This window comes from Pinus tabuliformis, chromosome 1_2 (genome assembly GCF_031772625.1).
Source record: "Pinus tabuliformis cultivar Carrire ecotype Pingquan chromosome 1_2, CPIR1, whole genome shotgun sequence".
Lineage (NCBI taxonomy): Eukaryota > Viridiplantae > Streptophyta > Pinopsida > Pinales > Pinaceae > Pinus > Pinus tabuliformis.
The window spans coordinates 274,352,605-274,420,535 of NC_142298.1; the positions used below are offsets into that span (position 1 = coordinate 274,352,605).

General features: G+C 39.6%; 1 protein-coding gene across 3 annotated transcripts; it reads left to right on the plus strand.

Moving 5' to 3' along the window:
- Positions 1-7,785: 7,785 nt before the first annotated feature.
- On the plus strand, positions 7,786-52,118 carry LOC149205405 (uncharacterized). Of its 3 annotated transcripts, XM_089395046.1 has the most exons (3): positions 7,786-8,966; positions 49,842-49,973; positions 51,801-51,846. In XM_089395046.1, the coding sequence occupies exons 1-2, from the start codon at positions 8,154-8,156 to the stop codon at positions 49,959-49,961; spliced, it is 933 nt and encodes a 310-aa protein (XP_089251172.1). In that variant the 5' UTR covers positions 7,786-8,153; the 3' UTR covers positions 49,962-49,973; positions 51,801-51,846. The 3 variants fall into 3 exon arrangements, with proteins under 3 accessions (XP_089251172.1, XP_089251173.1, XP_089251171.1); XM_089395047.1 differs by lacking the exon at positions 49,842-49,973 and having other exon boundaries at positions 7,787-9,030; positions 51,801-52,118; XM_089395045.1 differs by lacking the exon at positions 49,842-49,973 and having other exon boundaries at positions 7,797-8,966; positions 51,801-52,118.
- The last annotated feature ends 15,813 nt before the right edge of the window (positions 52,119-67,931 follow it).

Sequence of the window (67,931 nt, forward strand, 5' to 3'; positions counted from 1 at the left end):
AGAGTCGAACTGTAGAGTTTAGAATTGGTAGACCTTTTAAACCGACTTTTCAAGTCATATAAGTCTTCTAACTTAACCATCGATTTAGGTATAGCATTATCAGTGCTATTTTGTTGTATTTTGTCATCATGATGGTCTTCGTCAATTATTTGATTTGAGTAGGATCCTTCAGAAGTGAGGAATTTTACAATGTCAGGATCGTCATTGAATACTCTCCAGTTTGTAATGTTGTCAGGGATGGATGGTCTAAAGATTAATTCTATTGAGAATCTATCTGGACTAAAATCTTCGGAGGGAATAAGTCTAGAGGCTACGTTAGCTAACAGGTCTGCGCTCACATTTTGAAGTCTTGGGATTGACGAAATATTGAATGCTATGAAATGTGCAGTCAGATCTTGTACTAAATATTGATAGTGTTTCAAATGACCTGATAGGCAATGTATGGTGTTACGTACCTATTTGACGATGATCTCAGAGTCTCCGAAAACTTGCAGGTACTTAACGTTCAACCTGATTGCTTTGTATAGGCCTTGCACCAAGGCCTCGTATTCCGCTGTATTGTTTGTGCAATCGAATTCAAGTCTGCACGTAAGCATGGTCTTATTTCCGTCTGGGCTAATCAGAACGCATCCTGCTCCTGCTCCCTCGTTAGATTTAGAGCCATCAAAATATAATTTCCAAAACAAAGATGTATTTACAGGGTTATCTAAAAAATTAACACACTTTGAATTATCAGTCTGGGAAAAACTTTCGACTTGGGACAAAACTGAATTTTCTAAGTAAGGTGAGATATGAGCATTGAAATTGCGGAGGAAAGAATCTACCGAGTAATTGCCTATGATGCTGCTGTTGTATGCTATTGCTTCATTTTCTCCCTCCAATTCCGTCACTATGTACTTCTGGTGTAACTCTCGTTCAACCTTTATCTGATTCGGTTTACCATTGTAGGGTAACTAGATGTGCGACCAGTCGGTTGAGAAGTATCCATGGAGTTTTTCGGACCAATCCCTGCTAAGAATTAAACCATAGAATTCAGGGATATCAGCTACTAGAATGTCAATAACCTGACATACCTTCGGGTTAGACGACAATCTTATGGTCACTTGATTAAGTTCACCAATCACTTCGACTTGAGATCGATCAAGCTGAACTATGCGCACCGCGGATTTTTGTGGTTGAACATTCAACTTGGCACATATTGATCTGGGTAAAATATTCGTTGAAGCACCAGAATCTACCAAACAATTGTGCACGTTTTTATTGAAAATTTCATAAGTGAGAAGAAAAGGGGGAGTGTGAGACCTTGATCTTCCTCCAATCAAGGCGATGTCATTTGGGTCAATCTTATTGATCGTGTTGGTTGGAGGTCTTCCCATGTTGTGGGAAGCTACAACTGTAGGTAAAGATGTAGTAGGCACGGCATGTAATTCTTTCATCATTATCTTTTGTTGATGTTTCAATTTGCTCAACTCGTAAAGAGTGATATTAGCCCTAGTCTTCTTCATGTCATCAATAATGTTGTACTCCATTTCATCCGACACAATGAGTGTTTTTGATGGAGGTGCTTGATCTTATTGGACTGGGCTATATTGAGTCGCTTTAGCGGTTGTTTTCTTTGTTGCGACTTTATCTTTTGCTGCAGGGCTTCGCCCTTCTGCTTAGGGGTAGTTTGGGGAGGATCAAGTTGGTTTTTGCTTCGTGTGCTAACCGGAAATGCTTCTTGATCTTCTTCTTGTGGGAGGATGAAATCCAACATTCCTTGTAGTTCCACAACTTCTTCGTCATCGGTCTGCCCTTCAGTGGTATTCTCTTCTTCTTCCTCTTCTTCGGATTCGACGTTTGAGATAACGTTGGGTGGTTTCACATCCATTAAATGATTTCTTTTAAAAGCTCTGTAGGGCTTTTTTGAAGAAGTTTCTGCTACTTGTTTTTTTATGTCAATCATCTCATTGGACATGGTTTTTAACACTTTTTGTAATCCTTCCAAATCGAAAGGATCTTTCATTTGTTTCTTCTTGGGATCTTCCTTGTAGGAGACTTTCTTAGATTTGCGTTCCTCTATCGCATATCTTTTTTCCAGGGCTATTACGCGTTTCTCTACTGCTATCGCCTCTGTCAAGTTTTCAACTAAGGTTGTCTTATTTGCCCTATCGACGAAGATTGCCAAGTTTGATGGTAAGGCTGTAATATACCATTCACATCTCACTTCTTCGCTGGGCTGGGAAGCAGCGGGAATTTTGTTGAGGATTTTATTGAACCGTAAATTAAAATCTTTGATGGGTTCTTTAGCCTCGGCTTTAAGATTGGATAGGTCATTGATCAACGTCGCCGTTGATCTGTCATCCCCAAACTTGGTAAGGAATTGACTTTGAAAAATGTCCCAACTTGTGATAGACCCGGAAGGTAATGAAAAGTACCATGACCCGGCTGTTCCTTGCATTGTGTAGGGAAAAAGTCGGACGACAGCATCCTCGTTGGTAACTCCGTTGAGATTAACAGAAAGCATGAAATTATTGATATGCTCTTCAGCTAACATGCCTGTTTCTGGATTGAATTTGGGTAGCCATTTCTCAGGATGGGCCGGTATTGGGCTCAGGGGTGGAGGCATTAAAACCGCCCCAGGATTGTTCCATGGAGACTGGGCCATCGTTGAGCTGCTAGTGAATGAAAGTGCAGAGGATGATCCCTGATGTTGGGAAGATGAAGATATTATGATCTTTGATGATTGAAGAGGAGGGGTTGTGGAAGATGGATGAGTGGTTTGGAATGAAGACGTGGGTGGTTGACTTCGCGGTGAGGGAGTTGAAATGGACGATGTGGATGAAAGAGTCTCACTGTCAGACTCTGGTGGTGTTTTCCTTGCTCTTTTCCTAGTGGGGAGAGGGAATTCAGTTGGCTGGATGCCAAATTTTTCGCTCTTTAATCTGGTCAAGGGATGAACAGGATTGTACTGCAAAGTCACGTTGCTTTGAGATTTATCAGACCTCTGAGTAAAAATAGAGAATCCCTGGAGTTTACGAATCAGAGTTTGAATTTTAGGGGGTTCAATGATAAATTGGTTTGAAATATTAGGGTATGTAGCAGCGGTTGATACTCGAGCGACTTCTGACTCTGGATTTAAACGTACTGGGGAAGTTGGGGGAGTTGATGAGGGCGATTTACTCTCAGAATGGTATTTAGATTTTGATTTAGGTGCAATTCATAGTTCGGGCCCTCCTTCTAGCGCCAAATATGTTGAAGCCCCGAAAATCGGGTCGACAACAAGGGGGATACCCACCCGGTCCGGACCTTGGTTGGCAGCTCCTTATCCGTTTGGTATAGCGGATTCGACTGGGGATAATGGGACCAGTTTCCCAATCTAAGGGGTGTGTGTGTGTGTGTGTAGAGTTGGATGATGCTGATCTAGGAGTATTTTAAGCTAATTTAATTCAAACTTCTAAACTAACTCTATGCTATTGTAATCTAATAAGAAACAACACATCTAATCTACGCTAACCCGGGGTGTATTTCTTCTATTATGCGATCTAAAAAGATTTCGAACAATAACTGGTAATAAAGATCATTCAACTATCATAAGAATAGAAATCAATTAAGATAAACCATTCTGCATAAGAAGTTAAGCAAAACAGTTGTGAACAGCATATCGCATAATAAGTTATTCATATATCAAGCACAAATAAATGACTCCACCGTACAGAAGTGCCAAATGGTAACCCACACATTCATGCATTAACATATAAACAACTGAAACTGCATATCACTCTAAGAATATAAGCAGAAATTGGTCAAGAGATAAAAGTACCATTTATGACTGATTTCACTCATAAACTTCAAGCAATAACGATTTATCTCTACTTGTTCTAACATCTACTAAGAGTACAAAAGTGCAACATCAGTAGCAGACATTAAATGCAAACATTGATAAATCTCGATCCATCCATTCATCAAAAACCCCCTCCGAGGGTGCAAAAGTGCATGTTCTGAGGACAAGTTTTTTGACAAATTTCCGGACCCTTCTCCAAATGCCATGAGAAGGGTTAAATACTACTAACTAATTAATCTTAATTACATAAATTTAGGACACGGCTTCAAATGACCGCCCTTCTACTAAAGCAAATTTATTTCTAAAAATTGAATCTAATTTCTAACCGTTTCTGTATTTGCTCCTTAGTGTTGTAAGCAATGCAACATTCGCCTGGGAAGAGTCGGCTGGTTGTCTTCTCCTTTCGTTTGAGCGATGAAAATAGAAATAACAAGAGCTGGCACCGCTTTCTGACAAACTAGAAGATATTTTCGAAAATCTTCCTCTGGCTTGGTGTATTCGTTGTGTGTATACTTGGTATAACCCAAATTTCTTTCAAACTGATTGTGCTGTTGCTATTTCGGTTTCCGGCCGTGCGAATGACTCAATAAGTTAGGGACTTTTCTCTCTGAACAATTTTCCGTATTGAAAATTGCTTCTGTTCTTTGTTCCAGGCTTTTTTGGAGCGTCTTCCCTCTTTAGCGTTTTTCTTTTTGCTTTACCCAGTCTGAGCTTCAGGATCTTTTGTAAACATGCTGCTTTTGTGCGCCTTTGACTCTGAGTCTTGGATAGTCTATTTCCATCAGTATTTGTTGAGTGATACTCTGGAATCCGCGGTCCTGCTGCATGCGACATCCGTTTGCGAAGGCATCTCTTCTCTGTTCTCCGAGTATTGACGCTTTCCCCTTTTCCTTAGATTTTTCCTGCACATTGATTTATATTAGTTGCTGCCTTACAATTTATGCAAAGGAAAAGAGTAATGACAAAAAGATTGACATGAAAGCTTTAAGTTCTAATGAATGCATAATCATGATACTCATAATGACTTGACTCTTCGAAAAACACAACACAATCCTTCTTGGATACTTTGGCGTACAATCATTAATTTCTCTTAAGGCGCGCGCCCAATTTTGGTCTACAGACAGCTTTCCTTGAACACCATGTCGAGGGAATTTTGCGATGAGTGATTTCTGCGATTCGCATCGCAATATCGAGGATTGCGATGTCAAGATGTGTCATCGCAGGAATTGATGGTCACATTCATCGCAGATCGCAGATCGCGAATCGCAAATCGCGCTTAATCATCCAATCACTGTGTGCTGCTTATGCGATGCTGCGATATGCGACGTCGCATGTCGGCCGTCGGCGATTCCTTAATTTTTCATTTTAAGAGCGCTTCTCAATATATGCGATGCGATGAATTTCGCGTCGCTTCTTCGCAGCTTATTTATGCGCATAGGAAAACGCTTCACTCTCTCTTGGCGATGCGATACAACTTTAGGGAGTTAAAATACAAAAATTTTGATAAAATGTTTTTTGGATCTATTGTTAAGGGTCCCCATTTGCTTGGTTTTATTGCTAATACTAAACAAAGAGGGGGGGTTGTTGGTGACCACAACAGGTTGGAAGAACCACCCATTGTACAAGCAATGAACTCAATAAAACTGGTTGAGAGAATAGATTAGCTAAGCCAATAACAAGCTGGGGCAGTGGAAAACCGAAATTGAAACCTCAAATCAACATCATAAACTCTTGATTTGCCACGAAGATTGAATCACTCTACATATAGTCATTGTAAACAAGCAAATGAGCCACACCAACTGAAAATGAAACCCCAAATTTGTGACACAACACCAAATTTGCCACAATCTCATGCAACCCACTATATAGATATGCAACAAGCAAGGAGGAGTGACGATAACTAGGAAACCCTAGTCACTTGCTCTCTTCATGTCTTTGATTCCTTCATTCAAAAAATTATGTTCACGAGATATTAATGAAATTAAAAAAATGATTATTTTTTATTAATTGCCCATGAATAAAAATATATTAAACTTTATTCATAGTGGATTGTATTGCAAAAGGTTGTTGTTAGATAATAATAGACGACAAAAAATAAATAATTACATATATACACGATGATATCTTAAAAAACAAAGAAATATATATATATATATATATATATATATATATATATATATATATATATATATATATATTGTGGAGTGAACACTCACGACGGAGTTGAATAAGTGACTTTTTCACATGAAGCACCCTAATGAAATGCCCATTCACCATTAATCCAAAGCCCCTTGAGCATCATAAATTTGAAACTATCAAATAAAAAAAATCAAATTATTTAACCTATAGTCTTTTTATAATTTAATGTAAAAGAATTAATACATGACATAGAATTAAACAAGGATGCATAGCTTGGAGTACCTACAGAGTTAATAATTTTGCTTTATACAAAAAAATTGATAAATTGATGTTACATTATTTTGAATTTTATTCATCCATGAGATTATGATATATAATTATTAAACTTGCTTTATACAAAAAATTGATAAATTAATAAGTTACATTATTTTGAATTTTATTCATCCACGAACTTATGATATATAATTAATAAACTACTTTATACAAAAGTTTGATAAATTGATAAATTACATTATTTTGAATTTTATTCATCCAGGAGCTTTGCTTGTCCTATCACTCACTGAGATTGTAAGATAAGTATCATCGAAAAAACCGTCTAGCTCGCATATTATATAACAAAGTAAAGTTGGATGGAAATTTAGATATTTGTCACAAGTTTTATATGATCAAATTATTAGGCTTAATTTTTAAGAATTATTATCTAATTTAATAGACTTAAAGATTTGGATTTTAAAAAGAAATTGAATAAAGTGTAAAGTGTAAATTTTATTTTTCTCGTTCATAAAATGGTTCTCAACCCATTTTGGACACTTAGTATTACCACTTTCGCGGAAGTCTAGATAGAACGCTATTACAAATGTCAGTAAACAATGGTATTAAAATCAAATATTACAATTGTTAGTATAAGGTATTAAAATTCAACAAATGTATTTACTATATAGATAGGGCGAGCATCTATTTCTTTCAACTTTATATTTGAAAATCACCATTGCTGAGCTCGTGAATATTCCAATGTCGAGTATGTAATCAACACGAAAATTTGACAAAAGCGATAGTCTGTTTATGAAAAAACGATCACTGATGAAAGTAAGCCTCACCTTGGATGCTATGCTCAACCTTAAACTTTAAATACAAAGTGAAGTGAAATCCTACCTTGCCATTATTACATAATAAGATTTGAAAAATTTTAATCAATAATATTCTAAATAAATAAATTTAAAAGATTATTTAAAAATAATATATTTCAATTTATAATGTTAAACTTTAAAAAGACTTATTTTTAATTAAAAAACAAAATAATACCTAATCAATATAAAACTGAATACTTAATATCATATTTACGATATATATAATACCTAATCAATACAAAACTAAATTCTTAATATCATACTTACTACCTAAATAATAACTAAAAATTTCATCATTTAATATGAAAAAAATAATACATTACATGACATAAAATTAAGTGATTAAAAATTTACATCTATATAAATTATATCCTTCAGAAATTAAAACAAATAATAATAATTAATCATCTATACATCACTTTTGAAAATTTAAAACAAATAATTAATTAATCACCTATACATCACTTTTAAGAAATTTAATACTTTTTAGTTCTAACGAATATGAATTTAAGGTATCAATCATCTTTAATACATCAACTTATTAAATATTATTTATTGTATGGGTTAAATGCGATTGATTGGTTCTTGCCATCTGAACTCCATCGATTGCTACAGGACATATAAATTCCACGGTATCCAAGTTAGTATGTGAGAACCGGTGGCCCCATGGAGATAGAAGCAGACCTTCTGAAATAGTGCTACATTATATTTAACACATATATGTCTATACATTGGAGGCAACCATATCCAACTCCAAAGGCATATGGAATCTGAGACATCATATTCCTTCCCTACATACAAGAACCAATCACCCTTATCCTGCACTATGCTACAAGCATCATCTTCACAGTCAACTTGCTTCTCATCCAATTCTCCAACCGTAATTGTCATCACAGACTGGTGATTTGTGTGCGTTGAGTTGAGCTCAAATGGAAATGGATACGCCTATCTGGTAGGGAATCCATTTCCACTGCCATTGCGATTAATGTGGGGAATGCCAAACCCGAATGGTGCTTGTCATGTCAGGGAATTGGCCTGTGTCCACTTGAATCGTCATTTTCTTAATGGGGATTGCTCATACTCTCAGAATTCACGCTTATACCAGGCAGCAGCAACAAGCCTTATTGCAGAATGACTTCAAGATTGGCAGCTCTAAATCCGGGCATTTCTTCTGGTTGAAATTCAAGCCATTCGCCAAATGGCCCTTAAGCTCACATTCCCATCAAAATACATCGCTATCACTAGTTTCAGTATTTAGAAACAAGAGGAGGAGGAGAAGCAATTGGGCATTTGTTCATGCCTGTGCTGCCACTACACCATTCGCTCCATTTGTGGCAGTATTAGCACGGATTTTACAAAGCATACTAGTTGGTGGGGAGAAGGGGTATTATATCCTTAGAACAACGGGTAATAAATGGGTGGCAGGGCTGCAGGAGGGATACAACATGCTGAAGAAAGCAGAGCTAGCGAATGATGGAATTGGTGTGCTACAACAGTGGGGAGGGGGAGCAGAAGGTTTCCGCATAGGAATGGCTCTGTTGAGCACCACCACTTCGATGGCGAAGGAGAGGATTAGCCCTGTTTTGGGGAGTTTAGGCGCAAATCCAACTTTCATGTCCGGTCTCTTGGCATGGCTACTCGCTCAAATGCTGAAAGTCGTGACTACTTTTGTGGTAGAAAGGAGATGGGACTTGAGAATGCTTGTGGGTTCAGGGGGCATGCCGTCATCTCATGCCGCACTCTGCCTTGCACTTACAACTTCTGTCGCCCTCTGTGAAGGAGTCAGTGATTCTCTGTTTCCTGTTTGCTTGGGATTTAGCCTTATAGTCATGTACGATGCAGCTGGAGTAAGGCGCCATGCAGGCATGCAGGCAGAGGTGAATCAATGCCCTTGCCCTGCACCTCTTTTTTGGTCAAATGCCAATAAAAGTATCATAATTGGTAAAACATTTGTATATTGTGAAATTTCTCTATGCACCTCAACATTTATCTGTGGTAGTTTCAATTTTTTACAACTTTGACCTTCTAAGTTACAAAGTCTTCCATCCCTAGGTCAATGACTGACAAACATTTATAGTCGTGAAATAAGAGTGCTTCTTTAAGTTATTTCTCAGCATGCATGATCAGAATTTATGTCCGTGTTGTATGGTAAATAGCCTATAGTCCGATTACCTTGTCTCCAACACATTTCAAGCCTTTATCACCCGGGGAAATTGATTACACGCTCGTTCGGTCCTTGAACACTAAGAACTTTGTAATAGAGGCAACACCATTATGATTTGAAACATAACAAAATACATAAAGTTCCAAGAGACACAATTAATTTGACTGGGACAATAACTACTTCGATTTCGTATTCCTGTTTCTTCTGCAGCACTTCATATATTTTCACAGAAAGAAAAAAGAAGAACCCTAATTTTTATTTATACAGGTGACAATGTGCCCGAATCCTCTAAAAAATATATATCCAGGAGAGATGTATCCTATCCATGATTCCACCAGTATACAGTTGGTGCTCTTGTTGATGCACTGAGCAAATCATACATTGTGACTGTATAATATTAAGGCGGTGTGCTTTTCATCAATTTTTTCTTGTTCCATTTAAAATAACTTTCTTGGCTATATTTTTGGGCCTTTTAAGAATCTATGGCTGTGTTGCCTCTGACACGAGAGAGAGGAAAACGTTGCTGATCTGTATTACTTATCCACAGTAAATGATAAGGGAAATTTGTAATAGAAGGAATTTAAGGACAGGTTAGGGTATCGTGTAGTATTTATATGTTGTACTGTAACAATACACTAAAGGAGTCTGAATCTTTCTGTGTTGTTAACGCTGTTCTGTTTTGTACCAAGAGAAGTGAAGAGCTCTAAATCGTAGGTTGGGGGAAGTGTTCATAACTTTGTATGTGTAGTGCCCAAATATTACAATGTTTAGAGATAACCTTCTTTGTTAACGATAATAATGATGTTGGAGCATCTTTCTTTCCTTTCTGAGCATAAAGAGATACTAATGCATGCTCACGTTGGATGTCTGCTGTTATGTTTGCTTACATTAATGCCCCTCCCTCTCATGAGATCTTCGCAACTCTACTTATATTTAGTATAGTAACTTGCACTCATAAGTGCCAATCATCGAGGATTATAACTCCCCTATTCCTGGATTCTTCTAGTCTGTAAATTCAAAATTGGCTATAAAAAAGGCTCTTAGTTATTAGAGTAGGCTTTTGGTTTTTGGTGATCTGTTGCTAGTATGGAAGAGAGGCATTAGAGTAGTATTTTTGGTGAAATGTTATTGCAAGTACTCTGGAAGAGACCGGTTGGGCGAATAGCAATATTCACGTTGCCTTGGATTTGGCCAAGTTGACATCCATACCTTCTCAGCAAAGTTTCAGATATTATGTTTTGAGGATTTGGGCCTGTTACTCGTAGCTACTCTTGTTTTTTCTTCTGTTATGTAATATCCCCAATTTTGTGAGCATGGGAGTCACTAAGGAATTTTGCCCAATTTTAGTAATATTAATTAAAAAGGGGCAAATATTATTGGAGAAAGGTGGCTAGTATTATTTTATTGGAGAATAGCGGCAAATTATTATTTTATTAAATGACGGCAAAAGTAACTTAGTGGAAAATGGCCCCCACTAATAAAATAATATCAAAAAAGGAGTCTAAAGGCATGAGGATACATTAATAAATTATAAAAGGAGGATGGAATCATTTTGTGGATTATCTTTTGGCTATTACACTTCATATTTCATCTTCTCTTGGAGCTGTTTAGCACAAGGGCCAGAGCGCTGTTTAGTACTAGGAATTCCAAGTGGAATTCGACCCTCATTTCAGAGAACTTCTAGTGTCTCCCTAGTGAGGAAATTTGGGGAGCTCAATTCAGAGCTTCCATTGGACATCATTGCAGGAGTTTATTCAATAGTGCATTTTTCTTGGGCGCAAAGGTATTTTGTGGAGCACATTGTGGGAGCAAGTGTGTGTTAGAGGCTCCGAGATTTTGCAGGGAATTTTCTTATTGTTAGACCGGAATTTGGATAGCGATTTGCCGAGCTAGATTGGAGGCTATTACCTGGGTTGATTTTTGTATCTTTTGGCAAGGGCGCAAAAGCTAATGACCAAATGCTGCGTAGGGGTTTAGAGAAGTGGAATCGGGAGAGAGATAAGGGCTGGAGATAGGAGGTATTTCTCAGTAGAGAATTAAGCCATAGCTGGTAGAAATTTCTTGCTGTAGATTTGGGCATAGTTCAGCAGTTTCAAAACTGTGAGGTGTTTTCTGACCAGATTTGGCAATTCACACTTGTTGGGGATCACTGGGGGTCGGTGGATTCAGCCCAAACCCTCTCTGGGTTTTTGTGGGTTTATTGAGAGGAGTCATATTTTACAGAATTTTTAGGGCGATATTCAAGCCCGAAATCCTTGTTCTTATAGCAGGGCGTATTGCTTATTAACTAGTAAATTTGCATCACTTTGTGGATTCAGTTTTGGAGTTGGGCCAAACCCTTTCTGGGTATTTTTGGGTACGAGGAATGGAGCTCGTGGCTGCAATTTCAGGGTGATCTAGGCATTCTTCAGAGCAGAATCTTCACTCCCATTCTAGCAACAGCAATAGTAATTTCCTAGGTAGTGCGTGGTTCCAGTTTGGGCTAGTATTTCCTCCAGATCAGAGTTGTCTCACCTGTGTTTTGCATAGCTTGCAGTAACATGCCCAGGTTGCATTTTCCTTACTCATTGTATTCATCATTCTCGAGATTAATAAAATGGCTCATTTATTCTGCTTATTTTCTATGGTGTTCTGATTTGGGTGCTTGGATTTTAATCTTAATTGTTGTTCCTAGTTCATGTTTTTGGTATTTACTGTTATTTTCCAATTAAGAATATTACATGTTATTAGTGCTATAGAATCTGCTATCAAATCTGCTGCTGGAAAATTCCTTTAATGTTTGTTAGTGTTGAATTTTCTGTTGTTGGTTTTAATGATTATTACTGGTGTTTTTTGTTTCTCTTATTTGCTGATTTTCATACCATCAGTTTTCAAATTATAAAAAAAGTAAATATATCAGATTCCAAGTTTTGGCTCATAACAATGGTATGAGAGCCACTTTCCTGGGTTGATGGTTGGATGACAACAATGGATTCTTTTTCAGCTTCCCCTGGGGAAGATCATTAGAAGTTAGAGATTGCGTTGTCGGTGGAACAAGCCACAAGGACTCCGTTGGATGGGATAAGGGACACCATGGAACAAATGAATTAAGCTCTGCATAATTGTGACAATGGATAGAAAGGGAGCGGGAGATTAGAGTAGTAGTGAGGTTTAAGATAACGAATACTTCAAGATTGAAGAAGTGAGGCAAATTGACATGACAATAATTGAGGCCCTTTTTGCAAAGAATATTAATGGGAGGAGGGCCAACCATAGAATCATGGAAATCAAGACAATCAAGAAGGAAATTGAATCAGTCAGTGACTACTTGAGAAATTATCCATTCCAAAGTTTAATGGGCTCAACGAAGAGACTAAACCAAGGGCTTAGGTAGGTAGCTATGATGTATTTTTTCAATTGATTCCTATGGAGGACTATCAGAAATTCTAATTTCCCACCCTACACCTAGAAGGATCTGCATTTTTGGTTGCAAATGAAGGAACTTGAAAGGGATGAAGGTGATCAACATGAAATAACTATGAATTTGTGACTACTTTCTATCACAAACTTGGGGCTTATACCCAAGAAGATTAATTACTTCTTAGCCCTGAAAATGTGAAGTAGCAATGCACCATGACCTGCTATTCTAGAGAATTCTGCGAAGCCAACCTACTTGTAGATAAGATCAGATAAGATAATTGTATTATTGTCTGACAAATGACCACTAAAGTAGGTCAATGGGATTGTTTGGTACTATGATGTCCAACAAAGTGGGAGCACCAAGGTGTCTTCTAAAAGCAAGATGCAGAAAATAAAATAAAAGTCTAATCTAGATCTTGGTAATCCAACTCTAAAGATGGAGAGATGATACATAATAGAGATGTGCAAGGTGAGTGGATATAGAATCTATGATACCAATGGTACAATCCTATCCTCGTCCATTGGAATCATCTATCCTAACATCTGAGGCCAAATGGAGAAAGCTCAAAATATATGTTTGTCCAGAAGAGGAACTACGAGAGGAGCTGGACTAAGAGTTGTGCTGCTGCTTGGAAGGGAGAGCTCATCACTGTGGTTTGGAAGATATCATCTGACTATTGATTTGTCTACTAATATGAATCATGGATTGTGTTACTCTTCTCCTTGGGGGGGTATTCCCATGCATTTTGATGAGTAGGAGGGTTTTGATGGCATGGTATGAACTGCTTGGGAAGATAACTTCGTTATGATTTGTGGGAATTTTCATGTTTTTCAAGGCAGTTGACACTTATCGAGGCATTGGTTAAACCTCTTGAAGCATTTTTGGGCTATTTGTGCATAGTGCACACATGGAACTCTTCTTGACATGCCACATGGAAGATTGTGGATTGCCCTCTTAATTGTCATTTTATCATTATGAGCTGATTACCATTCAGTATGGGGGCCAACCCACACGTGGGAGCCTTATCACTGCTGTGGGGTTGTCTTTGTAGCATATGATGTTTTGGAGGGATCACCTAAGTGACTTGTCATGATATGGCACTCAATTAAAACAAGCATGATAATTTGGACCTAACTTAAGGACACCACTTGAAGACTAATGAGCATGATAATGTGGACATAACTTAAGGACACCACATGAAGACTAATGAGCTGACTTTGAGGGCCAACCCCATGCATTTGGACGTCAATATGGATGTTTGGCGGTTTCATGGCTATTTTTTAACATTGAGAGCCATCCCCATGCTTCATGGAGATCCCTTGACCTAAGATATAATCATAGGCACTCAATTTAGACCTATATTGAAGGTAGTGGAGCATCATATCGCACCTCTTATGGATCTCTTTTGGAAAAGCTACCCCATTTGGAGGATTTAGGTCATCATTTTAGAGGATTGATTTCCAGTTTGATGAGGTGGCTTGAGGATCTACATATCTTAGGGGCCTTCAGAGGCCAACATGGCAGCTTGGTACATCATTCACCCTTATTTGGAGAAGAGGACCTCTCTTCAGGGGATTACTTCTTGTTAATTGTACATGTGGCTTCACCACTTTTATTTTATTGTTGTTTTAGAATTAGTTAGTTAAATTTACTTTTCTTAGGCTAGATCTAAAGAATCACATGAGATAATATTATTTTATTGTAAATGAAGTTTAGCATAATCATCTATATAAAGAGATGCACTTCTTCATTTGAACTCTTGGTTGGATTTTTTGGGACCTCTCTCTCATTAGAGCTTAATTTACATATTTTTCTTGGAGCATTTATGGTGCAAGGATTTTTCCTTTGTGGATGAATATTGGCAACTCTTGAAGCTCTTCCTACTTGGTTTTATTTTATTGCATGAAGATTAATGGTGGAATGTTTAGGTCTACTACAAGCCTTTCAAGACTAATCCATTGAAGGATAACTTTAATACTTGAAATGAAGAAGTTTAGGGTTTGTCCTCATTCTTCTTTTGTTGATTTGGTGAGTATTTGATACCATGCTTTGCTCTAAGTTGCATGGGATGCCAAATCATTTTGAAGTTTCCAAAATGGGTACTTTTAGAAACGTCACCTCCCCAAAATGGAAATGTTGGGTGAAACATTAGGCCAAATGTCATATATATATATATATATATCTATATATATATAATTATAAATAAATGAATAACACATTATGTTGCAAGAAAAAAGGGAATAAGAACCATAGATGACAATTTAGAAGGAAAACCAAGTCTATATTAATGCTCACAAATGATTACATGATGGTCGAGTTTCGGAGTTTCGGGTATGGGTACGGCTTGAAACATCAGGTCCCTAGAAGTTTCGTGCAACATAGGATTTGCTCTTCCTTATGGTTCCTTGGCTGAAGTATTAAGTGATTTCATCAAGTCATGGTTGATTTTGAATGGTGAAGGTTGTCTTCCATTGAAGCCCCTCCTTGTAGATCTTGAATTCATTTGTTAATATTAATTGGGTGGGGGATTATCTAGCCTTGTGGTTCTAGTCTCAAAACCCTAATTCTTGATGAAAATAAGCCAACTCCATGGAACTCACATTCTCATGCCCAAATCCTTTGTGAGTCCAAACCTTGTCCTCCCTTTTTGTGTCCAAATTTTCCTGCCCATGCCTTTGCTATGATTGGGATTTTTGGATAGCTTGTGCATAGTCTTCTTCTTGAGTGTGTTAGTTTTTGGTAGCATCGGAAGTGCTCTAGTGTTGAAAATTGGTGGAGAGGCTAAGGCACATGAGTTCTAAAGAACCCAGAAACCGTTTGGTGAAATTCCACCCGGATTGTATTTTATTAAAATAATTAATATTTTTAATTGAGTTCCTAAGTCTAAACTTAGGGAAATTAATATATTAATGGTTATTAATCAAAATATCGGTGATAATGATCTAGAAGGCAGATCAAGTCATGTTTTAATCTTAGCCATTGATTAGCGATTTAATCTCGATTGTTGAAGACTCAACAGGAAAAGTATGAAATGGAGGCTTGGGGTTCATTTGGAAACACACAGAGAGATTGAGGAAATCGATTTTCTGAGGTGAGAAGTTCTCAGGAGGAAAATCGATTAGGGAGATCTTGCAGTTGAGGGGCAGAGAGAATCCGGGAGAAGGACTTTCCGGAAAATACAGAACAGAGAAGCAGAGAGAGCTTGCAGAGAGGCAGTGTAGTAGTCGGGAGAGTTGACGTAAAAAAGTTGCCTGTCATGCAGAATCTAGAATTACCAGAATAGACTGATCACTTTGGTGTGTCTTCCAACTGACCCTCAAGCCTCTTCTTATACTTTTCTCTTTAGTCCATCAATGGTTGAGATTAAATCTCTAATCAACGACTAAGATTAGAATTGGCTTGATCCATGACTTTTGGAACCTTCTAACCCAGTTTTATATTAATACCCATTAATATTTTATTTTTCCTAAGTTTAGACTTAGGAACTCCATTAAAAATATTAATTATTTTAATATCTCCCAAATCGGGTACAATCCGTCCAAACCATTTATGGGTCTTGGAGATCTCATGTGCTTTAGCCTCTACACCAATTTTCATGGCTAGAGCACATCCGATGCTACCCCAAATCAATAGTTTTGTTGCTAACGAGGATGCAAAAGCTGTAAGATCTTTTAGGCCCCACCCTCCCATTCCTTTGGTCTAGCTACTTTCTCCCAGGCCACCCATGGAAGAACTGAGTCTTCCTTTGATCCAGCCCACAAAAACCTGTTGCATAATTTCCTTATCCGTGAGAGAATTCCTTTGGGCACCCATGTTAATGCAGTTCAGTAAACAGGGATGGCCATAAGAATTGACTTACTTAGAACCAACCTTCCCGCTCTCGACAACCATTTATAACTCCAGTGTTTTACCCGATTTTCAATTTTTGCCACTAGCCAGTACTAGTCTTGTTTCCTGTAGGTATTTGGCTTAAGGTGGAATCCCAGGTATTTGAAGTTGTCCTTCATCGTCTTTGTTTCAAAAGGAAGAGCCTCTGTAATCCTCCTGATTCTGGTCCTTGAGAACCCCTCTAGAATCAAAGAAGATTTTTGTACATTGATACACATACTTGTAGCTACTAGAAACAAATCGAGGATGGATTTAATCTGCTGAATATCACTCCTACTTCCATCACTGAAAAGGAGAATATCATCAACAAACAATAAATGAGAGATATGAAGGTTTACCGCCACTTTGATACCTTTTATGTCTCCTCTTCTCCTTGCTTCTAGGATCATTTGACTAAGACCCTCTGCTGCTAATAGAAAGAGGAGGGGAGATAATGGGTATCCCTGTCTGAGTCCTCTTTGGCTATGGAAGAAAGATGATGCTGCCCCATTGATCAAGACTGCAAAGCTAACATTTGAAATACATCCCATTACCCAATTTATAAAACCGATGCCAAATCCCAAGTGAGTCATTAGCATCCTAATGTAAAGCCAACTGATTCTGTCATATGCTTTGAAGTTTGGAAAGATCGATTTTTACTATCACTCCTTTTTTCTGACTCCTCTTGACACTGTGCGGTGTCTCGTAAGCCACCCCTATAGCTTCACTGCTTGCCATCCAAAAAGCCAAATTGCTCCTTGGATATGTTCCTCGAGAGAATAGGCTTCAATTGTACTGTAATGACTTTTGCTATAATTTTATATATGCAATTGCACAAAGAGATAGGCCTAAATTCCTCAAAAGACGAGGGGTCCTCCGACTTAGGGATTAAAGCCAAGAAAGTGGAATTGAAAGGTTCATATACCGATCCTTTTTCCCGAGATTCCTCAACCACCCCAGTGCTTTCATCCCCTATGATATCAAAGAAATGTTGGAAGAATTCCTTTGTCCACCCATCTGATCGAGGGCTCTTGTCCTTTTGCATTAACTTTAAAATTCCTTCTACCTCCCCTCTTGACACCGGAGCCATGAGTAGTTCATTTTCCTCCTCCTCAGCATACCTTGGGAAGTTTCGGGCTACCCGAATCGCCTCAGCTATTGATACCTCTTTTGGAGGTATGAAAAGGTTTTTGAAGTGGTTTCTTCCCATTGAGGCTAGTTCATCAAAGGATTTTGTTGTACCTCCTTCCTCCATTTTTAATCCCCATATTGTATTTGAATTTTTCCTCCTTTTGCATAGTTTTGAAAGAATTTTGAATTTTCGTCCCTTGCTGCCAACCAAATTGATCTGCTTTTTAGTCTCCACTATTGTTCTCTATCATTAAGGATTTTCCTTCGTTTTGTCTCCAACTGTTTGATCCTTTCCCTCTTCTCTATTGTCTCATAACCATCCTCTTCCAGACTCTCCAATTGATCTAGTTCCTCCCCTATTCTACTTAAGTCAACTTCCTCTTTGATCTTCTTTGCTTTTTCCCATTCTATGGTTTCCTTTTTCATGCGCTTTAAGTTCTCCATAAAGGGTTGAGCTAGATACCTCCCCTGCTTACCAGCCATCGGCCTCCAAGTGGTTTTAACCAAGTTATGAGGCTTCCTTAAGCCAAGCCGGGTTAAATTTGAATGGAGACCCTGGTTTTTGATTAGGCCCTTTCATTTCCAATAGAATAGGGAGGTGGTCTGAGTCCCCTCCTTCCCCCACCCAGTGTCTGAAACAATGGATTCTAGATGCCAATTCCTCTTTTAGCAGGAAACGATCCAGCCTCTTGGCTACCCTTGCCTCCCCCACTCTCCTGTTCCTCCAAGTCGGTCTGGATTTTATCAGGTTTATATCTAAGAGCTTGCCAGAGCGGATCTTGTTTAGAAAAAAATTTACTAGAGGATCAGCTTGTGCTACAGGGCCCCATGTTTCTGATAGGCCCAAGGAGAAGTTCAAATCCCCTCCCACCACCAAGTTCGAGTTATTCATAATGGATTTTGAGAATAGATTATTCCAAAATGACACCCTGTCCTGACAAGGCCCATAAATATTCAATATCAATAATTTCGAGCATAACTCCTGGGAATAGACCTCAACTCCCAGAACTTGCTCTGGTCCCCTAGAATTTAATAACTTTAGGCTTCCCTCTTTGACTCCCAGCGCCAGGCCCCCCCGATCTTCCTTTGGCATCCATAGTCATGAATGCCTAGCCCGAAATATTTTATTCAGTGCCAACTTGATCTCCTCTCCTGCTCCAAGGGTTTCTTGAAGCATTATAATATCATGACAGTAACATTTAATCAAAGCCTTCAATGCTAGTTTTTTAGAGGCACTAGCAAAACCTCGACAATTAAAAGACAACACAATCATTTGGTCACTTGGGATGGGGCCTGCGCTGCTCTAAGCACCCCGGTAAGTGATAATTGTTTCCCGTCTGCTATATCAATTTTTGCTCTTTGCTGAGCCTTTGACAGGTTGGACTTTCTTCCTCTTGTCTTTCGAGGTCCAATTGAGATTAGATGGACTCCCAACCCTCCCACAGCTTCCCAAGGGACAATCTTCTTCTCCCGAGGCCGAAGGTTATAATGAGGTTTCTCTATAGAATTTCCTACAGAACAAGGGGTTACAAGGCTTGTAGCCAAGGGTTGGCTCAGGAGAATCTCAAGAATGGAGGTTATGATACTGTCCAGGGCATCGATCACAGATTCAACATGCAAAATTTCCAAACCAGGCCTCAGGATTGAATTGAGCAGAGACATAAAGGATTTATGAATAGAAGGGATGGGAACAAGAACCGTACCCTCCAACTGAGGCGCAAAAACAACTTCTCCACTCTCCACTGTCTCTGCTCGACCTGGCTCCCCAGGCTGCTCCTGCTCCTGCTCTGCCACTTCTTCCATCTGCATATCCTTCATTCCTTTGGTTTCCATCTACATCTGATCTCCAACCTTCCTAATCCCCAATTCCTCTGCTTGTATGTTCCCCTTCTCTTCCCTTTGAGGCCGATCTACACTTCCTGGTTCTCCTCTATGCCTTCTTCTCCTTCTGAATCCCAGAGGGAAATCTCTAGCAAGATGCCCATAAATGTGGCATCGATGACAATGGAAAGGAAGATGTTCATAATCTATGATCTGTGTGTACGATAACTCCTTGTATTTAAGATGAATTTCCTTTGCTAGTCCTTCCCTTGGATTCAATCTTACCAGAATTCTTGCTAGGCCCTTGTCCCTTGATTCAACAAATGACATGTCTGCTTCCAGAAACTGACCCAGAGTATTTCCGATGGAGCTAAACACCGTCTCCGTCCAAAAGGGTGGAGGTAATCCCGGGAGACATACCCAGACCAGAATCTCCGCCACCTACTCTCTCTGGGCATCAAACAAGGGGTTCCATCTTTTAAACAAAATTAACACTCTACCAAAACACTAGTTTCGTCTCAAAACCCATTCAAGGGTTTCTCCCTTGCTAAATTTTATCATGAACCAGCCCCTAGCAAGAGTGGACACTTCAAACTGTTGGTTTGGCGCCTCCTTCCATACTTTGGAAGTCCATTTAGTGATGTAATTTGCTGAGTATTTTTTTCCCTTGGCTCTCCCGACCAAGGTTACCTCTGCTGCTTCCATTGCTCTGTCTATCTGAATGTCAACTCCAAGCACCAAGTTCAGACTTACCTCCTTTTTCTTTATCAAATTACCTTTCTTCCTCTTCACTCTTGTATTCCCATTCCTCAGCACTTCCCCTGCCTCTGTTCTAGTCTCCCTCTCATTGATTCCTTTTGCAAAGAGCGGTTCTAGCCGCCTCTCCGCTATACAACTTCGCTGGTTTAAAACTTTGACTTCCGAGAGTTGTCCCTCCACTCCCACAAGGAAAGAAGACTCCCCCACCTCCTGTCTTATGGAGGTTTGGTTAATCGCTTCACGCCCCACTGTGATAAACAGAGAGATTTCTCCTCTAAACTGTTCTCTAAAGTCTCCTAACCCCTCCACTGATTCTTCTAGGAATCCTCTAAAACTCTCGGTATGTGCTTCTTCTGATAACTCCTCTGGATTAGGGTTTCTTTTATGGGACAAGGTCTCTCCAATCCTCTGGTTCAACAAACTCCTGCATGCAATAGTACTGTCCAACCTTTTCCTTTTTACCGCTTCCTTTTGCCCCAATTTCTCTACCATAAATGACTTCAAACCCTCGTTGCCCCTCGATCCGCAACTGGTAATGATGTCTTACAGCCCTCCCATAAAAAAACCAGACGTATTAGAGGCACTAAGGTTTAAAACACTTACTTGGTTTCCCATCGCTGCCTCTGTTGCACAATCTACCCAGAAAAATGCTTGTTCCTTCCTCACCTCTGGTTCCTTGTCAGTCCCTCAAGCCTCCTCCTTTGAACCGCATAAATTCTCCTCCAGAAACCCTAAGAAACTTTCTTGACTACATCCCACCACCGAGCCTCTTCTCTTCTCAACTGGAAGCCCGCTTGGACGAATAAACTTCTCGATATTCTGCTCAGTGACATCCAAACCCCATACCGACAGGATGTCTCCAGGCTGAGGAACCAAATCGACAAAATCCCATTGGTTGACCGTGATACCCGTCCTTGTCTGTTGGTTGAAGCCTCCACAGATTACAATAGCTGTTACCACCTTCGATGGGCGCGTGCAGTTGAGAGCAGAAAACAAACACAGTAACAGTAATAGTAAACCTTCTTTTCTAGCTCGATGTTGCCCTAAACCTCCGTTTACCGCCGGCCTTATTCCCGATGCCCTCAGCTCTAGTGCCAAGTGCGGGCCAGCTGTTTGTTGCCTTCTGCCGCCTAGTGCCACGTGTGCTGTCCTCCTTGCTACACATACTCATGACTTTTGCCATTATCCTGCAGATATTTTCCTCCCATCGCCATCAGATCCCTCCAAGCATGCATGCTCGATGTTACCGATCTTTTTGATATGGAGAGATTTGATGTGTTGAGGCATTGTGTATGCCTGGGAGGACATCTGGCCGGCCTGTGCGTTGATGTCTAGTTCTCGAATTAGGGAGGGTTGCGTTGGTCATAAAGCTCTGACCTTGCATTACGCACCTAGTTCCCTGGGTTGATGGTTAGCAAGTAAGCCTGATGGTACCTAGAGAGGCTGAAAGCTTTAGTCCATCTTAGTCCCACCCGGATAGATTGCCCTGGTCAAGAATCTAGTCTGTGACACTGTGTGTGTCTAAACTCTTAATGGTTGATGTGTTTTGAGATCTTCGATGTACTTGTATATATATGTGTAATTATAAATACCTCCCTAGTTAAGAGGGAGTGTTGAAGAATGTAACTAGGTTTGGTCTTCATACTTGTATTTGAGTAGTAATGAAATGTATTTATCAAAAGAAAGAAAAGAAATTATTATTATTATGACTTATTAAAGCATGGGTTTCATACTTGGGTCATCATGTTATAGGTTAAAGTCCCCATCGAGGACTTCTAGGTTTTATATCAAGTCATTAGAGTCATTGTCCATTTAATGAGACCCTTCTTGGGCTTTTGAATCATGTAAAAAGAATTATTATTGAGTAAAATAAGTCATTTGTCACCTCCACACCAAGTCAGCCCTTACCTGATCAAGTCGGCCTACATGAGGGTAATTCGAACTCTAGAAAAGGCTATATATATAGTGCAGTTCGATTCATTAGGAATATATATCTCACAAGTTCGATATACAAGTAGAAGAAATAGAAAAAGTGTGAAATTCTAAGAGAAGAAGGAGAATTTTTGGAGAAGGATAAAAGTCGAAGTTTTGGGCTATCTCTCTCTCTCATTTGTACAAAGTTACTGGGTTACTGCTGGGGTCGAATTTCTGTTGGAGAGGTCGAAGTTTCTACTGTTGCTACTGGGTCGAAGTTTCTGCTACTGCTACTGGGTCGAAGTTTCTAATGCTGCTACTGGGTTGAAATTTTTGTTGCTACTAAGTCGAAGATCTGTTGCTACATCTAGGTCGAAGTTGTTCCTAGAAGGTTGTCATCTGCGGAAGAAGGGAAGGGCTGATTTGGTGATTGGAGGAAATCTGTGTCTAGGTCAAGGAATTTTGGATCATCTCGTGAAACTATGAAAGGAAGAGTTATTGACTAGGTTTTCCCATAGATAAGGGTTTTGCCTTTACCATCCGTCTACATTTGGCGTCTTTGATCTTCATGTTATGGTTATTGGTAATTTCTTGATGAACTAAGTTAATAGAAGAACACAAGAAAGTTAATAAGAACAAAAGAATATCATAAGTAATTATCAAACATAAAGAAAATCTTTCTGGCTTTCTGATTTTCTAACAATATTTTGAGGTTGGTTACATTTTGGAACTTAGACTTGATGACTTGGCATATTCCACTTGAATGCTCCACTTCTTGAGGCATATATTTATTTAAGACTATCTTGCACATATGCCTATGATATTTCTTAAGTGGTCCCACATGTTTGGAGTATTTCTACCTTGGGATTATACCACACGTGCCACATGGAACGTCTATTGCACATTCTTCATGGATTTACACATGGGGTGATCTAGGCCACAAACTAAACGTGTGGATATGTTTGCACATCTGTTTGGTTGTCTACTTGTGGAGGATACCTATTGCTATGTCATGGAGGTTGTTCCATTACTTAATTGTTGTGGACACACTTCTAGAAGGGTGCACTTGTCTATGACTCTATCTTGCTATTTTTGGAGCATAGACTTAGTCTATCCTCAAGCTAAGCAATCACCTTTATCTCTTGGATCTATGTTGGAAAACAATTGCGACTAACTACAATATTTCATTTTTGTTGAATTGGCTATTGAAGCTAATTAGATGAGGATAGTAGTATTTTTGTTTTCATAGAATATTTTATTGGAAAAAGTTGAGAATTTGAACAAAGTTCTTGCTACTTTTAGTAAGCAAGTTGTTGATAGTCTTATTCTATTGTATTCCTTGGAGAGAAAAGTGGATCTAGGAAAACAAATAACATTTTATTATATGAGGGCATTGATATAAAATCTATGCAATGGCTTGTTCTCTCCATTTGCAACTTGAGAATTTTTGAATGAAAGAATTTGTGAGCAAGCCAACTCCAAGCTTTGGAGAATGAGGTAATTTATTTGTGTAAGTTCTGGTTTCATATTTGTCCAATTTCTATTTTGGTGGCTATATGTTCTAGGTGCACCATTGGAGGCTTTATTTGTAGGTGTATGAATGACAAAGACAAATCAAGGCCGAAAGGAAGGTGCATCTATGTTATTGGAAAGGGCTAGGGTAAATGTTTCCTCCCTCTTATTTTTCTTTTGAGTCGTTTACCTTCAAGATAAAACTTTATGCATTGTAATTAGATTGATTGGGTGGTTTTGTAGATAATAATAATGGCCACCTTTGAAGTTTTTCCTAAGTAGTGGATCTTTTATGGACCCTCTCTACCATTGCATTTGTAAATAAGTCAATAAAGTTAGGGGTTAAGTTATGCACATTAATTGATTTCTTGTTGTCCAGTAAATCATTTTAGAACCAAATTAAGGTGGTTATATGGCACACCAATTGGCTACTGATAACCCTTGATTTGTTACAAAATGTGCCATGAAGTTTCTACACGATTCCATTGCCCAAATAAGGCTAGTCTTCCTTTCATCTACCATTTGCCAATAGTACAATTCCCTTTTTTCCCTTTTTACTCTAAGTTGCTATGCTTTCTCATATTCATGCTATACTCTACATACACATTAAGCTTAGTAACCCTTAGGGAAGTCTCCTTTGGTTAGGATTCCATGTACCCTAGCCTAAAGTGTAGAGGAGAGTTGGTGAGGTGACAGTGGCCAACCTTCTAGTTCCACAAGTGTAACATACCCGGTGCCTTAATGCTCGATTAAGGATACAAGGTGTCAAATTTTCTTCTTCTTCACGAGCTTAACAATAAGTTCTGATACCACTTTGTAACACACCCAATCCCTTAATCCTTCATTAGAATTGTGGGGCATCACATTTTCTCTAAAGCATTTTATCAAATAGTTCCCACACATTGTCTAATCACCATCCACAAAACCACATTTTGTTGGGGCATTTCATCAAATAGTTTGTGTGCACTGTTTATTTCTCTCAAACCCCAATCTTCCACAGAGTATATCTTAGAAATTATAGAGGACTAAAATCTGAAATTTCTACCACAGGTACCTTGATATATTTTTCTATCTCCTCTAGGTTTCACAGTTTATAACCTCTCAGAAAGAAAGTAATGGCAAAAATGTCGAGCTGACCTGTTTTGAGGTATGATTTCAGGAACATTCAAGAGACCTGACTTCCTTAAGGCATATCTACGAAAGTATAGTGAGCCAAGATCTGAAATCTCTACCAAAATTTCCTCGAAATTTCCCTTAACTATGGTCCAAGTTTCAACCTCTTAAACCACCCAGAAGAAAAGTTATAGTGAAAATGCCGAATTGACCTTATTTCAGGAGCATTTAGGAAGATTGACTTTCTTATACTATAACTTTGAAAATATAGCGAATCAAAATCTAAAAATTGAACCAAATGATCAATAGGATTTCCCCACTATGGTCCAAGTTTCAACCTTTAGAACCTCCCAGAAGAAAAGTTATAACGAAAATGCCAAGATGACTTGTTTACCCCATAAATTACATTTTGGGGCTTCCACCATTGAACTCCATGAAATCACTCATAACCTGTAGAGGAAATTAAATAAAATGTGACATGCAGTTAATAGGGAAATCATGCAATTAATAGAGAAGGCATGCAATTACCCAAAATTATCATGCATTGCGCATGCATCCCAATTCATTTAAATTCCATAGCCAAGTGAACTCAAACACACTGCCCTAGACTTTACTATCATAATCAACACAATGATCATACATAAACTAATATAATAGTAATGATAATTCTTGCATATCACTAAATCATTCATACAAAAAATATTAGTAATATAGAAATAAACATATGTCTATTATAACTAGTAAAAACTAGAATTGAAGTAGGGCGAGTGGCCCTAAGTTGCACAAAATGGGGAAACGGGTACGAGTTTTCGAAACGGGCACGGGTACGAAATGCGACCTCCCCAAATTTCGGAAATGGGGAAACGCGAATATATATATATATATATATATATATATATATATATATATATGTGCAATCATAAAGCATACATGATACATTATATTAAACATTATGATTAAATTTACATCACATTTACTCATGAATGATCACATAATGAAAATAAAAATATTGGAATATCCAAAAGCAACCTTTATTATATATCCAAATCTCAAAATCAGCGTTTATTATATATTAATATATGAGGCTGCGAGTACAATAAAGACTATAAGGCTGCAAGAACTATAGAGACAAAAGACTAATCCTCATCATCATAATCCTCAAAAATAGAAGCAAAACAATGCTCAACAATGGATGGTGGTGCTGAAGAAGATGATGGGCCAATTCCACTTCCAGGCTCAACCTCAATATTCAGGGCAGCAAGAGAGAGATCCAAATCAAGACTTTCTGCATCCACATCCCATTCTCTAGAAGGACCACTGCTGTATTCTGGACCCCTAAGAGATGCAAGGCGAAGGTTGGAGTGCACATAAACAAGATCCTCTGCCTTCTGTGAGCCCAACCTATTGCGCTTCACAGAATGAATAAAACCATAAGTGCTCCAATTCCTTTCTGCTGATGAAGAGCTTGCCACTTGTAAAAGAATACGAATGGCAAGGTTTTGCAAATGTACACCATTTGCTCCATGACAAATCCACCACCTAACTGGATTCATGGTGCTTCTCTCCTCCAAAGCTGATATATTTGCATAATCATCTATTCCTGCAACAAAATTGGCAAATTCTTCCTTTACCTCCCTGTGTAGATGAGAAGGAAACATTCTCATAAGGGCTTTTTTCACCCCATTAGCCACCTCTCTATCCTTATGGGGTGCCTACCTCTTCGCATTGCTTTGAGCAATAAGCTCCTCATCATAAAATTTGGGGTTCAAAGCATGTGCTAAAGTGTGCAATGGAGTGTTGAAATTGTTCCACCTATCAACAATGATTTTCTTGACTAAACTAGCAAAATGATCATCAACAAACAAAAGTTGTGGAGACTCTTGCGAAATGATTTCTATAGTTTTCTCAACCATGGAATCCATGCCATCATATACCTCTCATAAGAAAGGTTGGTCAGTGTCAGCACTCCGAAGAAGCTCAAATGCAGGGGTTGTGAACTTTAGCAAGAAATCTACCTTGCTCCACCAATCCTCATCAAGGCACAATCTACGCACCATATATCCCCGCTCTGAATCTGCTTGTCTCCACTCAATCCAAAGTTGACTCACCACCATAGAAACTAATGCATGCTTAACCTCAACAAGGCGGCGCAACATCAGGAAGTTTGAGGCATATCTTGTCTCAACAACTTTTAAGAGCTCCAATTTGGAGTACTCTCGAAATATGGCTTGAGATTGGTGGTGGTTGGTGATGAATTTGAAAATCTCCCTTGCTTCCCTTGTGATTTCCTTTATCCAGGAAACTTTGTTGTCGATCTCCTCTAAGATCAGATTCAGATTATGGACAATGCATGGTGTCCAAAAGATGTGGTCATACCTCCCCTCAATAATTAAACTGCAGCTTTGCAAACTGGTGCATTATCCGTGATAACTTGCACCACCTTGTTAGGCCCTCTTTGTTCAATAGCTTTTATAATAACATCAGCAATGAACTGTGCATCTTTTACCTCTCTTGAGCATTCTTCCGCCTTGATAAACATTGCTCCTTTGGGGGAAGTGGCAATGATATTTATCAATGGTCTGTGCCTTGTATCTGCCCATCCATTTGAGACTATGGTAACCCCAGAGCTACTCTAGGAAGAACAAATTGGTGATAAAATATCCTCCACAAGCTCCTTCTCATTTTTCAGAAGCTGAGTTCTGACTTTCTCATAGTTGGGCCCCTTGTACCCTTGAGGAGCTTTGTTAATTTCCCTTATCATATCTTGTCAATAAGGAGAGCGAACAACATTGAATGGGATACCACATGCATAAATGCACCTAGCCACTCTGGAATCAGTTTCTTTTCTTGCTTGCACATTCACCAATTTAGCAATTCTGCTATCTTGAACTGAAGGGGATGCCCCTCTGGTATTTTTGGGTGCTGGTTGTTCATGTTGTTGAGTGGCACCGACTCTCCTCTTTCTTGCTTCAACTACAATCTTTGGCTCAATGTTAGATGGAGCTTGAGGAGTAGCTTGAGTAAGCCCATCATGCCTTCTCTTAATAACATCTGCCTCATCTTGCTCTCTTTGATATGCCCTCCTTGCAAATGGATCTGCTGTTTTTGTGCAACCCATAACCCCCTGCCCTCCTCCATGCAAAAGATGTACCTTCACTCTTGGGTAGGATCCCTTGTACGAATTATTGCAAAGATTACATTGCCATTCCCATGAGCCACCACCTCCACATTTTTGAAGCTTCGATACATGCCTCCAAAGAGGATAATATTCAGCCCTTGGGTTGGCCCTAGGGCTTGAACTTGCAGCTGCACTTTGGTTGGAAGCCATTGCTGCAAAAATAAATAAAAAAAACAAATCGATAAATAAAAAACGTTTTTCATATTTTTGGCAGCATAAACCCTCGAAAAATTGAAGAAATAGTAGGAAAAACTAAGAAAATGAATGTTGCTTACCCAAATGAATGCCAGAAAAGACGAGAAATATGGCTGTCGTTGAGCCAAAAAGCCAAGAATGTCGTAGCCGAAAACTCTGCACTCCAAATCTACTGCTGAAATCTCTTTCTCTTGCTACTGAAATCTCTTGCTCTTGCTGCTGAAATCTACTATGCTCACTGTTGAAAACACCCTAGCTGAAACCACTGCTCTCTTCCTCTCTTCTCCTTTGCTAAAATCGCCAGTGTCCAAGAGAAACGACTTGCTCAATTGTGTGATGAGAGAATGAAACAAAGGTCACTTTTATAACTTGAGAGAGGCATCTAGAAGCAACTAGAAGGCACTTTAGTAACCCAATTAAAAATTAGAAAACAAAATTAAAAAAAAAAAAAAAAAAGTCAACTTGCGTGGGGAAACGCCGCCGTACGACCCAGAAACGCGTTTCCGGCTGTACTGGGCATGTGTCCTCCTCGAGAAACGGGCCAGTACGACCGGAAACGTGTTTTTGGGCCATACTGACGGGTTTCCGTTTCGTTTTCGTACGGAAACAGACCCTTTGCCCACGTTTCCTGCAACTTAGGGCGAGCCATGTTCCACCCTACCTTAGGCTTAGCTGTGCTACGAGATCTCGATGCCTTGAGGGAAAACTAAACTCAGGGTTTTAGCATAGTTTTCAGACTAGATTTAACACAAAAAGTGAAGGCCACTCTCCTTCACACACAGGGAAAACTCAGTCTTTGTCACATAGGCTATCACTCACAACTCTTAGCCAATCACAAGGTCTGAACCTCTCCGGGTTTTGCCACCATTTCTCTTGCCAAATTGAATTTTTGAGTGAGAGAGTATGAGGGAAAAGCTAAGGAGAAAATAAGAACCAAGAACTGCTTAATGGTTTCTCCTTATTTTTATAATCACACCTTGACCCTTCTTCCCAATCTTTTAGTAGAAGCTTCTTGGGAATACCAACCATCACATCAAGGGGAAATAATATTTATCCAAGCAAGGCTAGGATTTCTCCCAGCCCCCCTTGCATCTTTTTCTCCCCAGCGAGGATTTTCCCCCTCACTAAGGCACCATGATTTGTTGGCTGCTCCCTTCAGCTCTAGAGTTTTTATTAATAAAATAGAAAAATACATCACATAATAAATTTTAGTACATAATATGGTAACCCAACATTACAAATATTTAATTACATCACAAATTTTGGGGAAATGAAAAGGGGGTGGCACAATCCCCTTTTGCTGAAAGTAACACTGTCCTCGGTGTTCTCACTGATCGTTGACCTTCTTTGGCTGTAGTAGCACCAACCTAGGTGTTGTCTTTCAATGAAACAACAATCTTCATCCTTTCTTTAGCTACATCAAAAATTCAGTTCTCTTGAATTGTCGTCCTTTTATCGCTGTGTATGTTTTTGTTTGGTTTGGCTACCTTTGGACCTTATATACATGCCTTGTACAAGACCAAATTTTCTTGCAATAAAATATATTACCACCATTCAACATCTAGGCTGAAACCATAAGTTTCAGATGTGAAAACCATTGTGCCATTGCTTATAGCCTTAGGCACACAATGCCTCTTTGCTCTTGCGTATCAACTTGCTTACTTCCAACAATGTTCCATTTAGTTCCTACACCATAAGATCAACATCACATATTTGTTACAAGTTGATGCAGCGCTCTAACCATAGGTCTTCACAAAAACAACAAAACTAAACTAAAGATCACACCAAGAATATGCACATAAAAATCTTCAACAAATGATTAATTAATCAAGAAAATATCTACAAGAGAAATCATGGCCTATTCATTGCCTCTCATTCCTCTCACTCACTCACACACTTCTACATCTGACATGCCTCATAGGCTCACCTCAATTTATAAAAATGGATTAGAACCCAAGATAGGTTCTAGATCCCTAAACTAACTCCGAAAGTATCTCTCTTGATCCCCAAAATCTCTCATCCAATCCTTTATCGCTAGATAAGAGCTAACCGATCCATAATCCTCTCAAACCTTCCACAATACTCTCAAATCTTCTCCTATTTACAAGAATTACATTTTTCTCTTAAAAACTATAGAAAAATACAAGAATTAATTAAATCATCACTTTACAAACTAACTCCTCTAATAAAGAATTGACCAAGGTTAGATGCTCCTGCATTAGACTCCCCAGGTAAAAGAAAATCATGGTCTCCCGACCATTAATCTTCAATAGATGATAAAACTCCACTTGGATCCCAAACTTTTACTTGCAATAAATTAGTTGTTTTGTCATGTTGTTTATGCTCTATGGTTGTCCTTTTCTGGTTTCCAGGCTTCCAAACTTTATGTTGTAGTTGTCCTCCCTCTTTCCTGATGCATAATTGTTCAGTGATTAGTAATCTATGATCATCTTTGCTTTTTCTTTCTTCGACGAATATTGCCTGAGATTCTTTCAACATCATCGTCTTCATATTTTCAATTTCAATATCTAACTTCTTTTCTGGTTGCGCATTAGTGTTTGTTTGCTGAACTTTATCGTCGATCTCTACGCTTCTGCTGCGCCATATTTGTTGATTTGAAGGCTTGTCGTCATACTATGGCTTCGGATTGTCCAACCATTCTTATAGGAATTTTAGTTCTGCTGCAATATCTCTCATGTCGACATTTGACGCATTTATTTGATGGTCATTTTCCATATCAACAACTTCTATTATTTGTCCACCTTCAACATCTTTAAAAACATATCCTGCATTTACACACCAAGTGTTAGAATTAAAAATGTAAGGCTTGACAGATGAATCTGCCTTTAGGTCTTCATGATGGTCTTCTGAACAATCTGTAGCGTCGTCTGTGGGAATCAAACCCACGGTCATATCATCATCTTCATCGCAAAGCAATGATCCTTGCTCTGGTTCACAAATATATACGTTTGTCTAGAGTTTCTTTGCTTCCAAAATTTTCAATTTATGGTTTTTTCGTCTTTCCATTAACTCTTTAATTATCCATTTCACTGTTCTCTTTATTACCCATCTGTGTCTCTGTCTTTGTAATAACTCTACTAACACGTCAAGTCGTACCTTTAATTCAACAATCTCTTTCTTGTCATCATGAATGCTAACTGCTATAGCATTATCGTGGCCTTTTTTTGGAATCTGCATCTTCATATTCTTCTTCTTTCGTGAACTTCACCTTGTTCACTGTAACCTGCAATTGAATCACTTTTCCAAGTTATCTCCTTTGAACTTGGTCAATGGTTCCTTTCACTTGAACCTTACTCCTGAGCACTTCTTGCTCCTTTTTGCTGCAAACAACAACTGCAGTAACTCTTCAAATTATCCTTACAATACTTTGACAAGACTTTGGGTGTCGGGCTCTGCCGATCATGCACCCATTACATCACCTTTGACTTGACTTAAATTTCTTTTTGACTCCAGACTTTGAACTTGACATCCACTCTTCTTGACTTAAATTTTTACAGAAGATCTCATAAGTCTCTTCTCATTTACAATTGGACTTGAGTTTGATTTTGGCCATGGATTTGAATCCAACACTTTACATTTCTCTTAAAACCTAGACTTTCAAATATGGACCACTTAATTACAATAAATATTATTAATCAAAGATATTTAAACTTTGAAAAATGGAGACTTTTTAATATTCATTAAACCTTTTACTTTCTTTAATAAAAGTAAGTTGTATTTATAAAAGAAAGAGACGCCTTGAAATAAATTACTCCTATCTCTCTTCCCACTCATAATTTTTCATGCATTATAAATGTCTTAAGTTAAGTGGACCACCGTTTGAAACTATGAATCTTCATAAAAATCTTCCTTCAGGCAGAGTATTGTAAACCATGCTTCCACTGCGCTATTCCACTTTGACTTCATTTGGTGAATTACTAACTTGATTGCGAGATGTCAACCACTCTTGTAGCATTTCTCCCCTTTAATGTGAACCTTGCCTGGCGTATGCAAAGCCGTGATGGAAAGAAAAAAAATCGATTACGGTGGCAGAAACTAGAGGTGAGACGTTAACTCATCCAACCCATCCAGTAGACTAATGAACATTCATTTCATGCTTCTTTCATCTCCTTCTTGCGGATGGTATTTCACACATCCACTACAATGTACCACTATAATTCAACATGATGATACAATGCCTACCAGTTCCTCCTTCACGCAACATTCGACTCCACAGTGCAGAACACTTTCCACATAACTCATCTCGCACGCATCTCTGCAAGATAGGTTTTTCCTGATTTACATAGCTCAACTACTTCAAATCTCTTCGAATTTAGCTACACCACTCCACAAGTCAATCAAGTTTGGCAATGCGCTTTAACCTCGACACAGCTCCATGAAAATCAATGATGTCTACTGCTTCTTCTTTGCAATGATGCCCCAACTTTGATGCAATTCTGAGTAGCCACCTAGTGATTGTCTTACACACATCGGTTATACACCGATCCACCTACAATCTTCACACTCAACATTCACGATGCTTACCATGGTAGGAACACTCCAAGTTCTAAGCAACTTGGCTTCTAGCATGCTCCACATGTCGGTCGCTCCTCACGTCAGCTATACCACTTGATTATAGCTCAAGTAGCTATATTGAACAGTGGATCCTCCACAAACTGCACAATGCTCAACACTACATGTACTAGCAGCAACACTCGTGACTTAATCCAGTGGTGACATGCCAAAATAGAACCAACAATTCTCATTACTGCAACAAACTCACTCAGCACAGCAATCAGAGTCTCGATTCTCATAACCTACTCTCTTCCATGAACGCGCCTATTCATCATTCAGTCACAAACCCAGTCATAAACCCAACAATTACCTAAAGCTCTGGTACCAAAATTTGATGCAGCGCTATAACCATAGGTCTTCACAAAAAAAAAAACTAAACTGAAGATCACACCAAGCATATGCACATAAAAATCTTCAACGAATGATTAATTAATCAAGAAAATATCTACAGGAAAAATCATGGCCTATTCATGGCCTCTCATTCCTCTCAGTCACTCACACACTTCTACATCTTACATGCCTCATAGGCTCACCTCAATTTATACAAATGGATTAGAACCCAAGATAGGTTCTAGATCCCTAAACTAACTCCCAAAATATCTCTCTTGATCCCTAAAATGTCTCATCCAATCCCTTATCCCTAGATAAGAGCTAACTAATCCATAATCCTCTCAAACCTTTCACAATACTCTCGAATTTTCTCCTATTTACAAGAATTATCGTTTTTCTCCTAAAAACTATAAAAAAATACAATAATTAATTAAATCATCACTTTACAAACTAACTCCTTTAATAAAGAATTGACCCAGGTTAGATGCTCCTGCATCACAAGTCATTTTCTTGCTCAACAAGTAATCCTTTTATAAGAAACTTGGATTTTCCCCCAAAATAAGTTGATTTTCTAATAGGTAAGGTTTTAAACCAATACTTACATGTATGGTTATTTTTTGCCTCCTTGGCCTCCTCAGGTAACAAGTTCAACTCATTTTCTACATTGGATAGGCCCTATTATACTCGCATCCCAGTCAATGTGTGACAAATTTCTTCTCTCATCAGTTACTTACCCTTCCAAGCATAGGCAACCCCCATCCTTGGGTGATTTACCTCTCCTAGGGCTTTCATGTATGGGATTATTGAAGAGATTGTTAGAGTCTTATGACTGAGTAACCTTTTGGCGTGCTCTAACATAGATACACTACATTGCTCACACAGTCTTATAGTCAAGGTTCCCTTTATGACTTGCTCCCGTGAGGTACTGAAAGTGTGTCACACGGCTGCAATGTCACCACAATGGCCTTGTTCCTGGGCTCCTTGCTTCATCATTTCACATGTATCACAACACTCAATTCCCATGAGAGATGCTAAAAAGCTTTCACATCAGAAATTTTAAGTGCCCAAAATTGCTTCATTGAGAAGCCAATTTTCACAAACATGAGACTTTTAGTTATGATGTTGGGCTTCTTTGCAGGTGGTGATATTTTTATCTGTCATAGTGTCTTCTATCTCACACCCCATTCTAACACTCTATTTGCAATCTGAACTTTCAATCGGCCAAACAGTGGTAGGTGTTCATACATGAAATTGTTTCATTACAAAATTTACAACATCCCCTGAGGTGATCTCAGAATTATTACTTACATAATAATTCTATCACTTTCAACTGATTTTAGATAGATTGAAATGAAATTATCATTGCATTATATATTTGCATCACAATCATTCTAAGCATTTCATAATGCAATCAAACATTTATTCCAAGAACCCAAATGGTCAAAACAGAGAGTTACATAACCACTTTCTTTAGTAAGATACATATCTCTAAATTCATGAGTAATTAGTTTCCACTTTGTTTTGCAGGATGAGGGATTCATGCCACTCATTTTACTACTCAACAATTCCTTAAGAGTATTAGAAGTTATTTCCTTTCATGACATTCAATCATGCAATTGATTGTTCCATACAAGCATGCATGCACTCAATGCACCAAGCATATGTACCATCATGATTCATAATATGAGTGTCATGAACAAATCATATCATAGTAATTCATGGATGCATCACAAAGATTATAGTAATCTTTACACATTGAAGGCTTCTTGCCTTTGTCATAACCCACTAGGTATTAATGACAAACTTGCTTTCATATATCAACAATTCCATACAATTCTCACATTGACTAGGAAAAACCAATCCTTCAACTACATGTTCCTTATCAACAAACTCAACATTATATGATGGAATCACTTGTCTTAAGCTTAGAAACTATTGGACCAATACTCATGGACTCATGAACACAATGCAGTCCCTACGTCATACCTCCCACATTGTCATCCAATCTTTCAGTGCATTACTGAACATATTTGATCTCATGAGTCTATTATTCATTTATTTAATTTCTGTTCAACATGACAACTCAATGCATGCACACATTACTAAGATTTTACTAAATATTTATGTGCTGACAATTTTCTGCCTTAACCATACCCCTTCTTGGGCATTCATGCAATACCTGCATTAAATTGAACAAACAAAAGATATCAATTTCAGCTAAAAAGAATTTTTACTCAATTCCTTTACATTTTTAGCTTCACTTGTTGTTTGCCCTACTTACTTGGCTACCATCAACATGAATTCTTAGCTGAAATCTTTTCGAGGAGTCTGATTGGCTCCATCTATGATTTTCTTGACATGCATCTGCTATCATTGTCTTCATCATTTATAATTGTGCCCCCTCGATAGAATTTTTATGAGGTCTATTCTCACATGACCACCTTAGCATGTGTTGATGTTACAACGCTCAACAACCCATAAATGATCTCAATCTCACATGTTAGTCACAACTCTATCGTTTCACCTGCTTACATACAAATTTCAATGAATATTCAAAAAGGGCAATTACACTATGTATCCAATTCATGCATTCAAACAATGCCTTCAATCATGCACCCAAACATGTACATATTGCATGTGCCAAACTTGCACATATTCCATGCCATTCATACACAAATCAATTGTTAGTCAATTAATTTATGCATGAGCTATAACATCTCAATTCAACAACCAATTCAATCTTATTAAATTTTGATTTCAGTATGTCAATTATATATTTATATATTTGCAACAAACCAAACCTTCTCATGTTTATGGTGTTTTGTAATTCAGTGGACAATTTGATTTTACCTATTTAAAATCTTCCCTCTACAATTATTGCAAAAATGGCACTTAACATACTATCATATGCACAAGATTTAATTAGAGTCTTTCCTAAGGTATATAGCAACCTTAACATTCCAATTTTTTTCCAAATAGTTCAGGACGAACCCTCCCACTTGCATTCCTATGCAAGTAGATTACCGTATCTATGCATAATTGGTTATTAAATCTTATAATTGTGTTGTGGACCTTTCATTTTGTTCTTAATTATATTAGAGAGTTTTTGGGGATTCTCACTTATTTCTCTTCACCTCACCACCGAAGGTAGGTGACTCAACCTTCTTAATTTCTCTAGGCACCAGCCAACTCTTGGCAAGCTCTACTGCCACTGCTAGGGATTCTTCCTACTGATTTCCCACTGTTTTACCAACCTTTAACGCACTTATGTATGCTTTGTTCATTGAGGTAGTCTCTTGGACATCAAATATTTCCCTACCCTCATGCTGCTTATAAGGGAAGTAATGAAGCAGGTGTTTCATCTTGCAGCCTTAACATTTCAAAGTATTCCTCTTTGATTTACTTCATTATGTATTGTTGGTTGCGAGCCCATGTGTCTTAATTTTAAATGGGCTATCCTTTTTTTTGTTGATGGTGAAGGCATTCATGGGACAGGTGTTCTCTTCCACAACCCCAACAGTGCAATGACCTTTCCTTCTTCCAAACCTTATGGGCTTTTACCTCAGTTTCTAACTGCTTATTGTAATGTTTTGCCTTTTGATTGATGTTGTTGCTGCCCAAAGTGTACACCTAAGGCACAACACTCAGAGTAGGGGTTATCATTCTGATCCCTACTGTTAAAATTGGCGACTAGGGCCAAACTCCATGTGGGTCTTCTTATTTATGGCAGCTGATATTTTTCTTGGATTCCTCTCGTCGAGAGGTGTAGTATTGATCTAAAGATCATCCGATTCCGACATGTATTCATGGAAATATGAATTTATTTGTGTTACTTGACAATTTGTCAAGGTTGGCCAGCAACCAAGTTACCCCCACTCATCCTCAACGTTGCATCATAAATAGAGGTGGCCTTCAAGTCTTTTGGTCACTCATCTCTTGTGATCTCTCTCCACTTGTTTGGGTTTTTGTGGTAGGAAAGATCTAAAGGAGAATACACTGCCCTAGAGGAGATGCTATAGCCCTAGATGCTGTCTAAAGAGACCTATACGCTGCCCTAAATTACAGTCATGAGACATCTAGACGCAGGCCCTATACACACAGTCATGGAGGAGTATTATCACAAGTGAAGAGAGGCTCCTACACTATCCTAAAGGAGGCTCTTCTACGCAGAAAGGAGAAGCTTTAAGGGAGCCTCTATACGCTGCCAAAGGAAGCTCCAAAAGAGCCCTAGCCGCAGTCTTATAACCACGGCTAGCCGCAGTCCTAATGGGAGGATACTAGTCTTACCCGAGCTGCAGATAATGAAGAGATTTGGCTGCAGTCCTAGGGGAGCTCTAGCAGTCAAAGAGAACTTCAATACGCTGCTTAAAAGGTCCCTAATCCGCAGTCTAATCCTCAGCCTAATCCGCAGTCTCAAGAGGCATCTATCTGCCCTAGCCATAGTGAAAGGAGAATGTTCCAGCCACCAAAAATGGAGGTCTTTAGTAGCTGTCAAATTGTGCCTTAAACCACAGTCCAAACAAGGAGTTTAATCTGTTGTTTAGTGATGCCCTAATCCGCAGTTATGAAGAAGCCTTATCCGCAGCAAAGGAGGGCTGATCAGCAGTGAAATATAAGCCCTATACACAGTAATGAGGAGGTCCTAAATCCGCAGTTAAGGGTGGACCTAATCGCTGTTCAAAGAGGCCCTTGTACGCTGTATAGAGGAGGCCTAACCGAGACCTAAAGTGCCCTAAACACAGCAGGTTGTTAGCGTGAGAGTGGCATGGTTTGGGCATCTCTTTTGTGACAGTATAAGGCTGGTTTCTTCTTGCAAGAGGACTGAGTTAGAGGAGCATACTATCAGACCTGTTGAGTTGTTAAGGGACCAACAATGATGAATATGCTGCCTGAAGACTGTGTGTTAGGCCCCAGGTCATAACACCAGAGTCAAGCATTTCGTATGAGTGTATGAGGACCTATATATGCCCAGATCTTCAGCTTAATCTAGGAGTTGTCTTGTGAGACAATTCTGCTGAGATCTAAGGCCATCTTGATGACTATTGGAGGGCTGTATGATGCTGCTGTAATATGAGATGGACAGAGCTATTATCATGGGTTAGTATTACTGCGTTGAGGATTAGTCAGCTAGCAAGGTGCAGCATGGTGATGGAATCATCTTGGAGAATCAGTTGAAGAATGAGGACTGATAAGCATGCCTTCACCTGAGTTCAGAACTGCAGTGTTTGTCATCAGATCTTCAACCTCATCTTCATGGTGAAGATCTCTGATGTCTGATCTCTTATTTTGGTAAGTCAAAGTGTTGACTTCAAATGTATTTTTACTATCTCTCTTTGCTGAACTATCGAAGAATATAAGAAGAATTGATTAAGCGTTTCCCCACATTAGGGTTTGTCCCTGGCTGGTGCCACATCTCGTGTCTTCTTGCCTTGGCTTGTCTTATGATGTTTATGTTTATGTTCTATCTGCACTTTACTATCATGATGATGTGATTGCTAATCTGAATGTTGTCATTGAGCTAAAATGAAAATTTGAAGTAAATTGGTCTCAACATAGAACATACCTAAAATTAATATGGTATCAGAGCTGAGATGAAGACAAAGCCCAAGCAGCAGTGAAAGAGCAATCACCGAAAACAGTTGGAAAGGACAAAGGGCTCAATGGGTTCCTCATCCCACTTCCCGAGCAAGAAGCGCTGGATTACGTGAAGAGTAAAATCCCTGAGCCTACATCAAATGCACTGGCTGCTCCAAAGATCAAGTACACCAAGGGTGAAGTCGAAGCGAAGAAGAGATTCCATTGACAAGCGTCTCGTGACCTACCTAAGGTCGCTTCAATGGAAAGTCCGAATCTAAGGGTGGAAGGAAGGGTAGATGCCTTGCTTGTAATAAGTTAGGCCATTTTGCAAGGGAGTGCCCAAATAGAAGGGACACATCTCATGATGATGATCACAATCATTCCAGGGGCATCTTCTATGATCGAAGGAATGGTAGGTATAATGGCAAAGGGAAAAAGGAATGCAGGACATCAAGGAAATGTCAAATGGCCGATTCTCCAAGAAAGCAAGGAACTCCAGGTATGAAGAATCAAATGTTGTTTTGGATAAGCAATTGGAGTATTATCTTATATCGACCCTCTCCACTGCCTCTCCTCTAGAATCCTTGGGAAATTAGCTTATTGATAGTGGTGCTTCAAGGCACTTCACTGGATACAAGGAAGCTCTCTCTAATTTGATAGAGAAGGAAACAAATTTGGAGATTATTCTTGGAGATGATGCCACCTATCCCACAAAGGGTGTAGGGAATGTTACTCTTCTACTGGCTCAGGGTAACTAATTTACTCTCTTGAACCGAATTCTCAGAAACCTAGTTTTCGGCAATGGAAGATAGTTCTTTGGCATTCACTGTAAAGGTACCGAAGATCTTTTACACTATCAAGTGGGACCATTTCGGCATTCAGAGGTCTGCCCATTTCAATGGATATAGCAAGGAAGCAGATTTGCATCTCATAGGGGACCATCAGAATACGTAGTGTTGGAAAAGGAGAGGATTCTTCTGATGAAGAGATTCATTTGAAGCGAGCATTATCGATGATGATGAATGCGTGCCTGAATCATGGATGATAGCCTCTTGGAATGGGATTGTTAATTTGTATCAAGGCTCAGGGTAACTCGATTCATTTACAAGAAGTTCTTTGTGTACCGAATCTCAAGAAGAACCTAGTGTCCATTTCGGCAATGGAAGACATAGGTTACAAGGTGGCATTCATCGATGGAAAGGTACGTGTTTGGAAAAGGAATTTTCAAGATGCTTTTACTCTTGGGTTTAGGATTGGCAATTTGTATCAAGTTGCAGGAAGTCCATTGGGGACCATGTCGTGTGACACATCTCTTCTATGGCACCAGAGGTCTGCCCATCTTCATTGTAAGGCCCTGCTCGATGTGAGTCGGATGGTGACAGGGATGCCTGAATTCAAGGAAGAGCATGAAGGTACATGTTCGAGATGTCCCGAAGGAAATCTTGCAAGGGGACCATTCCCCTCATGTAATAGCAAGATCTCAGATGTGGAACAACCCGAGGGGTTTGAGATTCATGATCGGGAATCTCATGTATGCAGGTGGAAGATAACTCTATGATTTAAAGCAAGCACCCCGATCTTGGTGTGAGAGGATTGATATCTATCTGATGAAGCTGAGATTCACTAGGAGTGAAGCCGATCCAAACCATTGCTTAAGGTTGTGGATGATAAACTTCTTATACTGGTACCTAATGAGGACGACATCTTTCTGACAGGTACATACCCTCTCATTTGCAAAAGTAAGAGGGAGTTGGATTCCGGATTTGGAATGGTGGACTGCAAGCCTGTGACTACCCCGATGGAGCCTAACTTTAAGAAGTTATGCGATAGTGCTACTAGACCTGATTTGGGAAATGCCTTTGAGTTTCATAAAATCATAATAGAATTGATGTTCTTGGTGAACTCCGGTCCGGATATATGCTTTGCAGTTAGCATGTTGAGCCAACATATGGCTGAGCCTCATCACTCGCATTGGATTGGTGCCAAGAATCTTTTTGAGATATCTTCGGGCACAATCTCTCATGGATTGAGATACACTACCGGGAATGTGAAGCTGCATGATTATTCTAATGCTGACAAGGCAGGCAATGTGGAGGATCGTAAGAGAACTTCTGGATGCTGGTTCTCTTTGGGTTCTGCTTCGATATCCTGGATGAGCAGGAAGTAGAAGTCGGTTGCTTTGAGCACCGATGAGGCCATATACATAGCTGTGAGTATGGCCTCTTGTGACGCTGTCTGGTTGTGGAAGCTCTTCTGTGAGCTGTTTGGATACCATCGTGTTCTTCTGTGACAACCAAAGTGGGATTTGATTGTTGAGGAATCTCGTGTTCTATGATTGCTCCGAGCATATAGACATCAGATACCACTTTATCTGGGATATGGTACAACGAGGAGCAAGAAGGCTCCAACACGTTGGGACTGATGTGCAGGTTGCCGATACTCTGATGAAGCCCCTGGGAAAGGTCAAATTCTTGACTTTTCAAAAACGACTTGGAGTCGTAGATAGACCCTCTCCTAAGGGTCCTGTATGATATGGACATTGAGCTCTGGGACTCCAGGGGGCACTTCTTGGAGCGATGAACAATCATAGGGTGAGTGGTTCAGCCTTCCCCTAGTGGTTTGCTATGTAGGTAGGATGATTGGTTCATCCTTCTCCTACTGAGACACAGTCATAGGGTGAGTGGTTCAACCTTCCCCTAGTGATTTGTTGTGTACAGGGTGAGTGGTTCAGCTTTCCCCTAGGATACCCCATGGCGACATGTAGGCAGGATGAGTGGTTCATCCTTCTCCTGCTGAGACATCCTACCCATGCAGTCTGGGACTAATGGGAAGTACCTCTCATCTGGCCAATGAGCAGGGAAATGAGGATAGGGACCATAGTACTACAGATGGACGCATCATGTAGTACTGTACTCCCTACGCTAGGATGATATTGATCTGGGATCAATTGGAATTGACTTCGAGTCAGTAAGAGTGGTATGAGACACTCTTTTTATTTGGAACTGATTTCAGATCAGTAAGAGTGGTATGAGACACTCTCTTTATATGGGACTGACTTCGGGTCAGTAGAGAATGGTATGATACATTCTCGATCACTTCTTTTTCTTCATAATTCAACATAGCATAGCAGGGCAGTGCAGGGCATTGCATTGATGGCAGAGATAGTACGGACTAGCAGGTGGATTAATAGATAGAGTTCTCCCTAGTTGAGAGGGAGTGTTAAAATTGGAAACTAGGGCCAAACTCCATGTGGGTCTTCTTAGTTATGGCAGTTGATATTTTTCATGGATTCCTCTCATCGAGAGGTGTAGGATTGATCTAAAGATCATCTGATTTCGACATGTATTCATGGAGATATGCATTTATTTGTGTTACTTGACAATCTGTCAAGGTCGGCCAACAACCAAGTTACCCCCACTCATCCTCAATGTTGCACCATAAATAGAGGTGGCCTTCAAGTCATTTGGTCACTCATCTCTTGTGATCTCTCTCCACTTGTTTGGGTTTTGGTGGTAGGAGAGATCTAAAGGAGAATACGCTGCCATAGAGGAGATGCCTAGCCCTAGACGCTGTCTAAAGAGACCTATACACTGCCCTAAATTACAGTCATGAGACATCTAGACACAGGCCCTATACATGCAGTCATGGAGGAGTATTATCATAGTGAAGAGAGGCTCCTATGCAGTCCTAAAGGAGGCTCTTCTACGCAGTAAGGGGAGGCTTTAAGGGAGCCTCTATACGCTACCAAATGAAGCTCCAAAAGAGCCCTAGCCGCAGTCCTAATGGGAGGATACTAGTCTTACCCTAGCCACAGATAATGAAGAGATTTAGGCGCAGTCCTAATGGGAGGATACTAGTCTTACCCTAGCCACAGATAATGGAGAGATTTGGGCACAGTCCTAGGGGAGCTCTAGCAGTCAAAGAGAGCTTCAATACGCTGCTTAAAAGGTCCCTAATCTACAGTCTAATCCTCAGCCTGATCCGCAGTCTCAAGACGCATCTATCTGCCCTAGCTGCAGTGAAAGGAGAAGGTTCCAGCCACCGAAAATGGAGGTCTCTAGCAGCTGTCAAATTGTGCCTTAAACCGCAGTCCAAACAAGGAGTTTAATCTGTTGTTTAGTGATGCCCTAATCCGTAGTTATGAGGAAGTCTTATCCGCAGCAAAGGAGGGTTGATCAACAGTGAAACATAAGCCCTATACACAGTAATGAGGAGGCACTAAATCTGCAATTAAGGGTGGACCTAATTGCTATTTAGAGGAGGCCTAGCTGAGACCTAAAGTGCCCTAAACACAACAGGTTGTCAGTGTGAGAGTGGCATGGTTTGGGCATCTCTTTTGTGACAATATAAGGCTGGTTTCTTCTTGCAAGAGGACTGAGTTAGAGGAGCATAGTATCAGACCTGTTGAGTTGTTATTGAAGGGACCAACAATGATGAATATGCTGCCTGAAGACTGTGTGTTAGGCCCCAGGTCATAACACCAGAGTCAAGCATTTCGTATGAGTGTATGAGGACCTATATATGCCCAGATCTTCAGCTTAATCTAGGAGTTGTCTTGTGAGACAATTCTGCTGATATCTAAGGCCATCTTGATGACTATTGGAGGGTTGTATGATGCTGCTGTAATATGAGATGGACAGAGCTATTATCATGGGTTAGTATTACTGCGTTGAGGATTAGTCAGCTAGCAAGGTGCAGCATGGTGATGGAATCATCTTGGAGAATCAGTTGAAGAATGAGGACTGATAAGCATGCCTTGATCCGGATTTAAACAGGAACGCAACAAATTATAGAGATAACCATATACACAAAGATGCAGCGGAAATAATACTTCATTTCATTAGTGGAAAATACTGAAATATGCTTACAACTAGAAATGGAAATAAACCAGCTAGGGCGGTGGTAGCTTATCTCTGAGAAGAGATGTGTGGCTACTTGCCTCTGAACTGTGTTACAATGAGGCTCGAAGGCCTATTTATTGTTGAGAAACAATGGAAAACCCTTCACATTCCAAAACCTAACCCTAGAAGATGAAACGCCAAATTGTGGGCCCCGTCTTTGGGTAAGTTGGTACATCAACTTCCCGGGGTCGCGAATTGGTCGTATTATCTTCGTTTGACGCGCATAATAGCCTATTGGAAAGATCTCTCAGAGGACTACGACGAAAAAAACGATTTTTTGACAGGAAAATAGCTGGCGGTAGATTTCCCAAAAAACATTGTTTAGGGCCTCAAAACGGCTCCGGAAGTTTAGGACCCGAAAAACTGCTAAAAATAGTAAACTGCGCTATAATTAAGGAAACTGAAAAACTGAAAGGGACAGTTGTGGGGGTCCAGATGGGATAGGTGGGTGGCCACCAACATCCACCTGGATCATTCCTCCCCCCTTAGGAAGCAATGGTCCCCATTGCGTTGAGTTCCTCCCTGAGATGAGGAAGCTTCTGCTGAGCTGGGTCTCTGGTGAGCTGTTCTGCAATCTCTGATGTGTCCAGAAATGGTGGGAAGCATGGTCGGCGACGGTCCACATTGAACACTCGGTGCAAGCGAAGGAATGGAGGAATGTTGTGCTTCCAAGCATTGTTTCCCGTAGCCTTGGTACTAGTGTAAGAACCATGTCGGAGTGGTCTGAGTTTTTGATGGGTTCTGGTAAGGCGTTCTTTCTGCAGATGTAACCAAACTTTGTTGCCCACCTGAAACTTGTGTGGTACCCCTGTGGGTGAGGAGAAGTTGTTCCTGTGTTCTATCATGACCGTATCCCTTTGTTGTTGCTGCTGTGTGGAGGAACCCTTTGCGGGGGTCATGGATGTAGCAACGATCTTCCCCTTACTTTGGGAGCGAACCAGACAGAAAATGAATTTCCTAGTGTGGGAGATGAGCTTGCTTCCTTTCTTGGCAATGATCAAAGAGGTGGCGGTAGGTGGGGCTACCTCCGGTATCCTGTATAATGAATTATCCAAAGAAATAATGACAGTGCGAGGCCTTGACTCATACACAGCATGTCGCCTCCACAAGTGTGGCTAACCTAATAGTACATCGCAAACATCCAGAGGTGTAACATCACACAATACCTCATCTGTGAAGGGCTTGATGCTGTAGGGAAGGCGGCATTGCTGGCGAACTTTGAGATCTTGTCCTTCATGAAGCCAACCGATACTGTACGGCTGTGGGTGTGGTGTAGTTGGTAGGCCCAACCGCTTCACGACCTCTGCTGAAATGAGGTTCTTTTGGCTGCCACTGTCGACAATGAATTGCAGTGGTGAACCCTTCACCCACATCTGTGAGTGGAAAAGACGTTCCCCCTCCTCTGGATCTTCGGGCTCATTTTTCTGGATCTTGGTGGTGGCAATAGTGGCGCTAGGCTCCGCATCAATGATCTGCTTCCCTTTGCCATTCCCCTTGTCAAGTTCTAGCTCAGGGTTGGAACATGCATCTGATTCAGAAGCCTTCAACTCGGCCACCAACGACTGCTTAGTCCGACACAAACTTGTGTTATGAGTGGGACTCTTGTGGAACTCACACCACTTTCCTGTGTCCTTCTTCGGCTTCGTCGTGGTGTTCTTTTCTTGCGGCTTCGAGGGGTTGTCTTGGGTCACCCCGCCTTGGCTTTGTCCTTTGGGCTTCGGATTTGCAGATCCAAAGTCTTGCTTCTTCTGTTTGAACTTTTGCTCGATTTTGACAACGTATCGGTATGCTGTGCCGAGTGAGGAGATGTTCAAGAACTCCATCTCTTCCTGGATGTATCTGTGTAGGCAGCCGCGGTATTTGAGTACTAGATGTAGCTCAAAATCTTTGATACCCAATTGTGTGCGAAGGTTATGAAAAATGTTTGTGAACTCCGGCACATCTTGGTCTCGTCCCTGCCGCAGTGTGGTCCATTTGATGTATTTGTCCTCATAGCTTTTGACAGGGTACTACTGCTCCTTGATGGCATCCCGGAAGTCATTCCAAGTGGGTGCGGTTGAAAACAGTGAGCCTGTACTTTCATCCTTCTGCTCGCAGTAGGTTTCCCACCAGTCCTTGACGTGGGGGGCTGCTTTGAGAAGAGCGAAAACAATCTTCTCCTGACTTGAAAATTCATGAACAGAAAAATACCCATCTAGCAGATTTACCCATTTATCTACGGCATTTGCGTCTATTTGACCCTCGAAGATGGGGATTTCAAAATTAACTTGTACCTTAAAGGGTGTGGCATTTCCAGAGTAGCTGTTGGAAATCGATGTGTCGCCTCTGGGTAGTCACTGAAGGATCTGGGCAAAGCTGTCCATCATTGCATTCCTTTGTCGCTCGAGGGCTTCTTCGAGCAAGATTTTGATAGGATCTCCTGCCCCCTCGTTTTTGCTTCTCATCTACCATGGGAGGTCGTCGAGATTTGCGAGGCTGGGCTTGCAAAGGTTCGACCAGTTCAAGCCCTAACTCCTTATATCCCGACCTCGTTGGGGACATGCAAAGAAAAACAGAGAAAAAGCAGACCGCTATGATACCACTGATCCGGATTTAAACAAGAACGCAACAAATTATAGAGATAACCATATACACAAAGATGCAGCGGAAATAATACTTCATTTCATTATTGGAAAATACTGAAATATGCTTACAACCAAAAATGAAAATAAACCAGCTAGGGCGATGGTAGCTTATCTCTGAGAAGAGATGTGTGGCTACTTGCCTCTGAACTGTGTTACAATGAGGCTCGAAGGCCTATTTATTGTTGAGAAACAATGGAAAACCCTTCACATTCCAAAACCTAACCCTAGAAGATGAAACGCCAAATTGTGGGCCCCGTTTTTGGGTAAGTTGGTACATCAACTTCCCGGGGTCGCGAATTGGTCGTATTATCTCCGTTTGACGCGCATGATAGTCCGTTAGAAAGATCTCTCCGAGGACTACGACGGAAAAAACGATTTTTTGACAGGGCAATCGTTGGCTGTAGATTTCCCAAAAAACATCGTTTAGGGCCTCAAAATGGCTCCGGAAGTTTAGGACCTTAAAAACTGCTAAAAATAATAAACTGCGCTATAATTAAGGAAACTGAAAAACTGAAAGGGACAGTTGTGGGGGTCCAGATAGGATAGGTGGGTGGCCACCAACATCCACCTGGATCATGCCTTCACCTGAGTTCATAATTGCAGTCCTTGTCATCAGATCTTCAACCTCATCTTCATGGTGAAGATCTCTGATGTCTGATCTCTTATTTTGGCAAGTCAAAGTGTTGACTTCAAATGTATTTGTACTATCTCTCTCTGCTGAACTATCAAAGAATATAAAAAGAATTGATCAAGGGTTTCCCCACATTGGGGTTTGTCCCTGGCTGGTGCCACATCTTGTGTCCTCTTGTCTTGGCTTGTCTTCTGATGTTTATGTTTATGTTCTATCTGCACTTTACCATCATGTTGATGTGATTGCTAATCTGAATATTGTCATTGAGCTAAAATGAAAAATTGAAGTAAATTGCTCTCAGCATAGAACATACCTAAAATTAACACATACACACTCTATTTAGACTCTCTCCTAGCTAAGTCAAGGGGGGTAGTCCCTAAAAACGATGATGAGGGGAAACTTGTTGGAACAACAAGTCCTAGGAGAATAAGGGCAAGGCAATTACTTCTTTCAGTAACTTGAATTAAGGATTATTTAACAAGTGTGATTATGAGATGATCAATGTATATGTTCACAAGATGAATCTCAATTAGATCAATAAGACAATAGTCAGATAAACAAATAAAGACCAGTGCCTTGATAACAATGATCAATAAAGATGTAACACTTCCAAGAGATAATATTTCAAGTTACATGACAAGTAATGCTGCAAGACAAATGTTAGTATGGAAGATATTGAAATATGAGCAGAGAAATACAACTTGCGAGATGAATGAAACTTGTACTTTAGAAATATGCCTCAATGAGATATAGCAATTACAGTGAACAGGCAAGTGGAAAGTTTACAAGTAAAGATATGCTCACAATTCAATAATATGGCAAGAGGGATGATGTTAGAATGAATGCAAGACTAAACTATGTGAGATGCAAAGATTAAATCTAGTATGCAAATGAAGTGCAAATGTTAATGCAATGCTTCAATGAGATGCAATTAAAACAATATGCTTCAAATGGAATGCTTAGGATATATGAAGATGCCAATCCACTTATAATCGATATTACTTCAAGTTCAAAAGTAAGATTAGTTTAAGGCAATAACCAAATGAAGCAACAAGAAATTACTCAATGAAACAAGAGATGACAATTAGAAGTAGGTGTTGGAGCAACGACTCAAAATGCTTTTAAATAGAACTTCTATCCATCCATTTAAGACAATGGTAACCCTTTTTGAGTAGACTGGTTCAGAGTTTCTCATAGTTAGGCGGCAGGCCACTTGAACCCTTGAGGAACTGTGTTAATTTCCCTCATCATATTTTGCCAATATGGAAACCGAGCCATGTTAGAAGGGATACCACAGTCCTAGATGGCCCTTGCCATTCTTGTTTTAGCTTCTTCTCTCCTTTGAACATTCACCATTTTAACTATTTGGTGCTCTTGAATTGCAAAAGATGTACTTTTAGAATTTTTTGATGCTTGTAGTTGTTGAGTTGTTTTTCTCTTTCTTGCTTCATGCAAAATCCTTGGCTCAATGGTTGGAACCTGAGGAGTAGCATTGGCAAGTTGTTAATGTCTTTTAATCATGCCAGCCTCTTCTTGCTCACTTCCACACTTACTTCCCTCTGCTGGTTCACATGTTTTTGGGCAAAGATCAACACCTTTTCCTGATTCTTGTAAAACATCTGTCTTCACACTTGGTTAAGAGCCCTAATATGGGTTAGTGCGGAGATTGCACTGCCATTCCCATGATCCATCCCTAGGAATTCTTGTAGTCTTTGTAACATGCAGCTAAAGAGGATAGTAGTCATTCCTTTTGTTGGGCTTGGCCACTAGGGCAGAAGTACATTGGTTGGAAGTTGTTGCTGCTGCAAAAAAGGTAAAAATCAGATATTTGATAAATAAAATGAATAATGGAAGCATAAAGCTTACGAAAACACTAAATAACTAGCAAGAAACTTCAAGAAAGCTTTCTGCTCACCAAAAATGTAAGAAATGGTTGCTGAAGTTGCCCAAAACACCACAAAATGCTGCTTGTAGCTGAAACTGCTTTAAAACACCACAAAATGACAAACGATGATGGCTATAGCTGTGCAAAACAACATACAAAGATGGCTGTAGCTGCCCAAAACACCATTGAACCTCTGAATGCTTGTTGTAGCAGCCTAAGAGACTGAACCCCTTCTTGGTGGAAACACAACCTTGCTCAAGCTGCTGCTCAAATCCCCCCTTTGCTCAAACTTTGTGAGGCAAAAATGAGTGAAATACTCTTCATAAAGAATTATGTTCTTAGAGGCTTCTAAAAGTCTCATTAATTATTAATTAACATCTAATTAAGGATTAAGTCCAAAATTATGGATCCCAGCAGTCAAAATGAGTCAAAAGTGGCTGAGTTAGAATTGGAAAAAAGCAGTATGGATAATGGTACAGCCTTGAAACATGTTTCCTGCACATGAGATGGCTCCATACGGCCAGGAAAACATCGCAAGGAGGGAATGTGTTTCAAGGCCGTACCGCACATGTTTCTGTGTTTCCATATGGAAATGCACTTGTTACAGCCCTTGATGTGATGTTCCCTGCAACTTAGATTTGATCACATTATTTAAAAAAAAAGCATTTTAGTCAAAAAAAAAAAAAAAATATCGGCATTTTTTTTGTTTACAAGTTTTTGAGGGCCTTTCTGCTTGTGTTTTTACAAGAAACAGTCTGCACTTCTTGAAATGCATTACTCGTAAAGAAATAGGAAATGTGCATCAGAAATGACATTTCTGAAACGTTTCCTGTTTCTGATGAGTTTTTCCCAGAAACATGACCCTGCTGTCATGGTTCAGGTCACAGGGGATGTTGGGGTCTGTTTTTATTCTGTAGGTGTAGATTGAACTTTCACCAGTAACTATATACTGTACTCTTCTAGAAAAGTTATCCATTAAAATGAGCAACCACATAAGGATTAGTATTGCTCATAATTCTCACTTTTCATGGGATCCTCTTGTCCTGGCCATTAACGTTTTAATAAGATCTGCTTTTCTAAGGAAAGCCACAATTACTGAGTTAGACCCTGTTAATGATCATGTGAATCTCATATATCTATTGTGTATGGTTACTTTTTACTAATTTATTTTACAGATAACAATTACTCGTGGAATGGGGAAGGCTAGAGGTTGTTTTGGTGAGTGCATTTTGAGTACTCTCGATGAGTTAACGGGCTCTGAAGTTTGTGGATATAGTAAAATCACCAAAAGTTGACCTCCTAGCAAGGTACTCATTTTAATATTGTGAAGCAATTGCTGCAGATATTATGGTTGAATTTTGTTTTTAATGTCTTTGTCTAACAGATGTTGTAAGTCATAGTTCAATAGTCTGGCAGGTTGAACCATTTTCCTGGAATAGTGATAGAGCAGCAATAACACTTGTTAGGAAGTGAGTTGAAAAGGGGAGAGCGCACTGACTGCTGAACCTATTTGTAAGACAAGATGCCTATTTGTCAACAACCCCCCCCCCCCCCCCCCCCCAAAAAAAAAAAAAAAATTTACAGGCAATGCTGCCAGTGATGTTACTTATCTTTCCCTTAACATCTCGAGACATTTCTGAAGCTATTAGATCAATTGGGTGAAATTGGTGTAGCATGTTGTAAGACTCATAGTCAAGTATAACGGTTGCTGCTTGTTGCATAGAAACAATACCTTATAGTGTGTAAAGTATTGTGGAATACAATACCATGTCTGATGATGAGTTGAAAAGTGGGGAGGGCACTGATTCTTGAAACTAGTTGTAAGATAAGTCATGCAATAAAAGTTGCATAGAGTCAACACTTTATGACGTGTAAAATGCTACATGATACTATTATCTGCCTAATGAGTTGAAAAGGGGAAAGTGCACTTTCTAGTGAATCTAGTTGTAAGATAAGTTGCACAATGAAATGCCTATTTGCTACCCAACTCCCCCAAAACTTTACAGGAAATGCTGGCACATGGCATTCCCAATATATCCCTTAGCAGCTCAAGATGTTCCCGAAGATATTAATCAGTTGGTTGAACCATTTTCCAGGAATAGTGATACAACAGCAACAGCACTTGTTAGGAATTGAGTTGAAAAGGGGAGAGCACACCGACTGCTGAATCTATTTGTAAGACAAGATGTGCAACAAAATGCCTATTTGTCACCAACAAACCCACCCCCCCCCCAATTTTTTTTTTTTTACAGGCAATGCTGTCAGTGACGTTACTTATCTTTCCCTTAACATCTCAATACATTTCTGAAGCTATTAGATCAGTTGGGTGAAGTTGGTGTAGCATGTTGTAGGACTCATAGTCAAGAATAACGGTTGCTGCTTGCATAGAAACAATACCTTATAGTGTGTAAAGCATTGTGGAATACAATACCATGTCTGAGGATGAGTTGAAAAGTGGGGAGGGCACTGATTCTTGAAACTAGTTGTAAGATAAGTCATGCAATAAAAGTTGCATAGAGTCAACACCTTATGACTTGTAAAATGCTACATGAAGCTATTCTCTGCCTAATGAGTTGAAAAGGGGAAAGTGCACTTTCTATTGAACCTAGTTGTAAGATAAGTTGCACAATGAAATGCCTATTTGCTACCCAACTCCCCCAAAACTTTACAGGCAATGCTGGCACATGGCATTCCCGATATATCCCTTAGCAGCTCAAGATGTTCCCGAAGATATTAATCAGTTGGTTGAAATGGGTGTGCATTTTTGTAGGACTTGTAGTCTAAGTAGAATGGGTACTGCTTGCTGCATAGAACCAACACCTTATGATGTGTAAAGTATTGCAGGATACTAGGTTTGATGTGTTGTGCATTGTAACAACTGTGGGACAATATAATGCGTTAAGGCTTGATGAGGGTCTTTATATTTTACACAGCGGAAAGGATGATTGATGAATTATTCACATAATTCAAATTGCATATACTTTTTATATCAGGGTTGTGTTTTAGAACTGCAGTTAGCATGTGACGTTTATTGGGACTTTTATTTTAAAGTTGGAAAGTTGTCTTTTCAAGTGTTCTTTTAATGTGAATCGATGCTATACTTTTGGCGCTTGTTAAATAATCTATCACTGCAGGTATTGAACTTAATTGTAGAGGACCTATTCAAAGGGCATCCCATCAGTGAAAAGAAACTAAAAGAGCTTTTAGGTCATACACCTTTACAAGTGTTTGCTGGAGCTGGCCTTGGGGTGTTGGTTGGTTATCTATGCTCTCACAGTTGCTCGGTTGGTCTCTGATATGCGTTGGGGAACTTGAAACTCAAATTATTCATTTCTTTGTAAGTTATATAGAAACTAGGCATTGGATACAGATACATTATTTTAAACCAAAATATTTCTTGTTCTCCTCAGCTTAATATACGAAGAGAAGAACTCCACCCCTCTCCTTTTCTATCTTTGCAATTTTATTTATGCTTATTGTAGTCATACCAGTGGCTGATATCAAATTCTAAATGAATTGAACTGTTATTTCTCTTGTTTGCTGGTGAAGGTTGAGTGCAACCAAAGATCAATTGAATCACATGTAGCTTTTCATTCACCAAAGATGTTAATTTTGTTAAAGAGATATTTATGCATTTTTGTAGTTATATACCAGTTTAGATTCATCTTAATCTTGGATTTATTAATTACCAGGAGGAAGAAAAAAGAAATCTAAATATAAATCTCTATATGCTTGGATCTACATTGGTTTGTCTCCATATAATGTTTGGTATTTTTGTTTGATTTTCTTTTTAATGTTACATATGTTTGTTATTTCTAATTTTTTTTATAAAAAAATATTATATTAGGATGACTTATACCAGTGTCATGTGAGTGTTAGGCATAAACATTACCCATTTTTAAATTCCAATCTCTTTCTATATATATGAAAGGACAGTTCATGAGATTTCCCACTTTTCCCCAGAATATCCGGATGGAAGATGGCGTTCATTGTGAACCACAAGAGCTGCTGGTAACTTACAGTGTTATTATTATTTTTAAAACCCACTTGTCAACTTGGAGTTGAGCAGAGATGTTACATATTTCACCCATACCAGGCTGTAGATTGCACCTCTGGCACAATAATACATTAGTAAACTGTGAAAAATTAATATATACTGATAAATTATTCTGTGAAAAATTAATATAAACTGATAAATTCTTCTGTGAAAAATCAATATATACTGATAAATTACTTCATTCTTGGATTTGTAGTGTTCATAGTAAAAATATTCCTTTTTTTTGAGACAAAACATTTTGACACATACCAATACGTTAACTGAATATTTTATTGGTAGTTGAACTATATGCATGTCATGTTTAAACTTTAATCTCTATCGGAGCAGTCATACTTTACATGTAGGATTTTCTATTGCATTAGGTGCTTGATCATGTTAGACTTTGATCCAAGTTATCACTTCGTATACATTCGTTATGATCATATCATTTGGTTATGAGTCATTTCTATTTTCAAAAGATCTTGGCTCGGCAGTCTAACAAATCACGTTGTTTCATCCCTCATAGAAACATCGGACTCTAGGGAGTTGGCAAACAAGGTATATGGGTTGTTAAATCCGTGGGATGGAAATCGATTCAAGCAAGGCTACTAAGCTATGGCTTTAATGGAACAAACCCACCAAGCCCACCAAGTCTGTCCCTGTTACCAACCAAAAGTGGGTAACCCATAGGAGAAAAGAATTCTCCTCATTTGATAGTCAACCAGCTAGCAATCATATGATGGCCTCAGATAGCTTAATGTTAGAGCTCTCCAACTATTTCTTTTGGTCAATACTCTTTCCCATTTAGCATTCTTCTTGAAAGAAGGTGGGTCATCTATCAATAGGTACTTTAAATATTTTAGCAGTCATGTGTTTTCATTTAATGTTAAGGGAATATTAATATGAATCACGGGGTAGATTGGATGATCGACTGCTATTGATTGTATCCTTGTTCCCACACTTCATTTCAGAGGTTAGTCTTTGACCCTAGTCCAATGGGACCTCCTCTAAGGCCTTAGGAGGGGCATTAACAACGGACAATGATTGATATAGCATGTCCATGGTAATCCATACTTACCACTTTCCAACCTTTCTTGTTATGCATGTACATTCTTTGGGTTGATTGTCATTGGTCATTGGGATTGGTGCCCTATATGCACATCCTTGAGTCAGGGCCCAAAACTTTGCTTCGGAGGTTGATGTAGTTGAAAGAACGATAAAAGCATATAAAGCCATTGTAGAAAGAAAATGTAAAATGCAAAATATGGCTGGGACTTATTTAGCATGTGGACAAAAGCTAGCATGAACTCTACCTCCTTCATTAACCATCACTCAGTTTCTTAGCAAGTAATTCTAAAATAAAAAAAAAGCCTTGAATGTCCCAACTCCAATAAGCAAGAAATTGTTACATCTTTGAGGGGTATTGGAAAAGCACAAAGCAAACTTGGTCTACTAAGTTATGCATGAAAGAAAGATAAACCATTAAAGTAAAAGGCACACCAGAGGGGTGGTAAGAGCAAGTCGAGGAAAGGGTATCTCATGTCTCCATGATTGCTCCTCCTTACATAATGAGGATGTTGGACCTTCATTGACTGGTCTCATTGTTGTGGCATCTTCCTTGAAGTATTTCCCACTTCATAATCTCATTATCACATGTACCTATGGGTTGATGGGTCTACCTAGGACATGTCACTCCCCTTGGGGGCTAGAAACACCTAAGAGGTTTTTTGACCTAATCATCCATAACACAAGTGAGGTAACTTGTTTACAAATCCCGAGCTAGTAAAACATTTTAAGGTGAATCTTGTGAAGTATTTCTATGTGCTTAGAATTAGATATGGTCCACTATGATGCTTTAATGGTTTTTGTGCCTAATGATGTTGATCTCATTTTATTTTGAGAGGTTCTTTTAGGTGGTATTACACATGGAAAAGATCCCTCAAGGCATGGCTTGACTCCTCTCCAACACACTTTAGAGGATGTTTTGCCCTATTTTGAGAGAAGATGTAACTTGTAGCCCCAATATTGCCCTCTAGAGATGATCGTTTGGCTTGAACAACTTCCACATGGTTTCATATCTGTTGATGTAAGTCCAGATGATGAAATGTTGAGCTAGAGAGCCAAGGCATTGACTTACTTGATGATGTGCCTAGATGGACCGAAGAAGCCCCCAAGTTGGCCTTGATCCCATTTGGTGGACTTTGCCTTGTTCTAGAGCCCAGATGAGGATGGAGATCACTGAGATGATTTGGGAGGGCTAGCACACCATTCGTTGATGCGAATGGTTGATCCAAATGATGCTATGTCATCCCCACATGTCATAGAAGGGTGACTTAGGCCCTTTTAAGGATGACATCATTTTGGAGGTGCCATTTTGGAGATGTAGCCATGCACTTTAATGATTTCTTGGCCTGAGGAACATTAATGGGCCATTTTATCACTTGCTTGATGGAGACGGTCCATTCTTGGAGGATGATGTCATAGTGGAGAGCTTTTATTCCCACACGTATGGGAGATTTATGCATTTTTATTATATTTTAGAGCTACTTCAAGGTCGTCTTGTGACCTTTTACCTAGTTGAACATTTCAAGCAAACTTTTTAGGGCTTTTACTGTAAAATTATGAAAAAATGACTTGGTTACCCTCATGTAAATAGAGGGGAGTCACTTTCCATTATTCATCATCATATAACACAACACTTCTCTCTATCTCTCTCAAGAAGTGCACATTAGTTCTCTTGTTCTTTTATGTTGGACATAATGTGGTCTTAGTGGAGGGAATTGTCCTAGGAGGGATATTTTTGCATGAGGAGACTTGTGTTGGATTGATGAAGTGATCCTTGATTGAATGATGTAAGTATATTGTTGATTTTCTTCCATTTTGTGTGCAAATTTATGTGTTGGATTGATGAAGTGGTTCCTGATTGAGTGGTAAGTATATTATTGATTTTCTTCCATTTTGCATGCAAATTTATGAAATTATGGTTTCTTTGTGCCATATTAAAGTGCAATATATTTTATGTAATCTTGTTTCTTTATGTTTTTCAAACTTAGTCTTTCAAGAATCCATAAGGGAACTTGGTTCAAGCATCCCTTAACTTTAAATCACCACTTAAAGAAACTTGCTAGGGTTTCTAAGGGGTAATTTTTGTTCTCCACTCACCTCATCTAGGTTCCTCTTTCACTAACCTTGCTATCATTGACTCTGAGATAAGGCACTAGACTAATATGTGGTGGCCATTTAATTTTGTTGTTGTTGTTGTTAAATTTATGGTAATTAGGGTTATGATTAGCTTAAATATGCTTTTAATAGCAATTTACTACCCATTTGTTATTGTGCTATTGAAAGGGAATGCATTTAATAAACATAAAATGACAAAATCTAGCATTAATTGCATGTTTTCGCCCCAAAATTAGGGTTGACATCTTGATTTTATTTACTATCATATGCATTTTTAGTCATTCAAAACCACTGTTTACTTAACCCTAGCCTACCTCTTTCTTAGCCTTTGCTACTTATATTGATCCCATCGCTTGTAAGGTATTTTATAAAGCTGCTATATGCCATTGTGTGCCTTAAATTTGCATGTCATACAAACCCCAACATATATCACCCTTCTTATAAATTATAAAGGCCTTAGAAGAGTGTACTTGAACTCTAGGAAACTCTTATCCAATCTTTCAAGGCTTTGTTGATACCTTTTCGATCAATTATTTGACCTTGCATCACCATTGATACCTCCTTAGTTGAATATCTTGTTGGTGATCGTTGTAGGGAAACCCCCCTTGTGGGGATAATGTCCACCACTAAACAGTTGGAGAAAATGCATTGAGGTAACAATGGTGGTTGATCTTTAGTTGCTATAAGATCTAGGTTGCCTAGTGAGGCTTTGCACTAGGCCTACTAGATTTTGTGGTAACAATACTTATTGGGTTGTCTTCATTAAACAAAAGTCGAGTGAGATTGAGGTCATGGAGTTTGACTCCTTGAATATGAGCCCATTGTATATTTCATTCCAATTTACAACCTATGACACATGGAATTTATTCTTGGAAGTTTAGAAAAGAATATTATACTTGATTGTGTTGAAAGACACTTTTTATAGTCTAGTATGAGGGAGATGTGTAATTTATTTAGTGCTCAACACGGAGTTGACACATATTTCAAAAAGGATTAATAATAAAAAAAATCAATATGACCATAAATAAAATATTTCAATGTCAACCTTAAGTAAAACATTTCGTTATGAACTATATATATATATATATATATATATCAATAGGGTGATGCTTTCTACAACCTAGTGCGAGGCAGATGTATACTTTTTTTTTTTCTGTGTTCAACATAGATTTGACATGTGGTATTTCAAAAAAATATTCATACAAAAAATATTCAATGTCGATTATAAATAAAATATTTTAATATCCAAATAAGAAAAACATTTTTATATAAACTTTATATATAATATAAATTAATTGAATATCTCCAACCAGTGAAAGGCAATGACACTACCCTTCCCAATGATAGGCTCTTATTTGGCATGGTAAGTGGGAGACAGATCACACAGGTGGGGCTGGATGTAATAATAGGGTGCGGTAGAGACATATTTCTTCCTAATGAAATCATAGAACACTTACATATAATTAATAGATGCATACTTAATTTGATTGACAACTCAGATGGCACATCCTTGTGGTCCCGAGATTGGAGAAAGGCAATTGATCTTGGTCTAAAATGAAATTTGACCCAAAGGTGGGGTCACATTTTAGTAGAACTTAAGGAGGCACATATAAGGTCCAACAATTCCTTGCATGAATTAATCTAGGCTCTAAATGGAGTAGGGGGGGAATTATACCATTAGTCTTGGATGCTCAACTATTTTTGTATTAGGATTAGGTGACGAAAAATGGTAGTGGAAGAAGATTTGGAAAGTTACGGATCCTCATATGAATAAGTTATTTATGTGGCCCATATTCAACGATACATTTTTAACATGGGAAGCTCTCTAGAAAATAAATAGAGCAAGTAGTGTTTATGTATTTTGTAGGTGTAGTGAGGAAAATATTTCACATTTGTTCTTACATTGTAATTCTTCCTAGAATCTCTTGGTTGAGGTTGGGGGGATTTGGGTATCTAAAATCTTTGGGAATGTGAATCCATATATGTGTGTGTGTGTGTGTGTGTCTTACTGTTCGATTTACTCTTCAAGATGTAAAGTGCTTTAGCATAATTCCATTTCTAGTTATGTGGGGAATATGGATATCTAAAAACCCTTTTTTTTTCAAAGAGAAAATGATATCTATTGGAATTACTATTGTCATTGATGTCAAAGACAAGGGGAGACTATAGATGTCCAAGATAAAGATTGTTGGAAATATTGTTTGGATACCCAATTTTCTTCTTCTAATGCTTTGTTTGGATACTTTATATTTGAAGGTCTTTTTATTCTAATAACTTGGCTCAAATGGGAGCACAATATATATGTTGAAAATCTTATTCCAATATATTTCTAATGGCATATGACACTCCAACTAACTCCATAGGAATGAAAGATGAAAATTTTTGTCATGTTGGTCCAGTCGAAAAGTACAAGTCATACCAACATGTTTTACAAGTTGGCCCCGTAAGTGAATTTAGAAATGCCATAAATAAAAGATAGATGAGTGCATTTGAAGACCATCAAAGTAAGAAGACATCCGAGGTGGGCAAGAGAAGATGGGGAATATTCTTGAGGTTTTAAAGGTGGAGAAAAAATGTGATTTGTGGAGTGAATAAGTCATCGTGGCATTTTCGCTATAACTTTTTTTTCTGGGATGTTTTACACCATGAAATTCTGAGGAGTTAGAGGCAAGATATTCAAGTACATGTGGTAAAAATTTCAGGCGTTGGTCCACTATAATTTCAGAGATATGATTGAAGGAAGTTAGGGTTCTTTAATGCTCATAGAATATGCTTCGAATAGGCCAGTTTGGTATTTTCACTATAACTTATTTTCTAAGATGTTTCACATTGAAATATTTTTTTACCAAGAAAAACACTGTAAATTTATTTATAAAAAATAAACAAAATTACATTTTGTAAATAAACAAACAAAGAGTGCATTCGTACAAGATATGCCTGGGATAGTTGGACACAATATCGGTGTTTAGGAAAGAAAAGAGGATGGAGATCCGATAAGCTGCAGAGACGTATTTTGGCTAGGGCTTAGGGTTTTTATCTACTGCAGCTGCAACTATATCTGCCCTGCCCTGATCTGCGTGGTGACCTCACCGTGACAGTTTGCAGCATATTCCATCAATTGTGGTCAACGCTCCCTATAGTCGTTACTACCGTTCGTTTTAGGTTGTAGTCTTTGTCGGCGATGGAGGAGGAAGCTGTCGAATATTCGAAGGAGCCTTTCCCATACGAGCCCATTTGGACTTACCCTAGATATCAATCGGATGTGTCGTTTTCTGGTTCCCCGGGTCATCCGTTTTCGTCGTGGTTGGGACCGACCCCTGTCTGCTCAGACCCCGATACCTTTGTGCCCTACCTGCCATTTTCATCTCTTACTATCTCTTCACCAGGGCTCGATAGTCCTTCATTCTCTTCAGCCACCTTATATTTTCTTACATCCTGCATTTCTCCATCCCCTGCTTTCGATCTTTTACTCCCCGATCCACCCCACTTGTCGTCCGATATTGCACAACCCTCGTCTGGGGGTATCGTCTCTGGGATCAATCCCCTTCCTCTCAACCCGGCTTCATCCTCGGTTCTGACCTCTCTTGCTGTACCTAGGCAACCATCCCTTTCATCCTGCTGTTTCGTTTCCCCAACCGTAAACCCTAGGTCACAGGAGGCTCCCTCGGATACCCAAGACCCCCTTTAAGATCATTCGACGACCCCTCATTTGAGCAAGGCTAGAAGAACAAAGTGTGTCAAATCCTTACACAGGGACCTGTCCCTCGGTTTTGGCGAAGGAGTACAAATGGGTGACATGGTGGATACAACGAATAGGGTTCTGGTGGGAAGGGTCAGAGGAAGGACATACTCGACCGCCCGACTCCGTCTTTGGGTCACTGAGATTTGGGGGAACATCCTCAGTGAACTCCCGTCTGTTACCACTCTAGCTCGTGGATGGTTTTCTCTAAGATTTCTAAGGGAGGATTATACATCATGGGTCCTCTCTCGGTACTGGCACATAGAATTGGCACCCATGCTACTTAAGAGATGGAGCCCTCTCTTTGACCCCGAGCGGGAACAATTGGGTGCTGGGCCGCTTTGGGTATGCCTCTCGGGACTTCCACTGCATTTTTGGTCTGAGGACATTTTCACTCTCATTGGGAATTCATTGGGTACATTTTTGGATATGATAAATCTTTCATTATTTCTGGCAAAAAATCGTTGGCTCACATCCTAGTGTACCTAGACACTAGAGAAGGATTGGAGGAGCAGATCACTCTTTAGTGGAAAAGATTCACTGACATTCAGATTTTGGATTATGAAGGGGTGCCATTCAGATGCAAGAGTTGTCACAAGGTCGGCCATCTCTACAAAGAATGCCCATTGGTCACTGTTGCCTCCTCCCCCATCAAAGACACAGATGGTGCTAGCCTTGCGACATAGGCACATGCGAAGGAGCAGCCTTCTCAGTGCTCTCGTCCGAAGCCACCGAGGCAAAGTTCTGCACATATGACTTCTTCGGCCACTCCTCGACCTCCTTCACCTCCCTTGACAAGATCTCGGGCAGTTGCTGTGGCCACTCTTTCTGCGGGTATTTTTCCACCTCTTTGCTCTGCATCTTCTTTATCATTATCTACTTCTACACCACAATTGCATGTTGCATTTGCATCCATTGCATGCATATCCACCACTTCTCTTACTTGCCCTCTGAACCCCCCTCCCCCATCCTATACTACCACCTCACCTTCTATTCCGGGGTTGTCCACTTCTCCTCCCTCTCTTGATGCTTCGAGCTCCTCTTGTCACTCTCACCCCTACAATATTTGCTCTCAGGGGAAACACCCCTCTGAGCCCTCTAGTATTGGCCTGATCTCCCCCCCCCCCCCCAAAGATCTCCAAGCCTCCTAGGGGTCGACATTCCTTCATTTCTAAAGCCATTATCCAAGCAGGGGTGGACGTGGCTCAGGGCAAGCAATCTACACTGGATAGGGTTCTTAGAGCATCAGACACCCTCCCCCGGCCACCCCCATGAAGTGGCTCTCTTTCAACTGCAGAGGGTTGGCTAGCCCTGCCAAAAAATTAGCCCTTAGAAGACTTCTGGATTCTAAGCAGATCGATATAATATATCTTCAAGAAACCCTAGGAATGGCTGAGCAGGTCATCTCTGTGATGAATACCCTAAAATCAGGATGGACCTTCCATGCTCTGGATGTCAGTGGACGATCTGGGGGAATTTCTCTTGGCATTAACCCCCACACGATTAAGCTTCTTTCATCCTGGGGGGGGGCTGGCTTTATTGGTATGGATATATACTCCTCGGAGCTGGGCCTGGACTTCAGAATTATCAATGTTTATGCTCCCTGTCATAACAGGGATGCTTTTTGGGATCACCTTCTCAACCTATCCCTCACAAACACCGACAATCTTATTCTGGGAGGGGATCTCAATTTCTCAATTGGACATGCGGAATCTTGGGGACATAATGCCTAGTTAGACCCCCTCTCGGACACCATGGAGCATCTTTTGGAGAAGCACAATTTGGTAGATATCCCTACGAATAAGTTGCAGCCGACTTGGCGTAACAAAAGGACTGGAGAGGCATCTCTGGCCAGAAGACTAGATCACTTCTTAATAAAGGAGAACTTAGTAAGGGCCTTGACAAATTTCCGTCAGTGGGTGGGATCCAGAGGCATTTCTGACCACTCCCCTATTTATCTGGAGCTGTCGGGACCCTTTCAAAAACCAAGAGCACCCTTTAAATTTAACTCTAGCTAGTTGATGGACCTTGATTACATCAAATTGGTATCTGACTACTGGCAAGGTCACCCTCCTGATCTGGGGAGGTCTATCTCAGAAGGATTCTGTCACAATCTAAATGACCTAAAGAGATTATCTATACAATGGGCTAAACATAAAAGAGATCGGGACGAGCAGACTCTAAGGCTTATTGAAGACAAGATGGAAGATCTGATGGATGAGAACGGGAGGGGTTTCTCCTCTGCAGAAGCTAAAAACTCCCTCATAGACCTGGAGATGCAGCGATCCAAAATACTTAAAGATCGAGAGGAGACTTGGCGCCTTAGAAGTAGGGCTATATGGTTACAAGCAGGGGATGACAACACCAAATTCTTCCACAATTTTGCGAATGGGAGAAGGGCAATTAATACTATCTGGAAGGTGCCTAATGAGGATGGCCCACCTGCATACACTTTTCACCAACTAGCACACCTTGGTACAAACCACTTCCAACAGCTTTTCAAGGCTCCTCTTGGGGCCACTCTAGTTGAAATCGTTAGAGTTGCTAGACTATTTCCTCGATTTTTTGATTAGGATGTTGAGGCTAACCTCATCAAGTCTGTTACAATGGAGGAACTGGAAAGCACCCTCAAATGGTTTAAAAAGGATAAAAGCCCTGGCTCGGATGGATGGTCTGTCGAATTCTATTTGGCTTTTTTTGAGATCATTGGCCAGGACCTACTTAAGGTTGTGGAGGAATGCAGAACATCGGGTCGAATGTATGAGGCCTTCAATTCCACCTTCATTGCCCTCATCCCCAAAGTCGACTCCCCACTATCCTTCAATGATTTCAGGCCTATCTCCCTTTGCAATTGCCTCTATAAGATTATTGCCAAAATCATTGCCAATCGGCTAAAGCCCATCCTATCTACCCATATATCATCTGAACAATTTTCCTTTCTGCATAACAGACATATTCATGAGGTCATTGGCACCACACAGGAAGTCCTTCACTCCATTAAGACTAGGCATTTAAAAGGCTCTATTCTCAAGATCGATCTCTCTAAGGCTTTTGATCGTGTCAGTTGGTTATATATCAAAATGCTTTTAACTCACTTGGGCTTCCCCCTTCCTTTCATTCATTGGATCATGCGTTGTATTACTTTTGTCTCCTTTAAATGGCTCGACGTCCAACTTCTTCCATGCAGAGCAAGGAATCAACAGGGATGTCCCCTCTCTCCACTCGTCTTCCTCCTTGTTATGGAAGGTTTGAGCAGATTAATATTACAGGAAAGAAGAGATGGTCGACTTCAGGGTATCAAGATTACAGACCATTGTATCATCTCCCATCTACTTTTTGTTGATGATGTCCTCATCTTTCTCAGTGGGGGTATTCGGGACTTTACTGTCTTCTTTGCAATCATGCAGATCTTCTGCATTGCAACCGGCATGGAAGCAAATTGGCTGAAATCCACCATCTCCTTCTCTGAATGTTCCCCTCAGGAAATCCAGACTGCTATTCAAAAGTTCCCTTATTAGAGACTTAATTTGGAAGATGGGCTCAAATATCTTGGGTTCCGCATAAAGCCACACATTTATAAGATTGTGGACTGGATTTGGCTTGTGGCCAAGGTGGAAAAAATACTACATAACTAGACTCTAAGGTTCTTATCCAAAGCAGGGCATTTAGTCCTTATCAAATTGGTCCTAGAGGCGACCCTAGTATATTGGATGTCCTTGGCATGGATTCCCAAAGGAATACTATCTTGAATACAAAAAATCTGTTGTTGATTCCTGTGGAATGGGTTCAAGGAGGGGAGGCCATTTGCTTGGGTGGGCTGGAGTCATATTGCCCTTCCAAAGAAATGGGGTGGCTGGGGATTGAAGGACCTTCCCTCCTTTGCACATGCTCTCGCTGCCAAGATGGGCTGACATATTCTCACGAAACGCAACCTCTGGACTAATGTGGTCCATCACAAATACATTTGGCCTCTACATATTATGGATTGGATTCGACTCCCGTCCTAGCACAAAGCTGGTATTTCAATGATTTGGAGAGTTGTTCTCTGCACCCTTCCCACTATTAGAGATGGCCTTGTATGGCGTATTAAATCTGGCATATCAGTGCGCATTGGAATGGACCCTTGGACAAGATGCGACAACATGTATAGGCTGCCCCCTAATCTTATCTATTTCTTAAATGATCGAGGCATCAACTCGATTGCCCATATTGCCGATTCAGAGAATTCCACCATATTTGCACAAGCTTGGAAATCGGCTGATCTTCTGGGAATCCCTGTTCAATGGCAACATGATTGGGTGGGCTATATCTCTGCTTTAATTGAATCGCGTGTTCGTATATTGGAGGATGAAGATGAACTCATTTGGGCACCCACAACACATGGAATATACTCTCCAAAAGAAGGCTATCCTATTATTTATGCTGCACACAAGCCTCTTGTGTTGGTCGGATGGTGGCGCTCCCTTTGGAAGCTCAAAGCCCCTCCACGAACCAGGCTGTTTATGTGGAATGTTCTTATGAACAAAACTCCTACTAGGGAAAATCTGAAGAAAAGGTCTTTTTATGGACCCTCCTGGTGCATTCTATTGTCAAGTTGATGAATCAAATGAACACCTCTTTCTTATCTGCCCTGCTGCTGTCAATTTATGGGAACAGGTTCTCACCTCACTGGCTATAACACAAAGATGGCATGGAGACAATATATTGAATGCTTGGAATCGATGGTGGACTGAGTCCTCGAACCTGAAAGCTCGCAACCTCCCCCTTCTTATCTGTTGGTCACTCTGGTTGAATAGGAATGGAATCATTTTTAGAGATAAAGTTGTCCAGTGGCCTCGTGCTATCACCTTGATTATAAATTCTTTCCATGAAATACCCGACAAGGAACACTCTCCTACTGTTCATGCTATTACACATGAAGATATAGACCGAAATCATCCCTGGGCATACTTTGATGGCTCTGCTCAAGATCAAGGATGTGGGGGGGGGCAGTACTTTTGCATCTATCTGTCACTCATTCATACCGTATCCAGATGGGCTTGGGGGCTGGAACAAACAACTATGTTGAACTCATCACTCTTAGACATTTGCTTCATTTTGCTTTGAATCATGATTGCAGACACCTTCAGATTTTCGGGGACTCCAAAATCATTATAAACTGGTTCAATAACACAAACATATGTCATGTGCACTCTCTCAGGAACATTTTGGATGAAGTCATACAGTTCAAATCACATTTTGATTATATTTCTTGTCATCATATTTATAGGGAATGTAATCAGATTGTCGACTAGCTATCCAAGGAGGCCGCGGTCCAGCCCAAGGGTCTATGGTTAATACAGGAACAATGAGATGATGAAAATTACCAATATTACCATCAGCCATACATAGATCAGAATTTTCAGGGGGCTGATAGGCCCTAAATATAGTCATTCTTGTTGATATATAACATAATAGTTTTTATGCTTTTTATATCCATGTACATATTTATCCGATCAACTACAACATACCCTCTTGGGTAACCTTTTGTACAGACATATATATTTTTTGAAGGCTTCGACCTAACTATATGCATACGCCTGGTTGGCATCTACAACATGTAATTTCTCAAATTAATAGAAAATTATGATTTTTCCTCGAGGAGAAAAAAAGATATGCTCGAAACCAAGCAATAGCTACAAAGAGGGATCTTAAGCGTAATCCCAGAGGACTGAACAATAAACCCAAAAAAAGGGAAAAGATACATCTTAGAGCCTTCTGATAAGGAATAAGAAAATATTACAAAAATAAACTGGGCCAAAACCCAAGAAGAGACAACAAAATGTCCACAAATCCAACTCAAAACTCACAAGCCAGCAGGAGCACAGGGCGACAAACAAAGTGTAGCGACAACAAGGAATCACAACCAATGAAGCCTAGAGCAACTCCAAGACAAAAAACATTTGCAGACCTTGACCAGAATAACCCACATCAACACACTAGGCAACGACAACGACACTAGATCAAAACCAAAAGATGAAAGAGAGGCGATAATGACAAACCCGGGCGAACGAAGCACAAAGACCCCAACGTAATACAAGTACCCAAGCATGTATAAATGGTTTACAAGAGCACTATCAGCGGAGGTGATGACAACATTGGAGAAACCCACCACAAATCCCCAAAACGATCCACACAGGAATGCCAAAGGAGCCACACCAACGAATGACAAAGGAACCTCGACAACATGAGCATGGCGGAAAGAGAAGGCAACACGAACTAGAGGGCAGGCACAACTAGGGTTCCCAACAACTGAGCCCTCTAATCCCTCAATGCCCCCCCAAACATTCACACTATGAAACATTGAGAGGACAAAGGTGAGATGTCTATGTACCTGTGGTCAAAATTTCAGACTTTGGTTTGCTATAATTTCATAGGTATGCCCTTGGAAGTTAGAGTTCTAAATAGTCCTAAAATCAGTTTCAAACATGCTAGTTTGATGATTTTTACTATAACTTATTTTCTAGGATGTTTTAAATTATGGAATTTTCAAAGACTTGTGGACACATATACAATAAATTAGGTAAAAAATCCAAACTTTGATTCAATATACTTTTGGAGATATGCCTTTTGGAAGTTAGGGTTATTGAATGATCCTCAAATTAGTTTCAAATATGCGAGTTTGGAATTTTTGTTGTAACTTATTTTCTAGAACTCTTCATATTGAATTTTTCAGAGATCCATGGCGACTTACAAATGTGCCTCTTATAAATATTTAAGGATTAGATTTGCAAAATTAGATATGTGGCATGATGTATAAGTTTGTTCTTGAAGGGGCTGAAAACAAAAAGTTTTGGGATAATCAAACCTAGTGAAGAAAAAAGCAATAAGCAAACCTAGTGAAGGTAGAAGTAGCTAATAGACCTAGTGAAGGTAGATGTAACAACACTACAACAAATCTCTGTGATTAACTTCCTATTTGGCTCCTTTTTTTGCTTCCAATAATTGTTTTAGTGTATTTTTCTCTACCTTTTTTAATAATTGGCGCTATTTATCAGGATGACGCTAATTTTGGTGTTTTTTTGCCAATTACAGCCAATTGGTGCTACAGTTTGCTGTAAATTGCACCGACTTTAGCACCAACTTAAATGCACAATTTAATCTCTTCTTTAGCTCCTTATGTAGCCTCATGTATAACTTCCTATGTAACGTCCTATTTTTCTCCTCGTTATGGCATTGTTTTTAGCATCCACTTTAGCTTCCTTTTAAGCTTTCATTTTAGCTTCCTTTGCAATGTCCTATTTTGCTCCTCGTTATGACATTGTAATTTTTAGCGTGCACTTTAGATTCCTTTTTAGCCACACATGAAATATTGTACAACATTGATCCAGTCACTTTCTTTGTACAACCCTACGTCATCATAATGGTAAGCCAAGGTAGGTACATTTGATTGTCATTTACTTGTAGGATTTGGATTTAAGGGATGATATGAATTTTTCTGTTACACATGTCGAGGATGAATTTTGTAATTAAGTTGGGGGAGGAGTGTACCATATCTATCATACGATACACTGACTATACCCCAATTCGGTAATTACCATCTAGATGATGCACAATACACTTGTCCTAATTCAGTAATTACTCACTGCCACCATTACTCCTGCTGTCATTTTTTAAAACCAATGTGACTACTTGGAAATAATTCTTGGTAGTTGTGATTTATGATGAAAACCATGAATTTAATTAAGGGTAGCCTTAATTGTTTCCTTCCCACTGCCAAATTTCATTTGACTGATATTCTCTACCCTAGCAAGTGTTTGTATTTACCAAGTGTGACCCTATAATAGTCTTTGAGCAGTAACAATCTTTGAAACAACCATGGGAGGAGTGACAATTCGTTATGAACCAGACTCCATTGGTGTGCTGCTACACCATCCGAAACCCCTAGAAATATTTAGGAATACAGGGTGGTTAGTCTCCTTTTAGAAGTTGCTGGGTTTTTACGAGCAAATTGCAATTGAATTCACATAGGATTTGCAGGAGCAACATTCAGATGTTAGAGGATTCATAATTGTTGTTATAGAGGACATGATTGCCATAGTGACAGGTTTACCTGAGGCATGGGCTCGCTAGTTTTCTAGGAAAATAACAATTCTAATAGCTAGGGCGACATTTTTACAACCATGACAGGAATTAAGGATCAAGAGGAGAGGTATTGATAGAACAACCCTTCCTCACCCTTGGTATGATGTGGCTTTCTTTACTCAGAAGTTCATTACTTGTGAGGGACGTTTTGGGATAGTATTCAATTATCATTTTTAGTTATTGACA

What these genes read in the sequence shown, in the direction of transcription:
- LOC149205405 (XM_089395045.1), top strand. Translation starts at nt 8,154, where the DNA reads ATGGGGATTGCTCATACTCTCAGAATTCACGCTTATACCAGGCAGCAG. An exon ending in ATGCAGGCATGCAGGCAGAG is followed by an intron (nt 8,967 to 51,800) that starts GTGAATCAATGC and finishes CTATCACTGCAG; the next exon opens with GTATTGAACTTAATTGTAGA.